This window comes from Malus domestica, chromosome 07 (assembly GCF_042453785.1).
Source record: "Malus domestica chromosome 07, GDT2T_hap1".
Lineage (NCBI taxonomy): Eukaryota > Viridiplantae > Streptophyta > Magnoliopsida > Rosales > Rosaceae > Malus > Malus domestica.
In genome coordinates, this window is record NC_091667.1 from 18,591,195 (window position 1) to 18,648,062 (window position 56,868).

Consider the following 56,868-nt stretch of genomic DNA (forward strand, 5'->3'; position numbering starts at 1 on the left):
TTTAGAAATAATTGAATTTTTCGGCGAGCCGGGACGGCCAACCGCCACCCGTGGCGGCGCACGGCCAGGGAGCCAACAATTGTTCTTTATGCGAATTTCGTTATTCTAATTATGTTTTTGAGATCAAAATTGTTGTGGTTTGAATATTAATACGATTTTGGTATATGTTGGATTAACTGCATATATTCAGAATTTTGTTTAATTTTGGAATTTGTGAACTACGAAAGGCTTGATCCCGTTACAAGGTACGTAGGTAGTCTAACAGTGTTAGATGCAGCCTTAAATAATTGAGAATTTCACTTTAATTGAGAATTATTCTTATTTTGAGAACTTTGGTCAATTGAAAGAAAATGGAAATATTTTGAGATTATAATTGTGTGGTTGATAAAATAATAATGTTTATGAATCATATTGGAAATGAAGAAATTTTTATAAAGTATAAGAAATAAATTTTAGGACATAAATTTGGTAAGGTACCTATACGTTTTGATATATAATTAATATTGATGGTTTTGTATGTGAATGAGTTATTTAAATAAGTCTTGTGATTTAAAAATTTGCTAAATAAAGTGGAGTTTAGTTGGGCCTATCAATGTTAATAATATTATTTCTGGAATTAAAGAATTAATTCGGGACGGAGCGTTACAAATGGTATCAGAGCAAATGATCCTACTTTACATTATGAGATATTGTTGAGTTGTGGATGTGAATTATGGATCTTGTTGATATTGCATTATATCCTAAATTCTATGAAACATGAGGAATCTATGTGGAAAGTATACGTTGTAAATCATCATGAAATTAATTAAATGGGAATAGAAAATTTTGAAATGTCACATTTCATGTAATAGCCCTAATGTTGGGTATTTGATTAAGGTTTTGGGTTAACCTTTCTTTAGGGTTGAATTTATATTATGCATTGTGGAAAACGTATAGGAAATACATGTATGATTGCATTGTGCTTGTGATGCCAACTCCATGATGTATATGAGATAGTGATAGTAGAAATTATTATTTGCATTGATATTGCATTAGTCTCTAAGTTCTTTGAACAATGCGGAACTTTTGTGGAACGTATATGTTGTGAATTATAATGCTTTGAATTGAATTGAATGGGAGTAGGAAAATTTTAAAATATCGTATTTATGTTATAACTTTGAAGATGAGCATTTGATTAAGGTTTTGGTTTAACCTAGAATTGAATTGATTTTATGTTATGCATTATGAAAATGTGAAATGCTAAAATGATGGTGGAATGGTGACAAGTAGATGGAAGAATTGCATTATAGTGATAGGAGCATATTTATGCGCCTTAGTTAGCTAGTTCTTATGCATTTTCGTTATGTTTTCTTAGTTAAAGTAGTCTTTTAAGCTAGTTTTATGTGTTTTCAGGTTTTAAGGGCAAAGTATATAAAAAGATGCATTTTGGAGCCTTTTGGAGCAAAATGGAGCTTGGAATGAATGTCACATATTTGGAGCCAAAGGTTTGGACGAATTTGAAGACTTGAAGATGATGATTCCTACTTGAACAAGGTTTCCTAGTTGAAGTAGGAAAGTGCTTACATGAAGAAGGATTCATAATCGACGAAGGATTCCTAGTTGAAGATGGATTTTTAGAAGAATGAAGATTCCTACTCAAACAAGGTTTCCTACTTGAAGTAGGAAAGTTAAACCTAATTGGCCTTGAGTTTCAGCAACAAATAAGTTTTCCAAGTCAAAGAAGGAAAAGGAATTCAAAAAGAAGAATGATTGATCAAGACAAGCTTTCCTATTCCTAATGTGCAAAGGTTTCAGCTACAAAGAGGAGTCCTAAACACTTTAGGACACCTTAGCCTTATCCTAGAGGAGTGCCGCACCAATTTCAGCAAGGAGATCTATTTTCCTTGCCTTGCAAGGCTTTCTAGAAGCCTTATCCATTGTTTCCCTTTGCTGCCGCAACTATTGGACCTTTTCCCCTTTTAATTCTAATTTCTAAGCCTTTTTCCTTGTGGATTTGGGTTATCCAAGTCCATATCTGATTACCCTACGATTTTAAGTGCCTATATATACTCTCATTCACCCCTTGGTTGAATTACCACCTCTCATACACATCATTCACGCCAGAAACAAAGAGCCTCTCTTTGCTGCAGCATTCCACCACCATTCTCCATAATTTCTGCCAAAAACCACCCCTTGTCGCACCACCCATCCATCCTAAACACCACCATACATCCCCCATCCATTCCACACCATTCATAACCCCAAAAACCTGTCCAAAATCTCTGTGCCGCAGCAAGGAGGAGGAGGAATCGTGGATGCACCTGCTGCCCAAGTTGGAGTGTCTATGTGTTCTCTTTCCTTGGATTTCAATGTTTAAATTTATTTATCTTTGCTTTGTGTGTATGAGGAACTAAACCCCCCTTTGGCTAGGGGGGATTCGAAACCATGTTCATGCTTGCTATATGATTTGATTACTTCTAAGTGCGTTTCATAAGTTGTGAATTCAATTTACTTATCTATATGAATTAAAACTGATTTGTGTGTGTTGGTTGAGAGTGCACGCTTAATTTTTATGCATAAGTTTGATGCTAGGATATAAGGGAATTTCACCTAATCGTTATGAACTTATATTCAAAAGTAGTAAGGTTGTTGATCACAATCGTGTTAAGTAAATTCTTGGCATAAGTTTCATGCAATTCATAGTAACAAGTGTCTCGCCAATACTTATGATTTTCATAGAACTTAATGATCTTTGCTTGTATCTTTGTTATGCAATTCATGCAGGGAACTTGTGAGGAATGCTTTGGGTTGTCGTATGCAATTCATCCAATTCGATAACTTTAGGAAAATCTGAGGGTTAATTAGTGCAATTCACGGTTAATTAGGGGCATTGGGAATTCATGGTTTATTGAGAAGCAATTGGAAATCGTTTTGTATGCAAGTGTGACATGTGTGGAGAAGAACCCCTTAGCTAGCTATCCATCCATTCACTTTAACCAAATTCGTTTTTAAAATCTGTTTAAGTTACAAAGTTTCTGTTTTGTTTTCAAATTCGTCTAAAATCAATCCCCCTTTATTTTGTTGAGTCATCTTAGTTAGAAATCAATTTAGTTTGTGTTTTTAAATGTCTTGAGTCAAGTTATAACCTATTTTCGTCCAAATTGTATTTTGTGTTCAAAACTGCCCAAATTGTGTTTTTAAGGCAGTTTTGAGTGTTTCTGGGCTGTTTTGAGTCTTTTGGTTTGTTTTAGTGTTTTAGAGTTTAGTTTTGCATTCTTTGAGTCTAGTTTAGTGTTTTAAACTTTGTTTTTACGTTTTGAGTCAGTTTTCAAGTGATTTAGCAATCCATTCTAATCCCTGGCCTAGAACGATCCCTACTTACATACTTTGCTACAATTGATAAAAAGAGGGTTTAATTTGTGTGCTTATATATTTCGCATCATATACCTGTGCCAGTGGAAGAAAAGAACCCGTGGATATGTGATTGGGCTGAAAAGAGCCCGTGGACATGTGTTTGGGGTGAAAAGAGCCCGTGGATATGTAATTGGGTCAAAAAGAGTCCGTGGACATGTGATTGGGGTGAAAAGAGCCTGTGGATATGTGATTGGGCCGAAAAGAGCCCGTGGACATGTGTTTAGGGCTAAAAGAGCTCGTGGATATGTGATTGGGGCGAAAAGAGCCCGTGGATATGTAATTGGGCCAAAAAGAGCCCGTGGACATGTGATTGGGGCGAAAAGAGCCCATGGACATGTGATTGGGCCAAAAAGAACCCGTGAATATGTGATTGGGCGAAAAAGGCCCGTGGATGTGAAATTGGGCACAATGACCCGTAAATGTGAAATTGGGCGAGAAAGGCTCGTGGAAAAAAAAAAGGGTAGTGTATATTGGCCAGGTATAATACAATATTTTCCGCCTACTAGTCACTTATGGAGATAAAAGAAAATGGTGGTGAAATCATTGTTTTGATAATGATAAGTATAGCTAGAAAAAAAAAATTTAGAAGAAGGATTGTGGTAATGGTTGTGTAAAGCCAATGAAGGCCATGAGAAATTTTGGCTTAATGTGGATAATTATTTTACCAATGGGTATGGTTAGAATTTTTGATACTTAATTTGACAATGCTTGTGTTGGGGATATGAGAATGAGAGTAATAATCATGATTATAATTCGTTGTTTTGCTTATTTTGAACTTGAATAAAATCGTAGGTGGAGGTTATAATTTTATTCACCATAAAAGAAATGGTGGAAATACTACTAGTTCCTTATCGTAATTTGACGATTGAAATCTCGGGGATGAGATTTATTTTAACGGGGGGTGAATGTAATACCCTGAAAATTTTAAATATACGAATATGTGGAGAAAATTATGATTATGAAGAATTTAATCGAGACCTTTTAAAGTTTTGTTTCTGGAAATTATATTAATCAATGTATTTGTATTATTGAGCTTTTATATGATTTTTTCAAGAATTAATCAACGTATTTGTATTATTGGGCCAAATTGGAGCCTTTCTAGACAAAGTTGGACTTGGTCACAAGTATAAATTTTTCTCTGCTCTTTGATATCTTCATTTCTGTAATTTTTGATAATTTTTAGAAATAATTGAATTTTTCGGCAAGACGGGGGGTGGCCGACCGCCACTCGCGGCGGCGGGTGCGGCGGCGCACGGCCAAGGAGCCGGCAATTGTTCTTTATGCGAGTTTCGTTATTCTAATTATGTTTTTGAGATCAAAATTGTTGTGGTTTGAATATTAATACGATTTTGGTATATGTTGGATTAACTGCATATATTCAGAATTTTGTTTAATTTTGGAATTTGTGAACTACGAAAGGCTTGATCCCGTTACAGGGTACGTAGACAGTCTAACAGTGTTAGATGCAGCCTTAAATAATCGAGAATTTCACTTTAATTGAGAATTATTCTTATTTTGAGAACTTTGGTCAATTGAAAGAAAATGGAAATATTTTGAGATTATAATTGTGTGGTTGATAAAATAATAATGTTTATGAATCATATTGGAAATGAAGAAATTTTTATAAAGTATAAGAAATAAATTTTAGGACATAAATTTGGTAAGGTACCTATACATTTTGATATATAATTAATATTGATGGTTTTGTATGTGAATGAGTTATTTAAATAAGTCTTGTGATTTAAAAATTTGCTAAATAAAGTGGAGTTTAGTTGGGTCTATCAATGTTAATAATATTATTTCTGGAATTAAAGAATTAATTCGGGGCGGGACATTACACTGCAGGAGTGGGAGACAATTCTAGAATGTGTTGAGCCATCTGTTACAAATAGAATGAACTCAAGCCTTATTTGTCCAATTACAGATCAAGAAATCAAGGAGGCTGTATTCCAGATGGGAGGTCTTAAAGCGCCAGGGCTAGACGGATTTCAAGGAGTTTTTTTTATCAATCCTATTGGGGAATCATTAACGAAGAAGTCTGAGGAATGACTAAGGAGTTTGTGAATGGAACATCATATCCCAAAAAGGTAAATTTGACTAACATAGTCTTAATACCGAAAATTCAAAATCCAGAGATTGTGGATCAATACAGGCTAATTAGTTTATGCAATTACTCATATAAGGTGTTATCAAAAGCGTTTGCCAACCGATTGAGACCCTTGTTGCCGAAACTGATATCTTCGATGCAAACACCTTTGTTTCCGGAAAGCAAATTCAGGACAATATCCTTATAGCCTATGAAGTTTTCCATTTTTTAAAACTTAGAAAAACTAGAAAGAAATGTGAGTTAGGGATTAAGTTAGATATGAGCAAGGCGTATGACCGCATTGAATGAGAATTTTTTTGGAGGTCGTAATGGTAAATATGGGCTACCACAATCTCTGGATAAATATTGTGATAAAATGTGTAAAATCAATGGACTTTGTTGTTACAATAAATGGGCAACCATGTCGAAAGTTCGAACCATCCCATGGCCTGAGACAAGGAGATCATCTATCGCCCTATCTTTTTCTGCTTGTAATCGAGGTTTTATCAATGTTAATGAAAAGTTAATTAAAAATACTATTGATGGGCCATGTCTCTCCCATTTAAGTAATGGGCCATGTCTCTCCCATTTACTCTTTGTAGATAACACTTTGATTTTGTTGTAGGCAAACCAACAACATTGCAGCAATTTCATTCAGTTGTTACATGCACATTGTGTTGCGTAGGGGCAGAAGGTAAATTTACAAAAATCAAGTTTTTATTTCAGTCCAGACACTCATGCTGGAATTAAAGAAGAGTTATGTTATATTCTTGGGATGACAAGAGTTGAAGACCCTGAGAAATATCTTGGTATGCCAATAATCTGGGGAAAGTCAAAGAAAGAAGCTTTAAATTATGTGAAAGAAAAAATGTTGAGGAAAATTTAGGGTTGGAAGCAAAACTTGCTCTCACAAGGAGGAAGATAGACTCTCATAAAAGCAGTTGCACAAGCAGTACCAGTGTATCTGATAAATATCTTTAAGTTCCCTTTGTCTTTATGTAGAGATTTGGACTCAATGCTAGCTCAATTTTGGTGGAGTAAAAAAGATGAAGAAGGGAAAGTTCATTGGGTGAGTTGGGAATCTCTTGACTTACCTAACCAACAAGGTGTAATGGGTTTCAGAAATCTTCATGAGTTCAATTTAGCTTTGCTTGCTAAGCAATGTTGGCGTATAATTCATGAACCTGATTTGTTATGGGTTATAGTACTGAAGGATAGTTACTTTCCTAATACCTCATTCTTGGAAGCTAAAAAAGGAAGCAGAGAGACTTGGGCATGGGCAAGCATCCTAGAAGGAAGAAACGTATTACTAAAAGGTGTTCACTGGCAGGCAATGAAATGTAATTCAATCAGACTATGGGTGGATCGATGGCTGATCTCACTACAAATAGGGCATCCAACTCTAATTGAAGGTAATGAAATTAACATAAATCAAAGAGTGAATACTATAATATGTCAAGATACGGGAGAGTGGTAATTGGATTCAATAAGTTCGCAAATTCCAAATCATGAGCAGGAAATATAAAGAAGCTGCAAATTGGGGGTAATCAAAGCGAAGATAGGCTAAAAAAGGAAATTATACTAAGAAATCTAGGTATCATTGGCTACATGACAAAGAAGTCAAAATCAAACCCGTCGTCCTTTTCATCATTGCTAATAAACAATCAGGTATGAAAATTAATTTAGAAGTTAGAGGCCCCTTCCAAAATCAGAAACTTCATTTGGAGAGTTTTGAGATGGGCTATTGCTACAAGAGTAAATTTAAAAAAAAAAAAAAACATTTATCAAACACTCCAATATGCCCTATTTGCAATGAGCAGGAGGAGTCTGTTGAACACATGCTCTTGCTTTGTCCTTGGGTGTACCGAATCTGGTTTGGGGCGCATCTTAATTATAAAGTGAATACAAATGAGATTACAACTTTTGGATGTTGGTTAAATACGATATTGTGTGCTGAGATGGGTAACAAAAAGGAGAAGGCAAATGTTATGGCCCAAATTGCTTTTACTTGTTGGCAAATATGGAAAACTAGATGTAATTTAATTTTCAATCATAAAAATTATTTCACTAATGCATGTTATACAGGCTATATCTTGTGCTTGTAGAACATATTTGGAGGCCAAAATGGTGGCCAAATTGAGAATCATCAAAACGAAAACATTGGGACATAAAGAAAATGTTGGTCACCTCTAGAACATACATAATTTAAAGTTAATGTTGATGCAAGTTGAAATTGCAGAACTAAACAAGCTTGTGCATGAATTGTGGTAAGAGATGCAAAAGGAAAGTTTATGGTAGCCAACATGTCATCTTTTAGAGCCTCTAGTGTTACTGTAGCTGAAGCTATTGTTGCTCATAAAGGCTGTCTGTTTGCGAAACAACAAGGTTTGAAAGAAATTGTGTTGAAGACTGATTCAAAAGAAACAATATTATGTCTTCAAAATTCTGTGGAGAATAGTAGTTGGGAAGCTTTTCCTATCTTAAGTTGGGAAGCTCTTCCTATCATAAGGAAACTCTTGAATGCTAAGAAGTGGTTCCTCTCGTGTTGTTGGTCCTGGATCCTTAGGTCAGCAAATTTGGCAGCCGATTTCATGATGACGCCCAAAAACGCGGTGATAAGAGATGGTATTTGGGTCAATAGACCCCTATCTTCACTTGTTCATATTCTGGATAAAGACGTTTTACCATGCCCCCTAGTATATAAGTTTTGTTGACCGTTGGATGATGGTTTCGCACTTGGTGCAACGTTTGTATCATGGAATTCCATCTTCACCCGTTAGATCTTCTCGATTGATGTAGTTTTTTTTTTCTTTTCTTTTCTCTTGTTAGCCTTTTGCTAGGCTTTCATTATAATATTGACTTCTTGCCTTGGTTAATGTTATGCCAATGTATTAAAAAAATATATATCATTTGCTAATTCTTCTATTTGCTAATTGAATTGCCAACTACAATGAAAATGCATTTTTTTTCTACGTGGCATAACAAATCTATCTTTGCTACTCTTCTCTTTCATAAGCATTTTAACCATTTTATTTGGGGGATTTTTCAGTGTGTCCAAAATACAAACATATGCCTTACATTATTATATACATGGAAAGATACTTAAAAAAAAGGATGTGCTATCCACACACCCCAAATTACTTCTCACACACCCCTTGTTAATTTCTGTCTGTTGATCTTCTTTAATTCATCTGATCCGACGACCGAAAATTAGAAAAGTATGTAAGAAGTAAAATGAGGTGTGTAGATATCATATTAAAAAAAAAATTGTATAATAACATTTAATATAGTGCCCGTGTTCCGAACGCACTGGAAAAAATAAAAAAAAAACACCTTCTTTTCTTGCGCTTGCTTCACCATTTCATAAGTTACACAACGTGTCCTCTAACTGTAAAATAAAAAACCAAACTTTAATTACGAAATTCCATCCCTTGGCTAAGGCTTCGCCCCTTCTTCCTCGCCCCCCTCAGATCTACCCAAATCCCAAATTTCAATCCCCAGTCCAAGAAATTTCACCTCCGACTTTCCAACGATTTTGGCGCCCTGCTAAAGCACCCGCGGATATTTGAATTTTCGCTGGTTTTTTCGAGGGTTTTGAAAGATGTGGAGCACGATTGCGAACCTGAAGGAGAATCTCAACAAGATGGCTCAGGACGTGCACGACGACGAAGACGACGACGAAGAGTACGAGATCTACGCTATCAATGGAAGCCAAGCTTCTTCCTTATCTGATCGGAGGAATTCCCACAGCTTCGCCCATTCCAAGTCCCCCTCGCGCTCTCCGATCCCCAATGGCATCGATTTCCCATTTAGTCCCGAGGTTTGTGATTTTTTTTTTTTGGCAATTTGTGTAATTTGGTTTATGTTTGGGTTTGGGAATTTTTTAGCTGTTAATAATGAATGCTTCCATCGATTTCGATGAGTTTGGATTTAGGATTATGTGTATTTTTGCTGAGAATTTGGTTATTATCTTAGTGAGCCATTGATTCTTTCGGCATCTGCGTGTGGCGTACAAATTCCAACTTCGAAAGGGAGGTAGATTTGCAAATGGTGGTTTATTTTCGTATTGAAATGGGAGTCTCTAATTAATTTGCGGGGTTAGGTTGTGAGCAATGGAGTTTGAATGGGGTATTATGTGTAGTAATTAGTGAGTGGGATGATTATGTTTTTCAAAATACAAAATTTGGATACTTCCTGTTAGTAGGTGTCAGTAATTCAGAAATTGATGTATTTATTTGCTAAACTTCACACAACTATAGTGCATTGCTGTGAATGCACGAATATTTTGTGTCTAATAACCCTTGCTACAGGCCCTGAAGCAGAATTGTCAATAAGAAGTGTGAGGGTCAACATTTTATCTAACTTATGCAGCAGCAGCGGTTATAGGAGGTCTAAGATATTTGCCTATATGGCCTGGCATCCATGCACCAAGTATAAGTTTTATTATTCTTCATTTTCCCGAGGAAAGCCCTATGGTTTGTGACGTTTAATATGGATATGATTTTAGCATTCTATCTAGTGTCTGAGCGGATGAATGGGTTTCAGAGTCATTCACTCTTCTGTATGTTGTTTTTGTTAATTTTGACCTTAATTTAAATATTAATACAAGTAGGTACACCACTAAATGTATTTTAGTGGAAGCTGAGTTCATGTCAAGAAATCTATCTATAACGAAACATAAAGTTGATTCTTAGAGGAGTCTTGTTCCATATTTTATTATCATCATCACTGGTCACTGTTCATGTTGACTTTTTTGCACCCCTCGTCTTTCACAGCTGTTATTTGGTTTGTTTCATCAGATGGAGTATATGATGATATTCTGATCTGCATTTTTTCCCTTTTCTTTTAGATTGAACAATACAAAGCGGAAATTAAGAGGCTTCAAGAATCCGAGGCAGAAATAAAAGCATTATCAAAAAGCTATGCAGTTCTGTTAAAGGAAAAAGAGGTACCCAGATGACTCTATGAAATTATATTATCAATTTCATCCTTTTTGTTTATTGTGTTTGATGGAGGTATCTCTAATTGGACTTGTGCACCTTATATTCAGTATGGAGTGGCATCTTGATAAAATACATTACAGCATGCCTTTTTAACATTTGAAGCCCTCACGTTTGACAGGATCAAACTTTCAGACTGAGTAAAGAAAATGGCTTATTGAAACAGAATCTGGACTCAACAACTGCATCTCTGAATGCATCTAGAAACGAAAATCACAAAGCAGCTGCTAATGGAGTCAACGTGCTCAAGGTAGTTGTTATGAACTTATGACAAAGTCTACTTGTGTCATCATTAACATTTGATTGCAATGAATCTGTTCAGTAAGTTTGCCAGTACTTAGTGGTTAGCTTCAATCAAATCATAAACTTCCTTTATGATACATCTGTTATCATATGTTACGAGGTTTAGTGGTCAGAAAAAACTGATTACTTGTTATTTATTTGGTCTGCATGTTTGTTATCTGAACATTTAATAAGAAGGGAATTAATAAAGTAGTTGAATCGAGAGTTGTATAGTTTAACTGCCATAGCAGAGTTCCAGATCCTTAACCCCTTTACGAAGTGGATTAATTGCTTCCATATAGTTTATTAATTTCACATGTGCTACTTTATTGAGTTAGCAAAAATTATTTAGTTGTCTCATTGTCATTGGTTGTCCTTGAGCTCTGATAATTGGCTAAGTTAGCCTCAAATTGACTCAGGGAAGCAGTAATCAGTTGCCCAACAGACAGCATAAAGTGACAAGTCCAGCAAAAATTGGATACTCTGGACATCAGAAACAGAATGGTGTTGTCCATACACAAGACGATATAAGCAATGGGATTTCTCAGCTTTCAGATATTCAAGGGAGTGAAAGGGTAATGCACCTTGTATTCTTTTCTTTTTCAGTTAGATCTACCTGTCTCCTTTTTCCAATGGTGTTTGATTTTTCTTTCTATAATCTGTTTCCAGAAACAAAAAATGATGAAACAATAAAATTATACAAGGAGTGTACAAATGGCCACAACTAACATAGAAACAGTATTAAAAAAAAAAATCATAGAAGCATATATTCTAAGGCACTATCCACTATGACATAAACATACACCACACAACCTAGATTATAAAAGCTTTCCAATCTAACCACATACTAGAATAAGATAAAGCCTGGAATTCTGTAGAGACTGAAGCCCATAATAGTTATCTAGAGCAGTTTTGGGAGTAGTTAGAATTCAAATTTATTTTGTAGATCCCCAGTATGTTATTTTTCTTGTAATGATGAAAGAACTTGACAACAGATGTATAAATGCCTTCTAGGAGCTTGCAGATTTACAAGAAGAGAATAATAGGTCCCCAGCAGCAGTGCCAGCTACTGCTGAGATGAAAAAATTGCGGATGGAACTTGAAAAAGAACGCAATCAGTCGGAAAATATGCATCAAAAGTTACAAGGTACACTGCTATGCAAAGATTCAGAAGGGATTCTACAAGTCATCTTGAACATTTTTGTAATTTTTTTTATTTAATCTTCGTTGATTTGCAGAACAACAGAAATTGAATAAAGAAATCCAGGAAGAGCTCAAATTTCTGAAGTTGGATAGAGAAAAGGTGAGTTTCAAATTTTATCAGAGACATTGATATTAGATGCATATATTTTTTACCAAATGCCTTTATTTAGGTTCTGTATGGTTATTGTGAGCTCTTGACTGCTCATTATTTTTGCACTAGCCATTTGTATCTGTCTACCCATGTGTATGTGTAATTTATGCGGGTTTCTTCTACTCTGCATCATTACCATTTTAATTTGGAAATATCCAAAAAGATTTCGGTACTTTATTTCAGACATCAAGGGCTAGATTTATGGAGGCAGCTATACATGTACATGTATGTTCTTTTTGGTGCTCTGACTTGTCTTTGGTATGCATGTACTTTCTTTTGGCAGACCTCCGTCGAGATTAGCAAAATAAGCAATGAGTTGAATGAGAAAACGGCTGAGATAAATCGACTGCAAATGGAGTTGAATAGATGGGAGGATGAAAATGCAAATAATGGTGCAAAGAGTTTGAAAAGGTTAATTGCAAACCTGCAGAAGGAAAATAATAGTCTTAAGGTTGCTAAATAGTAGTACTTTATTTTGTCGTAAATTTTTTATGAGAGTTTTTGTTACGTTGACAATCAACCCTAATACTATGTCATTGCATAGGTGGAGAAAAATGAACTTGAGGGTGCTTTGAAAGTGGGCAGGACCGCAAGTGAAATGCAGGTAATCCCGTTTTTGAGAATTTTTTTGGGGAATACAATCTTTACTTTTTTTCCTGCAATAGGATGGCATCGTATGTCCTAATCCCTCTCCCTTTGAGTATTAGGTGTGGGTGGGGTCGTGCGTTTTTACTGTATTAAATATGTTTATGCATGGTAATATAACTCAGTTCTTTGTACTTTGACAACAATTCTTCTGCTTATTTTCAGTATTTTAAAATTTTGTGCAGACGGTAGAATCTTCAGAAAGTTTTCCTGGAAAGGAAGAAATGGAGAAATCGTTACGAGAGTTTGATAAAAATTTGAAGGAAACACGTCTTGAAAGGGACAAAGCATTGCAACAATTGTCACGCCTTAAACAGCATTTGTTAGAAAAGGTTACTTGTCCTGCAAACATTCATTATTTGCATTGTGGTGCATGACATATGATATTGCATGAAAAATATTTATTTTTTCCATTGTGATCCATTTGACTATGAAATTGATGGGATTGTGATTAAGGATATTTTTCAGTGGATTATTCTATCTAATGCACTCTCATAATTAAATTTAAGGAAAACTAATGAAAAGGGCTTGAAAACTTTGAGTTTTAATGATAAGGACAAAATAAAGGGTAAAGTGAATAGTACCATGATTGACTTTTTAGTGTAAAAATGTGGTTTTTCGTTAAAGTGAACAGTACCGGGTGCTTTTTATTAAAGTTCCCTTAAATTTAATGAGGGGGACAATAGGTAGTGACTGCAGGCTAGCAGAAAGTTTAATGACTGTTAATGATAGATGGACCTATGCTTGCTTTTGTATGATATATTCTGCTAATATATGAACTTTGACACTCCATATCATCTTCAGCAAATATTATATATTCACTATTGTAGAAGAATTTCCAGATTATTATAAGACAAAGAGAACTTTTGGGATAGGCTCGGGGGTAGATATAAGATGGGAGTTCTTGAGATACGTTTTGAGGTAGATGTCTCCAGCATCTAGAGATTGTTCATTATCTGTAAATTGGTAAGAGAGATGAGATGACTGAGACGGGAAGAAAGGGCGTTGGCAAAGACTGCACTAAATCTGGGAGCTCTTGTGGGGTGGAAATAGGACGGAGCTTTCAATTGTTCATTATCTGTAATTGGTAAGAGAGATGAGATGACTGAGACGGGAAGAAAGGGAGTTGGAAAAGACGGCACATAATCTGGGAGCTTTTGTGGGGTAGGAATAGGACAGAACTTTCTATATTTAAATTAAGATGACCAATTTGTAGTTTAATTCTATGTTGATCTATGAATCAGGTTCAAGATGGACCTCTTGTTCATTGAGTCTTTATATCTTTATCATGGTTTTATTGTTAAATATTCCTTTCGTAGAAACTTAGAAAAGAACTCCACAAATTTGTTTGCGTAATTCTGTTTACAAGTATCTTCTCAAAAAAAATTCTGTTTACAAGTATACTGTTTTCTATTGCACGGAAAACATTTTTGGTGCGTTTTACATCCAGTACCCCCTAAATGAAATGTCATGCAAAATTAATGTCTTATTTTAGCTTATGGCTTATACTTTCTCTAGGAATCTGAAGAGTCTGAAAAAATGGATGAAGACAGCAAAATTATTGAAGAACTCCGAGAAAGTAACGAATATCAAAGAGCTCAAATAATACATTTGGAGAAAGCTTTGAAGCAGGCAATAGCAAATCAGGACCAATTCAAGATGAGCAACAACAATGAAATTCAGAAATCAAAGGAAGTTATTGATGATCTAAATAAAAGACTTGAAAGCTGTATGAGCACAATAGATGACAAAAATGTTGAACTTTTGAATCTTCAAACTGCTCTTGGTCAGTACTATGCTGAAATTGAAGCTAAGGTAATAAATGTTGATTTTGGTTGTGTGCCAATTGTATTATCAAGGAAGGCATTTGGCATGTTTTGTGTTGATGTACAAATCCCCAGATTATTGTTTTGATGCTAGTTTCCTTCTATGTTTAGGAACATTTGGAAGGAGATTTGTCTCGGGCAAGAGAAGAGTCAGCTAAGCTTTCTCGGCTCTTGAAAGTATGATTGCTTTCTTTTCCTTTGTATTTTCAAAATGATTTCGTCTGAGTATGCAATTTCTAATTTGCTTCGTGTTATATAATATTTCTTGCAGTACATTTGTTACATTGGTATTCCATCACTGTGATTTTGCAAATCATGCTACTTTGTTTGGTTTTTTGAGGATAATCTTATTGACGACAAGAACAATCAGATTATTCCTTACATGATTATATCATATAAAGTTGCATCATTTACACGAATTTAAGCTCTGTATATTCTGATGGTTGCTACTATTTAAGTTCACAATGTTTAACATGCGTAAAACTGGAGTCCACCCTGCACACCTACACACACATTCTCTCTCTCACACACCCCTACACATATGCTCACACACACAGGCATAGGCATATCGGAGTTTAAATGTTTATGATTCTACCAGGAAGCGGATCATCAGGCGGAAGCATCAAAGAAGGAGAAGGAAGAAATTTTGTCCAAGCTTTCACAAGCTGAAAAAATAGTAGTAGATTGGAAAAGCAGAGTAAATAAACTTGAGGAAGACAATGCAAAATTACGCCGAGCTGTTGAGCAGAGCATGACCAGGCTTAATAGGATGTCGGTAGATTCAGATTATCTTGTTGACAGGTTGGTCTGTTTAACTTTTCAGGTGGCCTTCCATTGGGTTTTAGGTAGATAGAGTATTGGGGTTCGTTTGGCCTTCAATTTTCAGTTATGGCTCGTATCTCGAGTATAGGCCCCCCTCTTTTATTTCCTTCTTTCTTTTTACTTTTTCAGAGAAGTGCTTTCTTTCATTGTCATTAAGGATTATTGGTTTATTTATTATTTGGGAGTTTTAATGAAAAGCCCACGGTACTCTTCACTTTAACGAAAAACCACATTTTTACACTAAAAAGTCAAGCCTGGTACTATTCACTTTACCTTTTATTTTGTCCTTATCGTTAAAACTAAGTTTTCAAGCCCTTTTCATTAGTTTTCTTTTATTTATATGCTGTTTCATTAAAAGAGGATTAATGAAGATTGGTTTTGTTCACAGACGCATTGTGATCAAATTACTGGTGACCTACTTCCAGAGAAACCACAGTAAAGAGGTATGAAGATTCTTTAGACTAGCTACGGGGAGGGGCACTACCAAAAGTTTTCGTACTGTTTTTCTGTTTCTGCTAGAATATAATAATTTTTCGTTGGTTACTTCCCTGAAACCAACCAAGTGTTATGCATCACCAGACACAAGACAATAGTTTTGTGCCCTCTAAACCTGGTTATCTCCTTTTATTTTAAGTAACCAGACTCATGTAGTTTGATGTGGCTCTTCAGGTTCTGGATCTTATGGCTCGCATGCTGGGATTCTCAGATGAAGACAAGCAGAGAATAGGTGTCTCTCAAGGTGCGGGCAAAGGTGTTGTTCGTGGAGTTTTCTCTCTGCCCGGGCGCCTTGTTGGGGGAATTTTGGGAGGCAGCTCAGCTGGATTATCTGCAAATGCAGCTGCTGATAACCAGGTACTTTTTTGTCTCCCTTCGATTAAGAGATTAATTGGCATATGGTTTTCTACCATGCATAAGGTTTTCGTTGATACAGAGTTCTACATTAGTTTTTAAATTCAAATTATTTCTGCGTTCATGGACTCTTCCCCTGACTTTGTTCCGTACCAAGTCCAGTCCTTTGCAGATCTGTGGGTTGATTTTCTTCTTAAGGAAACTGAAGAAAGGGAGAGAAGGGAGTTGGCAGATGGTTCAGGCAGATCTTACGAAGATTCATATAGAACTCCAAGCAAGGCACACATGGGTCCGGATCCCAACCACAGGACGACAACTAGCGGGTCTGAGCCTGGTTTCTCAAGAAGTAATATATCACCAATCCAAAACACAAGTTCCGCACCTTTTGGCAGTAATTTTCGGGAGCATTCTGATTCCGAATTCTCAACGGTTCCTCTCACATGGTCAGAAAGCAATCCATACGCCTCAAGAATGCTTCCTAGATATTGAAATTGCGGCGGTGTATCTTGTAATTAATCGAAGGTATAGATCATTGTTTGATTTTGTAGACGGGCAATCTTTGTTCAAATCAATTCTTTTTACCCATACCAGTTTGTGCATGGTTGCCTGGTAATTTTAGGTTTGGGGCCTGTAACTCTCAGACGATTGCAAAACCTAAATACAATGACGACTTGAAACGATTCAATTTATATCCAAGATTGGTCAGATCCAAATGGCACTTGTATCTTCGGTGAACAATCCTTACGGCCTATTAATAAGCAATCCTGTTGTTTCAAGGCTCCTTGTGCTAAATCCTTGCCGCTCTTTTAAGCAAGGTTTAAAATATCAATGATATCGGAAATACCGGTAATCCAAAAACACAGAAATTTCGATAAAAATATCGAGATATTATTGATATCAATAAAAATTGAATAAAAGCCACGGAAATTGTAAGAAAAACTTGGAAATTTTTATTGAAACTTTGCAGGATGTTTATTTAGTCAATTATCTATTAGTTGATCACAAAAAATTGGAAGGAAATGCATTGCATGATGGATTTAACTGATTAAAGTTGATTATATAGCGAGCTGGCAAACATTGTGAGTGTAGAAAATATGTAGTAATTAATGAAAGAAGTTTAAACACACCATAATCATTTATATATAATGAATTAGTACCATATTTTACACTTTATACATTGCATGGTAAGATATATGAGTGACTTAGTACCACATAGAGTTCCTATTAAGGTCTAAAATATCGATGATATCAGAAATATCGGTAGTCCAAAAACACGGAAATTTCGATAGAAATATCGGGATAATATCGATATTTTAAACCTTGCTTTTAAGACAAATGGAAATAATCCAGTGCTAAATTACAATAAGATTGCGAGAAGTTTTGGAAGCGGTTACGAACCAAACACTATCATTTCGTTATAAGATATCCAACAACAGAAAAGCATTATCCCACTAAGTAGGGTCGGCCATATGAATCCTAGAACGTCATTGTGCTCGGTTTTGTACCATATATTCCATTAGATCTAAGTAGTTGTTTGGGCCGAGCTTAGAGTTAATCTTAGCCCAATAGCATTCATCCAGAATCTTATCGTGGGTTGTCCGGTAAGGGTCGGCCAAATCCTACTACGAGGAGGATTGGTTTAGATAAGGGTGAGGTAGTCGAAACTTAGTGCAACAGGGAATATTAAGGCTAAGGCTGAGGATACTGAGAATTAGGAGATGAATTTGGTTTGTTAGAGCTTGGTTCGAAGTCCTATTGAAGTTAGGATTGGTCGAGACCTAATCAGATTAGGATGAGGAGTCCTAATCCGAGTATGATTCTAGTTCGGCCATGAGGGGGCTTGATATTATAAATAGAGGAGGGAGTGCATCATTCAAGGGCCCCTCTAAATCAACATACAAATTGCCATGTGCAAAGCTTCTCAACAACCTTGAGAATTTTACCCTTATCCCATTTCTTCTCGCCAACCCATCTTCAGTTTGGATAAACAGTACTGTGAAGGCAACCGGCGACATCTTCAGTTTGGATAAACAACACTGGAGCCGTATAATCAGCCGATCAATGAGCACCTTCAGTTTGGATAAACATCACTGCTTCGAGATCGACTGGTTATTTGTCCAAGTCTCAATCGACAAGGATTTCCGAGTCTTTGTTGGTAGAGGTCATCTCATTAGCCTTTTCGGCGAAGTAAGGTGTTATCAAGTTACTACATTCGGCACATTGAAGGCCGAATTTGAAATTAAACTTCGCAGGATTAGCAGCCTTATCTTCAGGCTTTAGAACCCAAGGGTCGAGACATGTTCCTTCCTCGGCCGCAGTTGTAAGATTAAAAAGTTAGCAGTGCGCCCAACACCATATCAACATATTTTACTCCCCGACGAACTCGACCGACGAGTTGGCATGCCCTGCACACAACCGAATGATGTAGTTAGCTTATTAATTACTTGGCATGTGCGCCATGTATGCTTGGTAGTTTTTAGGGTCAACATTTTTAGCAAGCTCGGTGGGATCCAGTGCTAAAGCTACAAAGTTCATAACCATTGAGACACGGTCAGTAACAAAGAAAATAGTCATGGGAAAATCAACGATTAATTTTCTAGTCTAGTAACCCAGGACAAGATGACTTGTTACAGGCACATAATCCTCTTGCTGCTATGACACCTAAAGCTACAAGTGCGACATGCCGAGAAAATGAAGTTAATCTCGGCGGTTAGCCTTGTGGTGTAGAAATCCCCACCAAAACCACAAAAGGCATTTTTGTCGAAGTAATATTGGAGGATTGTGACGAGGATGGTGGTATGGCCTTTGATCCACCAACCAGGTCGTTTCTTTGACGACAACTCGAAGAGCAATCTCGGCAATTTGAGCAAATGTTTAGCCGAGACTTAAAAAGCATACTTGAAGAAATACGTGATAATAGTGCTGTACACAACAGGTAGGCCTGACATTTTCAACCCAACCCGACCCGTTAAAATTAGTATTTGGGTGGGTGATAAACGGGTTGGGTGGTTAACGAGTCAACCCGTTAAATAACAGGTCAGTTTGGGTGAACCCGCGAAACTCGTTAACTACCCGTTAACACCCATTAGTAAGAACTTTTGTGTAATTTCAATAGTTTCCAAAACCCTTAGGTTCTTAACTCTTTCGCTACCTTGCACGCCGTTGCATTCACATTTCTTTCTTTCACCCGTTTAACAAATCCTACCACCCAAAACATCATTTCCACCACCAAAAACAGCAAGACCAACTTATCTTCTCCCTCATCTCCCGCATCGAAGCCCTCGAAGCCTCCCTCCACCACTACTCCTCTTTCTCCTCCCACCATTCCCACTCTCCGTACTCGCGGTCTCTCAGAGACTCCGCCGCCTGAGTGATTCAAACCCACTTCCGTGCTTTCCTCATTCGCAAATCACAAACCCTTGGGCAACTCAAAGACCTCGCATTCATCAAGTCTGATTTTACCTCTTTCAAATCCTCGATTTCTAGTGAAACCCACTTGGATTTTCACGCCATTTCTCAGAAATCCATCAATTTACTTCTCAAGCTCAACTCGATTCAGGTAAATAATTTCATGGGTAATTGCAATTTTACTAATTTTTTTTTATATAAAGTTACTACCTTTTTGTTATTTGTATATTCTCCAATTACAATTTCCATTTTTGGGTAAATTGGAGCTGTTAATTTACCCCCATAGAGTTACAAGTATTGAGTGTGCTTTGTTTTGGTTGATTTTTGGATTGGAATTGTGGGTGTTTGTGTTTTCTGTTTCTTCTGTCCGATTTGCAATTTCATTTCTTTCCTACGAGTATGAACTAGTTGTGATGGGTTATCTAATATTTAGTTTGTAGTGAGAGGATGCAATGCAAGAAGGTTGCCAAAAAAGCAGCAGAGGATGCAATGCAAGAAGAAGAAAGAGAGCTACTGTAGTCTGTAGTGAGACATTGGTTGAGATTTAAGAAAGAGAATTACTGTGTTTTACTTATATTCATGTTAAGATTTGGAGATGCATGTAATTGATAGAAAGTCGAATTCTACTATATAAAATGGCGTAGTAATTGATTTGGATGAAATGTGTAAAACAAACCAAAAAAAAAAAAAAAAAAGTAACGGGTGACTCGTTAAGACCCATTAGCTTAACAGATCGGGTTGAACCCAACCCAAACCCAGTAAACCCGATCAATTTACAGGTCTAACAACAGGTTGCTCAAAGTACTGGTTAATAAAGCCCACGAAGGTGGACCTGCCGATCGTTCCAGGCAGCCTCTTTTCAAGAATAACCCATTACCAACGGTATAGGCCGAGATAGGATTTGCTCAACTCAAAATGATTGACCTAGAAAAAAGTCGTGGGTCAACCAGCAGATTAGACGGATTCGACTAGAAAGCAGAAACATCATCTGTTGATATGGTTGAAGTTCAGAGAATGATTTATTCGACCTTGAAAAAAGGGCCGAAGTTTCCAAAGTTCATTCATCCATATCCTGCCTTTGTAGAAAAATTCGAGTACACCAAGGGGGTAAAGATCCCGGACTTCAGCCTTTTCGCTGGAGAGTCATCCCTGTCGTCGTTAGAACACATGGCTATATTCACTGCTAAATGTAGGGAAGTTAATAGTGATTTCCATAAGCTACGATTGTTCAATTTCTCGTTAATCGGCTTAGCATTTGCATGGTATATCAACCTCCCTCAACTCCATCCAAAGTTGGGAGGAACTAGTTGAGAAATTTCATGAGCAATTCTATCGACCGTGGATGGACATGTCAGTGTCTTCTTTGGCCAGGATGACTCAAGCCTATGACAAGTCTCTAATAGAATACCTCACAAGTCAAAGTCCCTATCCCGATGGACAATCTACAAAAAACCTTACGGTTAGTTATGCATCTACTGAAGGCGAAGAGTCCCAATATGCCAGTGTAATCGATAGACTGTGCATATGCAAAGCATTGGCTCATGCTAACTCCAAGGATGCCAAAACCCGCTAGGCCTCCGAAGAAGCCACAGTCCAAACGTCGAAAATTTATACTTTTGATATCACCAAGGCCGATGCCATCTTCAACTAGTTGTTACTTGCAAAAATCGTCAAGCTTCAACCATGGCATAATTTTCCCAAGGCTGAGGATTTGAAAGGAAAAACATATTGCAAGTACCATAACTCAAAAAGCATACGACGAACAACTGTGTCGTATTTTTTGACGCCATCAAAAGTTAGATCGACAATGGAAAACTCAAATTTCTTGAGAAAAAAATGATTGTTGACGCCGACCCTTTCCCCACGGCGACGGTAAGCATGGTGGATGCTTATCTACCTAGGGATAAAGGAAAAGGGAAGGCCAAGTTTGTTCCAATGCAATTTATCCTTAAGCAGAACTCTCGACCATGACTGAAGATTGATTTATTTTCAAACGAACCACTGAATGACTTTTCAGGACCAGCTATTGTCGAGTCAATGTCGAACTCCAACATAGAGGAAATTGATTGGTCAATGGTCTTATGTAGTCAGTGAAAAGCCAACGTCATCTTAACCAAGCCAAAAGAAAAACCACTTCTGGTTCAAATACTGCAACAGGCGCCCATCGTTGTGGCGACATCCTAAAAGTTACTCGGTGCAAGCCAACGCCGGAAGGTTTTTGATCGGCTTGGCCCCCCAAGTACCAGCACACAACTATGATAGCTCAAGTTACTCGGTGCTGTTTTACAACAAGGAGTAATATGCGCGTAACTAAGGCATCTCAAGTTCACCAGTCAACCATCACACATTCAAACCACCTGAGCCATGCGACCAGCATTGGTATACCTATAACTCCCCTACTAGTGTATATAATGCGTTGTCCAAATTGCAGAAACGTCGGCGTCAAAGAATAGATTGCATGGCTCGTCGACGAGCAGCCCAGACTAGCTTGGCCACTAAATGGTAGCTGAAAGAAATAGTGGATAATGAAGATGATCGACAACCTCTGGCCATCATGATTGAGTTACTCCAAGGCAAGAAATTGATCGATCATGACTTTGAAATCACGATTGAAGAATCCGAAAAATGAATCAAACTCCTTCTTCGGCTTGGGGAGATGAAAGCTCACCTTGAGCACTTTTGGAGGGAAGTCGAAAGCAAACTTCTTCCACTTTCACTGCAAAAGCCATTAATCAAAGTCTGACAGAATCTCCACCACTTTTAGAATACATGCAGGAATTCCACAAGAAACATTAAGTTAACGACTTATACGGCCTGTCAAAAGCATGTTAAGAGGCTCTCGATCTGCCATTAACTTACCCCGATGTCGAACAAATCATCCAAAAGACCATAGACCCGGAGATGAAGGCTAGGTTCCAACATATACGCGAAGCTCCAGTTCTTAGCTTTGAGGTAGACTCGTACATTGATATTGATATTGCCAACCTCCATTTCTCTCTTGAGGATCTTTAGTATTTATGATACCATTTTGAGCTTTTTCAACCGTTTTCCTTTTCAGCCTCACGGCCGATGAGAAAGAGTGCATAGCACGATTAGATACTTACCTTGACACAAGAGACGCTTGCATCGTGTATCAGGAATGAACTCGTAAGGCTTTACAACACCAAATCCCCATGCCGAGCAATCCCGAAGTCAATGGTCAGAACGAACCGAATCTGGTGGATGCACCGTAGGAACGGATTCTCGTGGCGACTGAAGAAGATCAGGCGGATGATACCCATAAGCAAGATACTTCGCCTGAGAACCCAGAAAGACTAAGATCACAACCTAATGGGTCCATTGGTCTTCGATAACATGGAAATCAACATGGTCCATGTCTTACCTGTTGAGTTCCAGCTAACTACATCTCAGCCAAACTTTCTGGATGGTGATATGGTTGCTGATGAGCCAACATAAATCAGTTTTGTTGCCACCAAAAAGATGGAGCAAACAAGCAGAGAAGATAAACTTAAGGCAGCTCTTGCCGAACTGTTCCTCCATTTTTCCTCTGTTAATCTTCATCATTTGAAGCCGTTGTATGTCACGGCTCATATTGAGGGATACCCGGTGTCCAAAATTTTCGTTAACTGTGGAGCAACAGTCAACATCATGCCTGTTTCTAACATAAAGGCATTACGTCGCTTCAACGACGAACTTATTCCATCAGGGGTAACCATGAATAGCTTTGTCGGTGACAAGTCCCAAACCAAGAGAGTGCTTCCTTTAGAAGTAAATATCGCAGGTTGCAATCATATAACCGTGTTTTTCATAGTCGATTCAAAGACCGAGTATAACACCTTGCTGGATTGTGACTGGATTCACCGAACAAGTTGTATCATTTCATCATTATATCAAGTCCTCATCATCTGGGATGGAAAATCGGTCGTGGTTCATCCAGCTGACAATAAGCCATTTGAAGCTAATATGATTCAGGCTTATTATTATGATGATCACGTCGGCTACAGCACCGTACAAGGTTGTAATGAGGACGAACGACCAACTCAGATCTCAATTCAGAAAGCTATCGAGGTTGACGCTGAGATTGTTCACCAAGATTACGCAAGACTCAAGTTGGTTGACCTAATTGATGACCCTAATGTCTGATACCAAACAGAATGGACGTCAGGCTGCAGTTTCATCTACCATGGAACGACTACTGACTCATTGGTATGCTATTTCCAAGCAACCGAATTCTAGCGTGAACTTAGGGGAGTTCCTCACCGAAGGAGACAACGGTCCAGCTTGAAGATAATCGGCCTTAAGTCAAAGATCTATTAAAGGAAATAAATGTTGGAACGGCCGAAGACCCTTGGCGTTTATTTATTAGTGCTTTGTTACCCCAACCTATGAAAATCAAGCTTTGTAATTTACTCAAGGAGTTTAAGGATTGTTTTGCTTGGAGCTAGCATGAGATGCCTGGTTTAGACCAAACGCTCGTCGAGCACGAATTACGCATCAAACCTGGTTGTAAACCGTTCGATTCTCAATCGAAGTACAACTCGACATAAAAAATGAACTCATTCGACTTTTAAAAGCCGGGTTTATTCAGACAGCTTAATACATCGAATGGTTGGCAAACAACATCCCAGTTTTAAAGAAAAGAGGTGCTTTACATATTTGTATAGATTTTCGAAATTTGAATTTGGCAACCCCTAAAGATGAATATACAATGCCAATTTCAGATTTGTTAATCGACATAGTGGCAAACCACGAGATGCTATCCTTCATAGATGGTCATGCTGGTTACAACCAGATTTTCATTGTTGAGGCCGATGTCCACAAAACTGCTTTTCGTTGCCCGGGGGCACTCGGGACTTATGAATGGGTCATTATGCCGTTCAGCTTTAAAAATGCTGGTACCACATACCAACACGCTATGAATACTATTTTCATCATTTAATTGGCACCATCGTTGAGATCTATGTCAATGATGTTGTACTTAAATCAAAACGTCGCTGAACATATTTAGATGATCTTCGACAAGCTTTCCTTCGTATGGGCCAACATAACCTTAAAATGAATCTTGCCAAATGCGCATTTGGTGTATAGGCATGCAACTTCTTAGGTTTCCTTGTACATCATTATGGCATTGAGGTGGGCGCAAATAAAGCTCAGGCAATCATTGATCCCCCACCCCTGACAACCAAGAAGCAATTACAATCACTACTCGGTAAAATAAATTTCTTTCGTCGTTTCATTTATAATTCGGCAGGGAAGATGAAAGCTTTCTCCACGCTCTTGAAACTTAAGGATTTTGTCAAATTCGAATAGCGCGAGGAACACCAAGATGGTTTCACATAAATTAAGGTCTCCCTCACTACCCCACCTGTACTTGTGCCACCTCGGCGTAATAAACCCCTTAAGTTGTATATCTTGACCTCGGAGGAATCCGTTGGTTGTCTTCTTGCACAAGACAATGATATGAGGCTTGAGCATGCCATTTTTTATCTTAGCCGAAATCTTAACTCGGCTGAAATAAATTATTCACCCTTCGAGAAACTTTGTTTGGCTTTGTTCTTCGCTACGTCCAAGCTCTGATATTACATACTCATTTCTGTTACACATGTCATTGCCTAAATAGACATTATTCGTTATATGCTTGCTCGACCAATAATGAAAGGCCGAATCGAAAAATGGACAATGGCGCTATCCGAATTTAGTTTGCAATACGTGCCCTAGAAAGCTGTAAAAGGACAAGCGATGGTCGATTTCTTAGCTCAACATCCCTCTCCATACAATTTTGGGGGCAATGACGTCGAAATTGGCATGGTGAAAACATGTGATAATTATTGGACGATGTATTTTGATGGCTCTAGTAACTCAACCTCGGCTGGTGTTGGAATCGTTATCCAATCCCTGGATCACTATTGATGGTATTTTTCTCTCAAGCTGGAGTTCGATTGTACGAATAATTAGGCTGAATACGAAGCCCTTATTATCTGCCTTAACGTCCTTCATGACTTAAGGGCAGCCCGCCTGCTCGTCCTTGGCGATTTAGAACTTGTGATTAACCAACTTAATGGAACTTTTTGTTGTATGAGTTGTACTCTGGTGCCCTATCACATGGTTGCCAACTATTTGGCCGAATCTTTGAAGGCGTCACATTCAAGCATATCTCACGAGTTCGAAACATTGACGCAGACGAATTAGCTCAAAAAGCCTTCGGAGCACAACTTTTGGGGGGCGAGCTAGGTCGGGTCATACCAGTTGTGCGACGACCACATCTGGCCCTGGTTAATCGACAAGTTATCTAACACGACCGCGTGATCCGTACACGAGTTATGTCCCTACCTTCGTTGTTGGAGCGAGAAGATCCTGTAGATGTTTGCGCGGTTGAGACATTAGTTGACGATTGGAGAAGGTCAATTATGCAATATCTCGATAATCTCAGGGGTAACCATGACCGCAAGACATGGGTACATGCCACAAATTACGTAATGTACCAAAATGAGTTGTATTGAAAAGGTGAAGACAGACTGTTATTATTATGCCTCGACCTGAAAGAGGCTACCCAAGCGATTCCAAAGGTACACGAATGAATATGAGGAGCTCATCAATTTGGACGCAAGATACATTGGCTGCTTCGTCGACACGACCATTTTTGGCCGAGTATGTTGAAAGATTGCATTGAATACGCGTGAGGATGTGTATAATGTCAAATCCATGAGCTTATACAAAGAGTTATGGTCGAGTTACTTCACTCGGTCACCAAACCATGGTCGTTCAGAGGATGGGCCATAGATGTGATTGGAAAAATTACGCCATCTTTTGGGTCAATAAAGCATGCATAGATACTCGTTATGATAGACTACTTCACCAAGTGGGTCAAAGCAAAGTCATATGCCGAGTTAACTTCTAAAAAGGTTTGTAAATTTTTGGCAGAAAACATCGTGACGAGATTCGGTGTACCAGAAACGATTATAACAGACAACGGCATAGTTTTCGCGGCCGACAGGTTTAGAGAATACGCAGCAAGTTTGAAAATTTGACTCAATCAGTCCACGTCATAGTACCCATAGGCAAATGGACAGGCCGAAGCAAGTAATAAAGTTTTAATTGGTATGCTCAAGAAAATGATAAAAGAAAAGCCTAGGATGTGGCATTTGAAGTTAAATGACGCATTATGGGCATATCGAACTTCACTTCGATCAACAACAGGAACGACACCATATGCGTTAACTTATGGACACGATGATGCGAAAATTAACTTAACACACAAATTAAACCCTCTTTTGACAATTGTAGTATATGTATAAGTAGGGATCGTTCTAGGCCGGGGATTATGAGGGATTGCTAATTGATTCTAAATTGACTTAAAGACACAAAAACAAACTTAAAAACGATAGGATAGATTCAAAAGACTCAAAACTAGTTCACAAGACTCAAAATAAGCTAAGAACACTCAAAAATGCCTAAAAACACCAACTAGGCAGTTTCTGACACTAACCACAATTTTGGACGAAAATAAAGTTTGGACTTGACTCAAAACACTTAGAACACAAACAAAACAAGTTTAAAACAATTTGAAACAAGAAAGTAACGGGGGGTTGTATTTTGGACGAACTTAGAATAACAAAACAAATTGTAACTTAAAAACAGGTTTGAAAATAAATTTAGGAAATTAGATGGATGATGGGATAGCTAGAGGCTTTTTCTCCACACATGACATGTCTGCAAACAACTTGATTTCCAGTTACTACTTCATTGAATTATGAACCACAATGCCCCAAATTAATCGTGACATCACTAGTTAACCCTCAGATTTTCCTTGTTTTATTGGATTGGATGACATCATTCAACAACCCAAAACATTCTTCAAAAGTTCCCTACATGACATCATAATAGAGATACAATCAAAGATCATTACGTTTAATGAAAATCATAAGCATTGACAAAGCATTTGCAACTATGACATCATGTCACTCATGCTAGGAATTAAACTTAACGCGATCGTTTATAAGCGACCTCCACTACTTGTAAATATAAGTTTGTAACGATTATGTGAAACTTTCTTATATTCTAGCAACGGATTTATGCATGCCAACTAAGTGTCGACCCTTAATCAACAAATACAAATAAGTTATCAATCACATAGTTAAGCCAATTGCATTCACGATTCAAGAACTCATAACTGAAATTTATCAAATCATATTGCACACATAATCATGGCTTTGAAATCACCCCTAGCCAAGAGGGGTTTAGCCACTCATGTTCATAACAAAACGAAAGCAAATGAATTTAAACATTGTAAGTATAGAACGAATTACACCTCGAATGCTTTAACAATCAAGCTTGAACATCCAAGAGTTCTTCCTTCTTTCTTCACTCACGGCACAAGGTTTGGTGTAAGGTTTGGGTGGTGAGTTGTATGGAAGAATGGCTGAATGTGTTTGTGATGTAGTGTAATGTTGAAATGGTGGTGAATGATTTAACCAAATCTCCCCCTTATGGTTGTTACACACACTCCTTTTATAGAGGGAGTGCATGGCATTTGGAGGAGAAAATGGCGTGGTGTGTGCAACAATGATTCAATGAAGTGGTGCTGAAATGATTCAAGGGTGAAAGTGGAGTCATGATGCACGGCATGGGGGGTGAAATGTGAGGGATGGTGCAGCAATGAGTGCAAGGATGGGAGGTTAAAGTGATGAAATGATGCATGAAATCTGGTACAATTGAGGGGACAAGGAATGGTGCAGCAATGATTCAATGAAATGGTGTAGAAATGAGTGCATGAAATGGACAAGGATGGTGTGCACGGCATGGAGGAAAGGAGAAGAAGTGGTGCATCAATGAGTGCAAGGAGTGGACAAGAATATTGTGCACATGGTAGAAAAAGGAAAGGAAGTGGAATGTTGCTGCAACAATTGAACATGGATGGAGTGCACGGCATGGGTGGATTTCTGCACTCTTTGCCTTGTGTACTTCCACATGTCCTAGCTGTTAGACAACTTTCACACACATGTTTTGCATCATTTCATCTTGCAAACACCAACTTTTGGCCACTTTACACATCTTCACACATGCACCTGTTGCTAGATACTTTCACACAAATGCTATGCATCATTTCAGCTTGCAATTATGTTTGTAGTTGCTGGAAATGTGAATACAACTTGTAAAGCAAACCAACAAATGGCATATTTCACTTCTTTTCCTTTCAAATTGTTCCTTAAGAGTATGTATCTGCACACTTCCACACTTCAACTTCATTATTCAGATTTTTTGCATATGTTGAAACCATTTTTAAAACACCAAAAACGTCCATCTAACTTGCTTCATATGCATGCAATCCATTTCAGCCCAAAATTGCTCCAAAATGCACCAAAATGCATTTTCTTGCCAACTTTGTTATTAGCACCTACAAACACACGAAAATAGCTTAAAATACAAAATTGACTAAGAAATAACAACATAAATGCACAAGAACAAGCTAACTAAGTTGCATAAATATGCTCCTATCACACGATGCCATGCTACCGGTTAAGCTAAGTATATATTCGTTACGAGTTATCGAATAAAGCAATTTGTTCGGTGCCGAGTATAATTAGGCCATTTGGCAAGAGTTAGCGGACTTGGAGGAAGCTCAGATCGATGCCTATAATTTACTAGTGGCACAGAAAAAGATCGCCGAACGAGCTTATAATCGACGAGTTAGGCAAAAGACGTTCGACGAAGGTGACTTAGTGTGGCAAACCATGTTACCAGTAGGGATTAAAGATCCCAGATTCGGAAAATGGTTGCCGAGAATGACCTTTCATCGTCCATAAAGTTCTCAGCAATGAGGCATACCACCTCAAGGATTAAACTGGCTTAATTCATAAATTACCAATCAATGGAAAGTTCTTAAAGAAACTCAGTCACTTCGGAAATGCAGGAATAAAGAATTTTTATTGATTTTCAAAGGGCGTACAAGCAAAATTGCAAAAATTAATCAGCTTACAACTAAAGACAAAGTCATAAGGGGTCGAAGGATGGAAAGCTTCAAGAGCGACTTTTAATTCTAACCACCTTACTTCGCCTATTGTGACTTCGGCCTGCTTGGTTCCTTTATCAAGTTGTAGTTGTTGTATCCATTTTGTGCCAACTGCATGTTCCGCCAGTTGAGGCTTATTCGACTCGAAATTCTTTTCAAGCTCTGAAGCAAAAACTGACCTTTGACTTTGAAGTTCAACTATTTGACGATTGAGGTCAACCAACTGTTCCTTCTCTGCCTTTATGGCCTCAAGTTATGGTTGGATAGTTTCATAAGCAACCATTGGTCGTCCTTTACCCGAAGAGCCCGCTCGAAGATAGTGAAATATTCCCAAGTTCATTGTAGGACAGAAGACAAGTGAACAACACTCTCATTGCTCAGTAGACCGTTGGTTGCAAGGTCGTTCATACATTCCCCTACAGAATCAAGGCCTTTACGTTGAAGGATTTGCAAGGTCGAGAGAGACAGAAGCTCTTGCAGCTTGGCGAAGGCATCGGATGTGGCCGCAGAAAATTTAACCGTGGTTATTGAAGGCCCGGCCATCCCAGAAGTGCTGGAAATTAGGGTGTCAACTTAACTTCCCATGAATGCTGCATAAAAAGAGTTGTTAGGAGAAGGAGAATCCAAAAAGGATGGTAGATAAGGAAGTTGTGTTATACCTGCCGAGAAGTGACTTCGATCATGTTTGCTGGTTCGTTGCTCGAACCTAGAAAGCTTAATGGATGAACGTAGTGTTTAAGGCAATTTTTTAATTCATGCGGCCGATGAAGGTTATCTATGTTTGATGGCCACTGGGGTGGCTAGGAAATATAAATAACACTCTTTGACGCATAGAATTTTCGGTGAAATGAGCGATTGGGCACCTGGCATTTAATATCTTATTGGTTTAGAATTCTAAGGCAGGAAATTAATAAAAGAAAATGATGAAGGTTATTACAAAGGTTGAAGTGACCTTCAAAAGAGGAATGTCGAGGTTCTGGTCTTGGGGATGAACCAACATTTCTACCGTCCATTTTGGCTCGACAGGTGGCGTCGCTTCATGTCCCACATTTGCTTCAGCTGCAAGAACATCGACTTGGCCGACCGCCTCGACCACCGATTGAGGATTGGTGGTTGGGAGTTCAGCTCGTCGAGGATGCTTTACTAACGAGGGCCATTTGCTCTCATCCTCCTAAACATAAAAATGGATTAGTTACCAGTTGGGGGGTAGCTAACATGAAAGAATGTAAACGGAGATTGTCATACCTCTTCTTCCAGGACGACCACTAGAGTCTTATTTGGATTAGGGTGAGGGTTTCCCTCGGCCGTGGTGGCCGCTGCTTCCACTATAATAGTTGCTGGGCTGATAGCAACAGGAGAAAAAACCAGCTTCGGAAGTGCAATTTCCTCGACCACAACAGCAACCTGCGTTGTAGGTTGAACTGTCGCCTGACCCACGATTGGGGCCGAGGGGTTTGGCGGCACTTCTGCCAAGACCTGGTTACTAGGAGAAGAGAGATAGGCACTAAGAGTGGTCGCTTTCGTAGTTTAACTCGAAATAACATGCATTTCCCTCTCTCCCTCTTCTTTACCTTTTTCTTGAGGCATTTTTTGGGCCGGGCAATGTTACCAGCCGTCTCGGCATCAGGGGCCGGTACTAGAGTCGGTTTGGCTGGAGGAGCGGTGGTCGCAGCCTTCTTAGGATCAGAAGCGACTTTTTTTTTGCCAAACCATCGCAACCACTTTGACTATTTTTATTAAACAATCACCTGAAAAAACTGAGTTTGAGTCAGGATGAAGTTTAAATTGGACAAATAAAAAGAGTAAGTTAAAAATATATACCTTGAACCGCTTCTTTGGATTTTGAGGCAAAAATCTTCCTTGGTCGATCGTCAAAAAGCTTCTTCAGTCGAGGTACAGAAGAAATCATTGACGTACGCATCCTACCAGTAGTCGAATGTGCTGGTACTGTCGATCTCTGAGGTATACGATTGAATACGAAATTTGGTACGCCGTTCTTGGAATTCCTTCTCGGCCTCCTGGCATTCCCTTTCCGAAGAGCCGAAGAGGCGTTCTTGGCTTAAAAATGAGCGAGAAGTGAGGATCGGTATAGGGTAGCCCAGTTAACGGGCCACAAAGTAAGGATGGTATACCTCTCAAATGGCTCGTCAAGAGTCGTAACCGTAGGGATGGTCGCGAGCCAGGACAAACGACCCCCAAGATTGTCAAAGGTAGGCCTCATCTACTTCTCCCCACACTAAGGTAGGGAGACTGATAGAGGACAGATATTTCTGGACAGACCAGAAACTCTTTATCAGACAAATCTTCAAGGCCAAAGAACTATTTAAATATATCTTCGGCCGAGTGAGTAGGAATAGGGTATAAGGCCAATTGAAGGCCCATTGCTTCAAAGGAATTGAAGTTAAGGATCTTCGGCCTCAGCGTGCAAAAGTAGGTTTGCAGCCAGAATTGGAAGACCTAGAGTTGGCCGTTTTGGTGCGAATCAATATTCCCTGCAGAAGTCTCGGCCAAGCATCAGGTAAAATTGGCATAGTTAAGATGAGGGCCAGGACATGACCATTGGCCAAGGCTTCGACCACTGGCATGTTCTCGGCCAAGCACTTGTTCGACTTGGTACAAAAGATGAACCTGTTGTACCAGTAGAATAAGAAGGCCTCATGCTCTTTATTCCTAAGAGCTTCCCTTTCTAAGCCGGTGAAATGGGTGATCAGGGTGTTGTAGTTAAAGAAGTTTTTATGCAGCTTGTGCACTTCTTCTTTTGATGCCTTCTGGTCATCCTTCTTCAAGGCTTCGACAACACGAAAGACTGCCTTCAAGTCTAGGTCAAATTGATACTGAGACAAAACGGTATCAATTGGAAGATCGGATGGGGAAGTGCCAAGTATGGTCGTGACATCTAGGATAGATGGACCAATAGGGTTGAGAGGAATGACCATGGTATTGGTGGTCAAACACCAGAAGCTCAGGGTGGCCATTAAAAGTTCTCGATCTATGATGATCTCAATGGTCGAGAGCTTAATGGTATCAAAGATGCCAAAAGTCTTTCATTCGCCCCCGAAGTGTGGCTTCATCCGAGTGACCCAAGCAGCCCAGGCTAAAGGGGGTCGAGGGCCAAACTTCTTGGGGTTTGACCAATTCCCACTTCAACCAGTCCTACCCTTGGAAAAAGGGTTCAAGGCAAGGGGCCTTCAACATCATGGTAATGTTTTCTGGGACATTGTCTTTGAAAAGTGGTCCCAGAGTTTGGTGGGAGGCACTCGAATCACCTTAGGATTGAAGGGATTTGATGGTGTTCTGATCGATGATGTCTCGACACTTGTCGCTCTTCTCGGCAAGCTTGGTGATGAAAATGTTAACAATCATTGATGAAGGTTTAAAGGTTTCTGGGTTTCGAAGTTTGGTTTCTTTTCTGGGTTGAGAATAAATGGAAAGAGTTTCTGGAGGTTTAGAAGCGTAAAAATCCAAATGGAGAAGAGTAGAGTATTTATAAGCATTTGGGGAGAAGATCAACAGTTTAAGCTTTGAAGACTGAGGGGTAAACTCAACCAAATATTTTGTAATCATGACAAATATTTAAGAATCCAGGTGAAGAGGCAGAAAGGCTTGCAGATTGAGGATGCACGATTGCATGTAACGAGTTTAATGGCGAAGAGACGTTTCAGTATCCGCACGACCCAAAAAGGTCGAAAAGCTCGCGAATTAAGGTTGCACAATTGCGTGTGACGGCGAGTTTAATGGTGAAGGGACGTTTTAGTGTCCACATACCTCAAATGTCATTATTAAGGGATAAACGTACCAAGGAGATGCCACGTGGTAGGGAATCTGACAAGATTGAGATCGTGTAATCGCGCCTAATAAATGCGCATAAGTGGCTAGGATATTCAAGGCTTTTCAGTGTCCTTCAGGAATATGCTAAAGGTTTATTTCGCTTCTTCAAAGTTGAGGCTTAGCTAGAAGTTATAGGTCGAATACCTCAGAAGCGAGGGGGTAATGTTTGGGCCCAAAATATTATTTTGGGCCGAGCTTAGAGTTATTCTTGGCCCAGTAGCATTCATCTAGAATCTTGTCGTGGGTTGTCCAATAAAGGTCAGCCGAATCCTACTGCGAGGAAGATTGGTTTAGATAAGGGTGAGGTAGTCGAAACTTAGTGCAACAAGGAATTTTAAGACTAAGGCCGAAGATGCTGAGAATTAGGGAATGAATCTAGTTTGTTAAAGAGCTTGGTTTGAAGTCTTATTGAAGTTAGGATCGGTCGAGACCTAATAAGATTAGGATGAGGAGTCCTAATCTAAATATGATTCTAGCTCGGCTATAAGGGGGTTTGCTACTATAAATAGAGAAGGGAATGCATCATTCAAAGGCCCCTCCAAATCAACACACAAATTGCCCTGCGCAAAGCTTCTCAACAACCCTGAGAATTTTATCATTCTCCTCTTTCTTCTCGCCAACACATCTTCAGTTTGGATAAACAGCACTATGAAGACAACCGGTGACATCTTCAGTTTTGATAAATAGCACTAGAGCCGTAGAATTAGCTGATGAAGGAGCACCTTTATTTTGGATAAACAACACTGTTTCGAGACCAACTAATTATTGATCCAAGTCTCGATCGACAAGGATTTCCGAATCCTTGTTGGTAAAGGTCATCTCATCAGCCTTCTTGGAGAAGTGAGGTGTTACCAGGTATACATTCGACACATTGAAAGCCGAAATTGAAATTGAAATTGAACTTTGCAGAACTAGCAACCCTGTCTTCAGGCTCTAGAACCCAAAGGCCGAGATGTGTTCCTTTCTCGACCGCAGTCGCAAGATTAAGAAGTTAGCAGCGTGCCCAACGCCACATCAAGATATTTTACTCCCCAGCCGAACTCGGCCAACAAGTTAGCATGCCCTGCACACATGCCCTGCACACAACCAAAGGACATAGTTAGCTTATTAATTGCTCGGCCTGCGCACCACGTAGGCTTGATAGTTTTTAGGATCAACAGTAGTCCAAGATTTTTCTTAGAATGTCTATCCAAATCTTCCTCTACCCTTTTGGTCCTGAACCTGTCTCGTAATTGCATCTTCTAATCGAAGCGCCTGCAGGTTTTTATTTTATATGTCTGAACCACCTTAATCGATTTTTTTTCTCACACCTTCAATTTCGACTATTCCTAATTTATCTCAAATTTCAACTATTCCTAATTTACTTCGAATATGCTTCAATTTCAGCTACTCTTAATTTACCTCGAATATTCTTGTTCCTAATCTTGTCATATCTCGTTTGCCCCACACATTAAACTAAGGATTCTCATCACCATGTACATGTTGATACTTCACTGCCCAACATTCCGTATCATCAAGCATTGCTGACCTTTTGGGTCGGTCGTAAAGGTCGTACCCAGTGCACAAGACTCCCGCTTTACGCAGGGTCTGGGAGAGGTAAATGTCGGCTAGCCTTACCCCAATTTATGGAGAGGCTGCACCTAGAAAATTCTCTTTTTAAGTTTCAGTGGCATGCACCCATCACACAATACATCCGATGCACTATTCCACTTTATCAAAACACCAAAATTTATATACTTGAACCAAACACCAAAAACTTGCATACTTGAAACACAAGCAAAATTAACACAAAACCACCAAAACATCATGCTCATAACCAATAAGAGAACCAAGCATGAAAAAACATACACCACAAGTGTTCAAATATTAATCGACAACCCATGTACACGCAGCGTTGAATAACATAAAGTCGTCATAATTAACATATGGCTAAGGTGCTGTTTAATGGCTTCCCACGATTATGTATAAGCACAAGAACAAAACCTAATTCTCGAAACTGAAGACCACATGAATATAGTCATTCAAATTACAAATCCAAAACACTTGGAACAGAATGGGAAGTTCAACTATGAAACCTAGAGCTTTGGAACACAACAAAACACCCCCAAGCTTTCTAAGCCCTCTTGTTTTTCAGACCACGCGGAATCTTATTCAAAACCTTGGCATCAAACACGGCATACTGCTTCTTGAATTCGATTGTCACCTTCTCCGCAAGTGGGTCGATTTTGTCTTCGTACTTCTCATAAATGACGGGCACGGTGTGCAGCAAAACAAAGGCTGTAAAATGAGGGTCATACATTAGTAAGCGAAAATTCAGTACAATAATATAAATATGTATCGAAAGTGCACACAAGTTTTCCGTAGTCCTTACATATGTAAAACAAGGTCAGGAAGTTACACCATTTGCCCACAACGGAAAGAACCCACAGGCCAGCAATAACCTAAAAACAACGGTACATCGTTAAAGTAACAATTAAACAAAACCGTACAACAAAATCAACAAAACCTAGGTAAATTAAGGTATGAAACTTAGCATATCACAAATTCTAAATGATTATTAACCAATAAGTCTGACTGAAATTTCTATTGAACAGAAGAAACCAATCTAGTCACCGTAAACTGACTGGGAAGCCTGTATAAAAGGGTTATAGAGATCAAATGTTCTTACAGCAAGGAACTTCTTCAAGTCTTTCCCAGATGCAATATTGTGAAGGAGTGCAAAAGCGCAGTTGATTACAACTCTCAGCTCAGATGCAACCTGCAGGAATGGTTCTTCAGGAAGACGAACTTCTGGAATACGAGGAGGAGTCCTACACAAGCAAAGTTATTAACCCATTACACAATGATCCAAACATAACCATATATTACATTAAGATCCAACAAAAGCATCAGTCGAAGAAACAATCAAATTGGAAAGGCCGAGCATCTTACTTGTGGATAAAAGTATGGGCATTGGACCAGAGGAACAAGATTGCAAGGGTGGCAATCAAAATGTGGGCAACAAGAGTAAGCAGGTTGTACTCAAGCAACTCAAAAAGGATCCAGACTACGGTGGCTCCGCCAAGAACTCCACCCGAAACCTTCTTGTTTCTCCACAAAAATACATCAGCAGCTGCAACATTTCACCAATATTAAAATCTGAAATCTAAAGTCTAATGCAACAAACAAGGCATTCAAAGATCCAAAACTTAATAAAGTAATTAGTATATTGATCAACTTCGCCGATCAGGACTAACCTGAAAAGAAACCGAATAACTTAACTACTCTGCTTATACGGTAGACCACTACAAATAGATACTCAAAAAGCAAACCTTCAATCGGTTCAGAAATTTTCTCAGCTTCCAAACACAGCTGAAAACCATCTAAAATCCCAGATCAACATACAACCGACACAAATCCACACTTCCTAAAACCCTAAATCACTACTCACATATCAAACATACATATATTCATTTCTAATAATAGGGAAAGTAAAGGCTTCAAAAGAGAGAATAGATGTCCGTACTCTTTCCACCGCCGAGCACATGGTGGACCGGCTTCTCCCGGCCGAAAATCCGGAAGACCTTGGTCTTCACAGACTCGGCCTTCTTCTCCGATTTCTCGTTATCCGAGTCGGAAGAAGACGACAACGAGGAATCGTGATCGCCGCCGTGGATCTTCTCCATCAGCGATGGCTCGTGCTCCACCGGCGATCCGGCGTTCTTCTCGTCGGCCATGGCCACCGAAACCGAAAAAGTTCAAAAAAGTATATAAAAATCACACCGAAAATCTCGGACGAGTGAACCGAAATAATAACACGGACAGTGAGTAGGGTTTTGGGGGTTGGATAAGAGCGTGGATATATAAGGTTGCGGGAAACGAGATCAGATCTGGGCCGTTGATTTTTGTTGATTAGCGCTAGGCTGGAGGTTCGGGTCCGGAACCGGGTGCTTCGGTGGAAATTTGAAATGGCTCTGGTCCACGGTGACCGACCTGGTTTGAAAGGTTGCGAACCACGTGGCGGGGAGCAGTGAGGAAATGAGTGGTTTGGACGGTCGGGTGACTTTTTTCGTTTTGGATGCAGCAATTTTTCGTTGTGCGGAAAATACGGTATTATATATTAAATGTAATAATACAATTAATTTAAATAATTTTTGTAATTTTGAACAATGATATTATACAGTGATATATCAAATCGTGTCCTCGACTTACAGTAAAATCTCTCTTTTAGGTAGGTTTTTTGTGGGGTCCACGTTGGTGTGTGGTGTGATGGGAGTAATAGAGATGGATCCAGATTGGGGGTAATATTGACAGCAAGTTTTATTTTGTAATATTTTATGGTGGGTCGCTTCCGGGGTCAATTTAAAATTTAAAAATGGGGTAACTTTATAACCAAGAAAAACAGAAAATGAAAAAAATTAATTGATATTTGGTGGTGTTTTAACTTTTAAATGTTAAGGTAAGCTTTTATTTACCTGAAAAAAGGCCTATAATTTTGAGGCTTAGAAAGAAAGTGAATTGTAGTCGCGAATATAGTGGAAAGTCTACAAATAGGAAGAATTAGATAAAGTTTGGATACCTAATTCTGAAAAACAATTAATTTTGTCCAATCTTTTTTGGTTAATTACTTAATTGAATTTAAGAGTTTCAAGCAGTAGAGTATGGTAGATTTTTCACAAATTTTGGATATATTCAAGACTTTTAGCCCATTTTTTGGAGTTTTATAAAAGCAACCACTCGAGGAGATTTGAACTTATTGAAGTTCAAGCAATGTTTGAGGGGGCTAAAAAATTATACTATTACCTAACTTTGATTTTTGGGTAAATTACACTAACCACTTTTGAAGTTGAATAAAATTATAAAAACAAAGGAGAGAAGGAAGTTTGAATTTTATTTGTTTCTCACATGAAGATTTTGAATATAACATCTTCACCCTTTCTTATTCATTTCATTTACACGTGAAAGATGTTATTACTTACGCTCCAAAAATTTCATCGTCCCTCTAAAGGGACTGTTATTTAACCTTTGTAAAAATGTAGTTGATAAATTCGTAATATTGTAAACTTTAGAAGGGGGCCATGCAAATTTACAGTAGCTTCAACTTTTTTGTTGTTTAGATCTTTTTTACATAATTGTTGGCTGGCTGGGGCCCTGCCACTTTAGAATCTTTCATGGTGGGCCACTGGAGGGAGGAGCAATCTGTGTCCGTTAAAGAATATGCAGTGACTGCGACCTTCTTTTGAGTCACAGTCACAATGGACAAACGAAGACCACCTTATTATTTGTACAGGAACGTAAACAAAGAAGAAAGAAATGGAGCTAAATGGTTGGCTGATGCAACTTAATATTACAGTTTAATAATAATTTTTTTATTTGTATATTAAAGATTTTATGTTTAATTTTTGTTGAAGACGAATTGAAACCATATTAATGTTAATCCATCATCCTCTTCTTAATATAGATAATATTGTTTATTAAAAAAAAAAAATTTGGCTGATAGCGAATTATAAGGAAGGGCCTGAGGCCCATGGATTAAAAAGGTCCTTCTGCCCCATTTTATCAAAAGACCCTTTATATATGCAATATTTATGCTCTCATTCAGCTTTGGATTCGTGTTTTTGATCCTAGAAGCTGTGAGTAGAAAGTAGAAATTTTTACCTATCACAACAATTCATCATTTGCGTTCATTGTCATCATTATTAAGTTCATCAAACATGGAAGTAAACACTTAATTTATTTTAATTAATTAAATCATGTTTAGTTTCAACGCTAATCAAGGGCTTAACTCAATATAAGCAAAGAAATTTGTTCTACAAGAATACAATTTGAGTAGGGGTGTGGCCACGTGATTTATAACCACTCTCACAAAAGTATTAGATCCTTTTGACTTGGCATGCTTGACTACACTAGTCCCATCTAATATGACAACTATCCTCATCAGATAATCCTATTGAAATTTCTATAGCTACAGGTTTGCTACAGGTTCCTGCAGGTTTACTGCTACAGGAGCAGGTTTGCTACAGGTTAACTGCCCAAACTCCTACCTTCTGTTTGGAAGCAGGGCTGCCTGTTCTATACCATTCTTATTGTACTTAAATACATACGTGGGTTAAGTTAGCTGATCATCGCAATATCCACTCTCTAGCATCCAAATTCAAATCCTCTTTTCCATAACTTGGAGTCGTTTAGTAATATCGTATTGTCAAAAGAAACAAAGATGGATTTTGCATAAAATTTTCCCTTCTATGAGAGCAACCTCATCTAACTGTAATGACAATTATAACATCACAATCAAAATCTTAAGCTCATAAAAAAATCAATAGTAATTGTGAGAGACATATGATCAATCTGTAATTTACCGGAACGGCCTTCCCGGCTTCTCTAATAGAGCAGAGAAGAAAACTTCCTTATCATCACTTTTATCAAGCTTTGGAACAACAACCCATTTGTGCTTCTTGTACCTCAGCATCTTCAGGGATTCCAAATAATCACTCAAATCCTCCTTCAAACAAAAGAAGCTGTCGATCCACAAGAATCCGCCCGGCCTCAGAACTCTGTCCCAATCATAAAGAACAAAGTCCAGTAGCACGAGATCTATCCATCCGTCTAGAAACCTCGTGGTGTGGATCAAATCAAGGGTGTTATCGAAAAATGGAAGCCGTTGATTTACTGTCAGGTAAAGCGGAACAAGTCCACGCAGCGCTATCATTTCGTTGAAAGGTGCTCCAAGATTGATAGTTGCCGAGACTATAGTCACATTGAACTCCCTCATCCTTGCTGCAAAAGTCCCAGTTCCTACGCTGAAATCGAGCCCAATCCTGATCTCCCCGGGCTTGATTTCGAGCACTTCAGGGATGAGAAAATCTGTGGTTACATTCGAATTGGAGTCTTCTAGGTTTGCTGGTTGGATCCATCTTGGCTTTTCGTGGCCTGCAAGATTGAAGCAATCTGCACATTTGAAGAACCCCTTCCGAGTTTTGTTGCTTGCGAGGCAAGTAAAGTTTTTGCAAATGTAGTTACTCCAGCGGACATTTCTATCATCAGGGAGCTTCCACATGGACTCACGAATTGGAAACGGCGTGCTGTATAGCTTTGGGGCTCTGGAGAAGCACCTCCTCCTCGGAAGCGGATCACATCCGTGAATCATCAGCTTCTGAGCCAGCCTCCAGTCATCGTTGCAAATGTCGCCGATGTCATAGTCCATGTACTCTTCGAGCTCTTTCTTCATAGCAAAGCAAGCATGGCCGATGCTGGTGAAAGTCCCATTGGCTCCCATGAAATTCTGCTTCCCTAATCTGTTCGGCTTGATCTTGACGTACTTTCGAATCTCTTCGGTCAGAAAGTAATTAGCAGGTTCATCGGATTGCTGCTTCGGTTTTAAGAGCGGATGAATGTCTTCGCTCCCACTGTTTACCTTGTGAGTCTCTTCATTCTGTGACAGAGATGTCTGCACTGACTCAATAAGCCCCAGAACATCAGCAAGAAAGGAACTGTATTTCAACACAAGTCCGTGTGACGCCTCTGGTTGCGAATCTCTCAAATTCTTAAGTTCTGTTTCGATTTTCTGGATTACAGTTTCAAGCGTTTTTGTGACATGGCCATCGCTCCTGCTTGGACTCTGATCAGAATTTACGTAACCGCAGAGCGTATCGGTGACGTGAAACGATCCGATAGAGTTGAATTTGGATAAAGTAACAACAGAGATGAGAAGAGCAAAAGCACTTAATGCAAAGATTGAGCTGCGAACTCTTCCTCTCCATGTTCCCAAGTTCTTGAAAACATTTGGTTTCCTCATATCTTTCTGCTACAGAAAAAAAAAAGCAGCTGTTTGAGAAGTGCTTTTCCACAGTTCACATTTCAACTCTTTTCAAGAAAACGGAATAATCTAAACTGTTGCTTGGTATCTAATTTGAGAAATAAAAAATGTAGGTCAAGGCATGGAGATTGGTGCATTTGTTTTATTGATCGAAGAGGTTTTTGGGCGGATTTCATGAGCACTTTATCAGAATGTAAAAGTCATAGAAAAGCCTTGATCTTTGTTTAACAAAAATAAAATATGGGGATCATAAACTACTCCATCCTTCCAATTCAATATTTTAAGAGAAGTGACTTTATACAAACTCCAATTTTTGGATTGAAAAACAAAAGAAAAATTAAAAGGCACGAAAAGATGGAGGACTACAAAAGAAAAAAACCAAAGAGTGAAAATTCCTATTATATTTGAAAATCACTCTTTCCTATATACAAAGTGGGGACGCAAATTCCAACATTTTAAAGAAAGTGGTTTTTGCACTCCTGTTTTTTTTCCTGCACTGCATTACTCTTCTTTTTTTTCTTCCTTTGTCGGATTGAACAAACAAAAGAAGAATAAAGAGGCACTAAGAAAGAAACAAATGCAGAAGAAAAAAAACGAGAGCGCGAAAATCATTTTGTTTATTTTAAAACTAATCTTTCCAATATACAGAGTGGGGGCAAACTCCAATGAAAGCAACTAAGACTTGTTTAATCATTTTGATTGGGATTTAAGAAACAGTGTGAGGTGAGTTAGTCAACATAAGAATGGAAATACAGTTCCATTCCTTGAAAAGCTGATAATTATTCTGGAGTGGTGCGAATAAGAGATATCTGGAGGATGAGCTGCAACAATTAAAATATATGATTTTGAATCATGACCACCACATGACCTTTGACCTCCCCATGAAATGTATGATTTTTAGTATTAAGACTTCACCATGATTAGCTACCAAGCAAGAAATATAGACACAACCCTTGGCCGAATGGCGAATGCTTTGCACATGGCTAGCTGGTCCAGCAGCGCTCAATTTTTAAATTTTTTTTTTGTCAGAGGTTGTAAGTTTAAATATCGTGATCCAAAGTTGTTCGTGTTAAAAGCGGAATGATTTAAGTCAACTTTATCATCGTTCGATAAAAAGTTAATTAACATTAAAACAATTCAATTCACCAATTTCACAATCCCAAAAAATGTACATTTCCCAATCTCCCCAAACCAAGCAACAATTCAATCCACCCACACTCCATTCAAAATCTAACACAATTCTACAGAAAAAAATAAAACCCAAAATTATATAAAGGAAAAAAACCCAGAAATCTAATCAATCAACCAGGGGCAATCAGTCACCTACTCCATCCCCGATCGGCTGGGTACTGAGACAAAGGCACGACCTCCTGCAACGGAGTCGACAGAGGCGTTGGAAGCGGCGAGTTCCGGCAAACTGGACACGACCCGTTGAGCCGGAGCCACGCGTCGAGGCACAACAGGTGGAAGTAGTGCCTGCACTCCGGCATCATCCGGAGCATCTCTGCGTCCTTGTAGTCGCACAGGCAGATGGAGCAAGTGGACGAATCGGGGGTCGCCGCCTCCTTGGAGAACGGGAATTTCGGGTAGGAGTTGATGACGCTCGGGTGGAGCCCGACGACGGCGTTCTCATCGTCGTCCTGCTGCTCCTGGTCGTTGTCGTCTTCGGAGACGAAGATGATGCGGGGAAGGATGACGCCCTCGGGGTTCGGATTCGGATTGGGGTTTCGGGGCTGAGGAGGGCGGTGGCGGGAGACGCGGCAGCAGAGGTAGGAGGCGAGGAGGAGGGTGGAGAAGAGGACGAGGAAGCCGAGGGAAATGGCGATGCCGTAGCCGAGGCCGAGGGTAGTTAGGTAATTAGTGGGGGAGTGGGAGGTGGAGTTGGAGGAGGACATTGGAGGAAGGGAGGGGGAAGGGGGGTTTTAGCCATTGGAGGGGGTGGGGATTTTTTTTGGGGGGGGTGGGGTGAGAAGGTGGGTGGGTGCTCCAACTGCTGCATTTAATACTCACAACGTAGACGCATTAAATTGGTGGGAAAATGTGTGAGTGACTACTGCCACCCTTACTTTTGGATTGGGTCTTAGTCCGCGCCCCCCCCCTCCCCCCACAATCCCCAACTAGCCCACCTAAGTAGCAACATACGAGTTTAGGCTTTTTCACCAATAGCCCACACCCCACCACAACAATTTCATATACACCAAATTCTGAATCCGATGTTGCCGCTAATTAGTTACAAACTTAAGATATGTCTGTGATTACTTTTGACCAACGTATTAAATATCGATGATATGGAAAATATCGGTAGTCCAAAAACATGGAAATTTCGATAGAAATATCGGGATATTATCGATATCGATAAAAATTGAATAAAAACCACGAAAATTGTAAGAAAAACTTGGAAATTTTTATTGAAACTTTGCAGGATGTTTATTTAGTCAATTATCTATTAGTTTATCACAAAAAATGGGAAGGAAATGCATTGCATGATAGATATAACTGATTTAAGTTAATTATATAGCGAGCTGGCAAACATTGTGAGTGTAGAAAATAGTAGTAATTAATGAAAGAAGTTTAAACACATCATAATAATTTATATATAATGAATTAGTACAATATTTTACAGTTTATATGTTGTATGATAAGATACATGAGTGACTTAGTAAGGTCTAAAATATTGATGATATCGGAAATATTGGTAGTCCAAAACACCGAAATTTCGATGGAAATATCGGGATATTATAGATATTTTAGACCATGCTTTTGACAAAAGCTAGGGTTGTTTCCTGATGAATGAAAGCGTTCCTCAAAATGTAAAAAGCGTTTATGCGTCCTAGGGTTGTCTTCAGGAAGCACTCCCAAGTTCATTTTTTAAGAAACACATGAAATTTTTAATAAATTTTTTCCACGTGTTTACAATAGAAGCAATTCTAGCATAAGCGCTTCTAATGATGTATCTAATGAACATTTTTTTTATTGAAAAATGTTAGGAATATCTATACTGAATTCATCTAAACTAGCGCTTATAATGATGTATCTAATGATGAACAATTTTTTTATCAACAAATGAATTCATCTAAATTACGAGGAAGGAGATTCAAACATGGGACTCAAGGGCATGAGTGAATACTCTCTAGTCTTAATCAATTGAGTTACAAGCTACTTGCGCACCTAATAAACATTTCAGTTATATATATTGTCATGTATACACGTCTGACATATTGTCATGTATACATGTCCGTTTATTAAATAATTTGTGTTACTATATATGTTATAATTTGGTGAGCGGATGTTCCTTGATGTATCAAAGTTGGATTTGGCAGTCCCCGAATCCAGAAATTTGGAAATAATCAAATGGCATTGAAGCAACGTCGGCATCCAAACATAAGTAAATGGATTGATTAGTTTAATTAGAGATGGTTACAGAAGCAAGTCATCACACATACGTTATTATATTTTGTTTATTTTAAAGAACGAGTTTTGACTTTATATGCATTGGCTATAAAGTATTTGGAAATGTATTTGGCACCTTGAAGCTCCACCACGTCATTTCATGTGCATGGAGGGCTACGAGGAATCCATTGGCAACTTCTGAGGGCCTGTTGAAAATGAGGTCAGCATGCATGTAGAAACGGTGGAGCAGATGCTCTTCTTATGTCCTTGGGTTGAACCTGTGTGGTTTGGGGGAGTTTTAAATTGCAGAACGATTAGGCAAGAGATCACTACTCTTGATGCTTGGCTTCCGAAGATGATAGAGAGAGATTTTCGAACTAAGAACGAGAACCGGAGATTCTTGACATACAGCATTTTTATCTGCTACAGAATTTTTATCTGCTATGGAAAATATGGAAGGCACGATGTAGTGCGGTGTTAAATGATAAAAAACCCTATCCTATTTCTGCTACAGCATTTTTATCTGCTATGGAATGCACGAGGCCGCAGGATAGGATCGAAAGGGCAAGTAGAATAGTAACAGATCATTGGGTGCCACCTCATTCCCCAAGTCTCAAAGTTAATGCCGATGTTTGATGGCAAGTGGGTTCCACGATGACATGGGTGGGTGGTGTTGTTCGTAAGCATGTTGGTGAGTTTGTTGCAGCTCAATGAACAGTTGTGAAGCATCCAGGGCTTTATTAGAGGAGGCAGTTTTGATTTTGGAGGGATGTAAGTTTGCAAATCAGAGAGGTCTCCAAAATATCATTGTGGAATCTGACTAAAAGGAAGTCATTGGATGTTTAGAGAAAAATTTGGAGGATGGCAACTGGGAGATCTACCGTATATTCTGCGTTTAATTGTAGAGAGTAAAACAGCCTTCCAGGTGTGCTGCTAGTCTTGGGTTCCAAGGCTAGTCAATATGGCAGTAGATTTTCTTGCGTTGCATAAGGTATCGTTTGGTATGCAGACGGGACGGGACGGGACGGGACGGAATGGAATGGAACAGGATGGGACGGAACGGAGAGGGAGTAAAGATGCACTCGGATGGAAACAAGGAGGAAGAAGAAGGAGACGGAGAGGTTATAATTTTGTGTTCCACGGATGTGGAACGAGTCGTTCCAGGGGGTGAGGAGGAATGAAAATTCACCAAAAATTTGTCCCGTGAAACAGTACGTTCCATCCGTTTTAGGCTCACCAAACATGGGACGGAACACCTCGTTCTTTCCCATGTACCAAACGGTACCTAATGGAACGGGCATGAGTGCTTCGGTGTGGGTCGACAGGCCTACATGTATGTTGGTGCATGTCTTGAACACGGATGGTCTTCCACCTCCGCCAGCACCTTTAGCTATTTGAAAGAAGCTCAGGAATGACGTTTTCAGCTTTTGCAGCAGCGTTTTTTCTCCTTTTACCTGTTTGCTTGTTTCAAGTTTGTTGGTCTAATTTGCAGCACTTGTCAAATCCAATCAACCCAATAACACGGCGAGAATCGAAAGCATGCAGAAATTTAGACGCTTTGTATTAAGAAATTGAGGGATGCCAATTAAAATGGACTAGTGGAGTTGGAGGGACTAAATTTCCAAAGTAGTTCTAACTCAACGGAAAACCCTTCATAAAAAATCTAAAGAAAATCAATTATCTAAATCTCCAAACTAATGTACCAAAATAAGGCTACGTAATTACGAAGAGTTAAGAGCATACTGTCATCCACCTACACCAACCACAACAATGCAAGTTCTCTCTGCCGCATGATAGGACGCCATGGACATAATAAAGTAATTGAAAATCCATATTTCCATCTTGTTACCAGAAATCAGCGATTTCGGTTCGGCTTATTAAATTTAAAACCCTAGCTTCCACACCTGATTCGAGGCTTTTGCTACAATAAATCTCCATACACAAATCTCAGTGACAAAAATGTTCAAATTCAGGGTAAAGAAAGCAACTTTATTCCCAAATCCTCAACCCTGGGCGTAGGATTTAAGGCAGAAAATAATAACATTAAAATTACAAGAAAAACGCACAAACCAACAAACAGGAAAAGTAAATACTAATAAATAAATAACAACAATAAAAAAAAAGAGTTTTAACGAAAAGTCCACAGTACTGTTCAATTTAACGAAAAACCACATTTTTACACTAAAAAGTCAAACCTTATACTATTCATTTTACCCTTTATTTTGTCGAAATCATTAAAACTCAAAGTTTTCAAACTCTTTTCATTAGTTTTCCTTAAAAAAAAGGTAAAATGTTATTTCATTTCATCTTGCATCTGAGTTAGAATACATCAGAAAAACAAAAGATCATGCAAACACACAGTGAGATACCGACCCGACATGACAACTAGAAACCCACTATTAAAAAAGTCAGACACCACTACGGACCACAACGCCAGGTCGACCTACCAAACAACACTGATTCTCCTCCTCCGGCTTCTTCTTCTTGAGTTTGTTTGTTTTTTTTTTTTTTTTTTTTTGTTTTTTTTTTTTTTGTTGTTGGAGTCCTTATCCGCATCAAATATTCCAAAGTTTTCGTTGCGATGGTTGTAAGTGAGCGGGAAATTCACATCCTTTGAAAGCATAAAGGCTCACGCCCATGACATACACCTCTGAATTCACTACATTTGCTTGGAGTACACCGGTTTCTCCAAGCAAATGTAGTGAGTTCCGAGGTGTATGTAATGGACGTGGGTCTTTAAGCTTTTAAAAGATAGGAATATCCTGCTCCCTTTCGTACAACCATTGCACCAAAAGCTTTGGTACATTTTGGAATGAAAAAATTAATAGTTTTTAGAGAGAAACTAAGGGTCCTTTTGGATTTGAGTCCAAAGTTTTTAACTAAAATACAATTCTTAAGTTTTAGGCTTAAAAAAATCAATTTAGTAAGCCTATCATAGAGGAATATCAAATGGTTGGCTTCTGGGTTTCAGCATATCAGTTGGAAGCATATTTATAGGGAGACTAATTTCGTGGAGGATGCATTAGCTCATATGGGCCTCACTGTTGCCGACCCTCATTTTTTGGATTATTGTCTTCCAATTTCGTCTATGAAGGCCTTTAATTTTGATTGTACGGGAAACAGTTGTATTAGAAGTTTAATCTTTAATAAATTTATTCTTCTTCTTCTTCTTCTTCCTCTTAAAAAAAAAAAAAAGGAAAATTTTTGAAATGTCATATGAACTTGTTCATATTTTTCAATTTGTCATATAAACTAAAATTTTAAGCAATTTGTCATACCAACTTTACAAAATCATCAATTTGTCATCTCACCCTAACTCCGTTAAGTTTTCCATCTTTTCAACATCTTTTCGTATGGGCTCGCACATGACTTGTGTTTGGGGTTATTTAGGTCATTTTAACATCTTTTTACAAGTTTTATTTAATGATACACAAGTGGGAATTTGCATTTTAGCATGTCACGAAGATATGATTTCATATGGGCTCAATAAATGAGAAACAGGTTGACGTTTTGTGCCATAAATGGAGTTGTAGATGCATATGTGCTAAATAAAATTGTTCTATTGCCTAAGAAACCCTACAGTTTTTTGTCAAATACAACTTAATAAAAGGGAAGTAAAGTATTAAAATTACCGAGATAACCTTAAACACAAGTCATGTGAGAGGTACATGACTTATATTGGATGGAAAACTTAACGGAGTTAGGGTCACGTGATTCATATTCTCGCGATGGAAGTCTTAGTGACCTGCACCGTACCAACCACGAGCAAGCCTTGCGCCACACCAACCACGGGCGACCAAGAGATTCCAATCAGTAGGGTGAAGTTTCCACCGAATAGCTTTTAAGGCTCGAATCTCTGAGTGCTTGATTAAGGATGAGACTGGGTCATTCTCTTTACTGGCAAGAACAATTAAGGTATTGGGGCTTTTTCTTACTGTTTTGTTTGGTTCCTTGGAAAATGGAGGAAAGGATGAGAAAGTTGATTTCTATGTTTTGTTTGTTCGAGTTGTGATAATGAACTTTATTTTTCTGATTGGTTTGATTCATTTGTGTGTTGTGTATATATATTGACCTAACTGAGCTTGATTGAGCTCATTTAGCTTGGTAATTAATATCTGTTTATGGACCATAATCACAATTTGTGAATCTGAAAACGTTTCTGTTTATATTTTCTGATGTGCCCATAAGGATTGATTTACTGTGTATTTTAAAGTTCACTTCTGAAAGCCTTGTTTCACCCAATATTACAAACCACCTCTTTAAACATTGTTACTTTTTACTTTTTTTGTTGTATAAGTACTGCTATAGCTTTTGACATGCATTTTGCATTTAGATATGTATCCAAGGTGAGCTTTCAAACAATGGTTGATTATTTTAGATATGGTTGGATTATTATGAAATGTGATGTTGTTCTTGCTTTTTGTCATCATTCTTTTCTTTGTGTTGCCAAATAAAGCTTTGTAATCTTTTTTTTTTTTTTTGCGTGGGCTCAGGAGTGTATTGTGAGATTCTCATTTTTTTTCTTTCTTTTTTTGTATGTTTATTTACTTGTCTTCACTGCTAGCAATGATCAAGGTATTGGGGTGTTTTCTTATTGTTCTATTTGGTTCCTCGGAAAATAGAGGAAAGAATGGGAAAGCTAGTTTATGCATTTTGTTTGTTTGGATTGTTAGAAATTGAATTAATTTGTTTGATTGGATTGATTAATTTGTTTGAATTATATTTTGTGTACTCACATGTTATGATTTAAAACTAGGCTTTTTAGCACAAACGGTCCCTAAGATTTGCATAACTCTTTACTTTGGTCCTGAGATTTTAAATAAATAAAATTGGTCATTGAGATTGTCCGCCATCAATCATTCTGGTCCTTTTGTGAAAAGTTATGTTAAATAAAGATCAAAAGTGAAAAAATGCCCTCAATTTAATAAAAAAAATAGGTCAAAATAATTTTGACAAAATTGAGGGTATTTTTGTCATTTTATCCTGATTTAATAGAGACTTTTCATGGAATGACTAAAATGATTGATGGTGGACAAACTCAAGGACTAATTCTATCGATTTCAAATCTTAAGGACCAAAAGGATGAGTTATGCAAATCTCAAAGACCATTTTAGCTAAAAAGCCTTTAAACTATAAAATGGTAGAATGGTCTTGGCGTTATTGATGGAACTCATATTTATGCATGGGCACTGACAAAAAAAAATTCATATCGCTTATGCGTTATGTTTGCATGTTCGTTTAAGCATGATCACTTACATGATTATATAGGTTAAGATAAACGTCCAACAGGAGCAATATAATTGTTCAACTTTAGACAAAACGTTGTTGAACGATGCATTGGAGTGCTTAAGAATCGTTTTCCTATTCTAATGTTGATGCCAAGTTATCCAATTAATTCTCATTGCATGTTGTACGTGCACAATTTCATTAGAATGCAATAAAGAAATGATACAATGTTTCAACAACTTGAAGACAATGATATTGATGTGGTATGTGAAGAAAGTTCGGGGTCGAATCAAGAAGGAGAAAACATACATTTCAATAATGACAATGGTATGAATGATGTTAGAGACCACATAGTTGGATCAATGTAACCTGATTGCGTCAATAACAATTAGTCTCAAAATTTATTGATTTTCTAGAATGTTTTAATGTAATATTTCTTGTCTAAGACTTAAAGTTCAGTTTGATTCATCGAACATATATGTATTGTATTAACTCATGGATATCAAAATAGTATGTTTAAGGATTAATTTTATTCGTTTTGTACATCTCAAAACAAATAAATAATGGAAATAATATTGTTTTCAAGAATTAAACCAAACAAGTTTCAAATTTTTTACATTTAAAAACATATTTTAAGTTGAATACTAAACAAGTTTTTGAAACTTAAAAAAAAAAAAACTATTTTAAAGAGAAGTTCCTAAAAATTGGATTTAAGAACAATCAAATTTTTTTAGTAGATTACTAAACAGACTCTAAAATGAAAGAGTTGTTTTTTAGAATAACAAAAATCAGATTGATGGATCAAGAGAAATTTATGGAGATAGAGATATTTTATAGAGCAAGGATTGTTGGTGATATATTAATTTCTTTTGAGAGCCTAATTACTCAAAGATTTTCACCCAATGCAAAAATCTTTTGCAGTGGACTAAGTTAAGTAAGCGAATTAATTTTCTATACAGATGGTAGCCAACTTTAATTAATCATGCAAAGCATGTTAAAAAAATTTCTCTGAATCTACTTTACCATTAACATCCATAAGTAAAATTTGTAGCATTTTTTAATTAAATTTGGAATGCTCAATAGTTCAAGTTGGTTGTCAGTTAGAGTGTTGATAATGTGATGAATTTACTTAGAATTTATGATAAGGGTCATCACGTGACAATGGATATGCTTTTGTGGTTGGTATTGGAATATTTTGCTTTATGATGAGCTTTCATTAATTAATTAATTAGTATGAACATGACTAGTGTTTGTAATACAATTAATATTTGTTATGTTTTTATCATATAACATTGTTTTGTTACTTGTTTAGCTATTTATTATTTTATAGTTGTAGAGAATAAAATTTGTTTGTTTATATAAAATTGATTTAGATGAAGATGACAACAATGGTTCAAGTTTTGAAACTGATACATCATTTGATTTTGATGATTTATTTGGGGAATTGCTTTTAGTTACAAGATTATATGACTATTACTCATGTTTAAATAAATAGACATGCACGACTTCACAACTTTCAGGTCGCCAGTATATGATAAAAGTATTGGACATGCACAATTTCATTATAATGCAATCAAGAAATGATAAAATGTTTCAACAACTTGAAGACAATGATATTGATGTGGTATGTGATGAAAGCTCGAGGTCGAATCAAGGAAAAAACATACATTTCAATGATGACAATGTTGTGGATGATTTTAGAAACCACATAGCTAGATCAATGTGGCTTGATTGCATTAATAACAATTAGTCACAATTTTTTTTATTTTCTTGAATATTTTAATGTAATATTTATCGTCTAAGACTTGAAGTTCACTTGGATTCATCGAACATATATGTATTGTATTAGCACATGGATATCAAAATAGTATATTTAAGGTTTAATTCTATATATTTTGTACATCTTAAAACAAATAAATAATTGAAAAAAAAGTTTCCGATGTCTAAAGAAGGTTTAAAGTCATTGAAATATATCAAAGTACTTATAATATTTTTCATATTGCAAGTGAATTGAGCGAAATACTTATATGCATTGTTCTTTACATAGGAAAATATTTATTGTTGATTGCGTCTATGCCAACATGAGTGGGTTTCTTGAACCATTTCACAAAGTGCGTTATCACTTACATGATTTTTTAGGAAGAGGTAAATGTCCAAAAAGAGCAATGGAATTGTTCTTTAGACATTCATCACTATGTAATGTTGTTGAACGATGCAAATGAGTGTTTAAGAATTGTTTTCCTTCTAAAGTTGATGCCAAACAAAAATGAATTTGCCGTTGCATATTGCACCATACACAATTTCATTATAATGCAATTAAGAAATGATACAATGTTTCAACAATTTGAAGACAATTTGAAGACAATGATATTGATGTGGTATGTGAAGAAAACTTGTGGTCGAATCAACAATGGGAAAACATACATTTCAACGATCACAATGCTATGAATGATGTTAAAGACTACATAGCCGAATAAATGTGGTTTGATTACGTTAATAACAATTAGTCTCAAAATATATTGATTTTCTAGAATGTTTTAATGTAATATTTATTGTCATGGAAGAGTGGGCTAAACCTCACAATGAGCTAGTAATCATGTGGTTCAAATTTTTCTTTGGTGAGAATCAAACTTAAGACCTCTCACTTACCAGTGCAGAGGAATACCATTAGATCGTAGTTCTAAGTGGCAGCAACTTTCTATATTATTAAAGGCACATTTTTTTTATTATTAAGAACATTTTTTTCTTCTAAAATCCTCATGAAATGACTACTTTTTTTTTGTTCTTATAATACAAAAACCGTTCTTAATAATAATAAATAAAAAAAGTTGTCTAAAGTGTTTTTCAAAAAAAAAAAAAGAGAAAGTTTTGTGAGAGACATTTTATAAGTTCTCCTTGAAAAAAGTTATGGAAGCAATGGTTACATCCAACTGTAACTAAATTGATTAGTTTAATCATAGACGGTTAGGAATGTTTACTGAAACAAAGTCATAACACATATTTTATTTTATTTAATTAAAGAGTATAATGATTCAATATTATATTGAACAAATTAAATAAAAGAGTAAACAAAAGGGATGTTGTATCCTATGTTTAAATAGTTTAATCATGTTGAATGAGTCGCATTGGATTATTTTTCACAAACCTCGTGGTCTATTTTATATTTCTGCACAGTTAAATGAATCTTGTGGTTGTTTAAGCTGATATCAGAGAATTCTCTTGGCAGAAAACTTTGATTCTAATCTATTGATCTTCGATCTTCCTATTTGTTGGCTTGCAAGGTACTTCTTTTTCAAATCAACGATGTATATATTGATCCAATTATACTTTGTAACGAAATATGATATATGTAGCACAAAGGATAAGTATATTAACATTAGATATAGATGGTAACTTATTCAAAGTATATATGTATTATGCACACACGTAAAATTACTATCGTGTTCTTACAATCAACAAATGAATAGACATGTTAAATATTGTCACACTAATATGGTGTGAGCGAAAGACTCTCTGATACATAAGTCATAAAAACGAATGAGAATTCAATAGCTTCAGGTTTCTTGGTAGAAGAAAAGTTCTCATGGCTGAAGGCCAAGTCCTTAATTAAGGGTTGAACTCAAGGTGATTTATTAGGATATGTAGTGGTTTGAGTGTTTTAAGGCTTGCTATCTTGCCCATTAAGTTAATTACCCGTTTAATTTGGAGAGACGTAATAAATGGTACCATTGAGAGTCCGAATAAATAGGTCTTTAACCGAATCGGAGATCATAGTCTGTGACCGGAGAATGATTATAGAGATTGTTATCCTCTAACTGATATTCTGGGATCATTCCTTAAGCTCTGAAGCCTAATAAACTTTGCTAAGTTTGGTAGCCCGTTAGTTACATTACGTGTGTTCAATACGCAGAGCCGTAAATGTGCATCATCTGATGAGCAAATTTACTATAGAATTTATTCCGTTGTGTAGTTGGATGACATTTTCATTTAGCTAGGTTCTTTTAGTCCACGAGTAATAATCTTACCATGCAATGTTTTTTCTATTACCACACTTAATAATTTGACAAATAAAGGAAAGGAACAAAAGGGTACGTTATCTAGACACTCTTTTTTCACTTCTCATACACTTTTTAATTTAGTGCCATCATATCGAATAAATTAAAGAAGATTAAATAACATAAATTAATAAGAGAAACATGAAAAGTAAAAATAAGTGTGTGGATAACACCACAAAATAATAGAAGAAGAGTTCGATGCATGTGGTAACTAAATCCATTCACTATGAAAAAAGTGGGAAAAAAAAAAATAAAAATAAGACCACTCTCAATAATTTTACATATGATATTAGTATTATATCATGTTCATAAAACCTATATTATTACTTCACCTTCTACTTACTCTTCTCTACACTATGTTTAAACACAACAAATAAATAAATAAAGTAGAAAAAACCCATTGAAACCTAGAGATTAACCTTCCTCTTGCATTTTTGTTCTTGAATTGCCTGACTGGAAATATTAATAGCGATAGTACAATTCATTTTCACGACCACATGTTTCTTGATAATATTCAACATCTTCACCCTTCCTGGAATTCTAGAATAGCTACTCATGGTCAACCATCCCGAACCCATATCTGCCCTAACGTTGGGGGTCGACGTGAGCCGATTTGTGATGATAACAACCGTGATATTCATCCTCATAGTCCATCCAGCCTTAGCCTGGCCGGGTGGCCCATGAGCCTCTCCCACCACCATGCTGTGATAATACAGAGTGGTGGTGGTGTTGCTATACCTAAATGAGGCCACATTGAAAATTTTCACCGATACATCTGTTGTTAGTTAAATGTTTGAGCCTGGCTTAGGGGTCATGTTGTTATTGATCAACTCCGGGCTTGTAACTATGACCTTGTTCATCTTGATCTTCGGCTCCTTCAAACGGAACACAGTGAAAGCTAGTATTATGATCACAACGGCTTGGAGTAAGACCACGGTTATTATGCAGCCACAACAGTTGATGAACTTTCTTCGTCTAGTTATTTTTTCGAGTAAATAGTAGCCTTATCGTCGTCGTTGGTCGGCAGCAGTGGGGACTAGCAATCAGACTTGTTCCTTGTCCACCATGGCTAATTGAGAATTATAGAGATGAAGAAGAGAGAGGGGTTAAGGAAAGTGAGAGATATGGAAGTGTTGGTCTTGATGTGGTGTATTCTATGGTGCAGGGTAGTGGAATTGTGGAATGTATATGACAGACTTATTTATTTTTTCTATAAATTGTGGACATTAAAGATATTGTTGGGTTTATTGCCTACCAAAATATTTCAAGATGCTGAATGTTGACTTCCAATGAACAATAACATGAATTGTTCACACGTGATTAATTGTATGAAAAAGCTTCTACATTTGAGGCTATGACATAATATTGACGGATTACACGATCAATCTCTAATGTTGTTAGACTATTGATTACTATGCGGTAGTGCCAAGGGAGAAATAGCATACCGAAATGAAGAAGAGAAAATGTGTTTCACATTGGATTGATTTGTCTGGAGGAATGAATCATCATTTTATAGACTTCATCGTACCCTTTCCAGAGAGTTGTGAGACTTCTCTGAATGGTCTTATCATTTCATGATAAGACACATCACTTATAAAAGGGTAAAACCATTATGATAAGTCACACCTCTTATCACATCTTTTGGTTAAGTGTATATCAGTACACCAATCTTATTGTGCACCTTCATACATCAAATACACACATAGTAAAGCCAACATCATCATGATCATATTCCAACACCTTCCAATTAATCTTGGTGATGTAAGATCATGTTGGCTACATAGATTAGATATCATTACCGAGTATCAAATCTTGATTACTTTTTACTTTCCAACCGTAGTTTACAAACATTTGTAAACTGTCGTCAGTCTATGGTTCGGCTTATACATGCGCACGCTTTGACCACTATTAATGACCGTGCTTGTACTAGTGACTCTATTTACTATCTTTCAAGTAAAATGTCACCATTATTCTTTACTAGGAAAATACCATTCGTACCCAATATTAATGGCGACTTCAGCCAAGTCCAATTTGACCTGCGTTGAAATTTCGATAAAGTACTTCCTCCTAAGGCAATCTAGAGGCATTCCTCAATAAACCTTATCTATGACTTTACAACTTTACACACCATGCACCAAGATGTTATACAAATTCAAACTTAATGCCTATAAACATATTTTACTTAGAATAAGATATGTTATAACTCCGCTACCTTGCTAGTGCTCCTCTATCTTTTATCTGACTAATCAATCAGATAGAGTAGCATCAAATTATTCATTTCAGGTGTCCTCGAAATCCCTCCAATGATGCCCATACTGTATGCGTCGACTACATAGTCTAGATGATTCCAACTTGTAGTCACATACTCCTCTGAATTATCTTTCAGAGTAATCCTTTGGTCATAGAATGTGTGGTCGACTCTCACTTCATCCTTGTCCACTATAATTCCATATAGTGATACTTTACATCAATGTGTTCTCCTTAGAAACTAAAAATTTGTAGAAGATGGTGGACTTATTATCATAAAACACATTGACATAATTCCTAGGAATACAATCGATATATATATATATATATATATATATATATATATATATATATATATATATATATATATATATATCAATAAACATTTAGCCTATACTACAGTACTTACCTTACACAACTTTGTTTCTTAATAATCAAGAAGCAACCATTATGTTTTTAATCAAAATTTCCTGCAAAAATGCGCTACAATAGAAAAAAACACATAATTTATTACTTAATTCAATAAATTCCATACCTTGATTTCTTGGTAACCCTCTTTGACTTCTTGTCAACGCACTTGATAAAAAAACATAATCATCTTTTTTTATTAAAAACAGCTAAACAAAGTTTGCTTGGGTCTCCCACCGAAATCC

At 37.6% G+C, this 56,868-nt stretch overlaps 4 protein-coding genes across 4 annotated transcripts; 1 reads left to right on the forward strand and 3 right to left on the reverse strand.

Moving 5' to 3' along the window:
• Positions 1 to 8,829: 8,829 nt before the first annotated feature.
• LOC103439158 (golgin candidate 3-like) lies at positions 8,830 to 16,946 on the forward strand. The gene is made up of 15 exons (XM_008377706.4): positions 8,830 to 9,299; positions 10,329 to 10,427; positions 10,601 to 10,729; positions 11,181 to 11,336; positions 11,776 to 11,908; positions 12,000 to 12,064; positions 12,399 to 12,566; positions 12,660 to 12,719; positions 12,946 to 13,092; positions 14,279 to 14,575; positions 14,698 to 14,763; positions 15,185 to 15,387; positions 15,797 to 15,851; positions 16,078 to 16,260; positions 16,420 to 16,946. Exons 1-15 carry the CDS (start codon positions 9,081 to 9,083, stop codon positions 16,744 to 16,746), a joined length of 2,307 nt encoding a protein of 768 aa, XP_008375928.3. The 5' UTR covers positions 8,830 to 9,080; the 3' UTR covers positions 16,747 to 16,946.
• An 18,338-nt stretch (positions 16,947 to 35,284) lies between these two features.
• On the reverse strand, positions 35,285 to 37,566 carry LOC103439159 (reticulon-like protein B1). Its single transcript, XM_008377709.4, has 5 exons — positions 37,008 to 37,566; positions 36,434 to 36,614; positions 36,171 to 36,312; positions 35,874 to 35,943; positions 35,285 to 35,779 (listed from the first exon to the last, which is right to left on the reverse strand). Exons 1-5 carry the CDS (start codon positions 37,216 to 37,218, stop codon positions 35,616 to 35,618), a joined length of 768 nt encoding a protein of 255 aa, XP_008375931.1. The 5' UTR covers positions 37,219 to 37,566; the 3' UTR covers positions 35,285 to 35,615.
• A 2,120-nt stretch (positions 37,567 to 39,686) lies between these two features.
• Positions 39,687 to 42,275, reverse strand: LOC103439174 (probable methyltransferase At1g29790). The gene has a single exon (XM_017333129.3). The coding sequence runs from the start codon at positions 41,274 to 41,276 to the stop codon at positions 39,837 to 39,839; it is 1,440 nt and encodes a 479-aa protein (XP_017188618.3). The 5' UTR covers positions 41,277 to 42,275; the 3' UTR covers positions 39,687 to 39,836.
• Positions 42,276 to 42,402: 127 nt separating this feature from the next.
• On the reverse strand, positions 42,403 to 43,289 carry LOC108173654 (RING-H2 finger protein ATL67). Its single transcript, XM_017333130.3, has one exon. It carries the CDS (start codon positions 43,190 to 43,192, stop codon positions 42,617 to 42,619), a length of 576 nt encoding a protein of 191 aa, XP_017188619.1. The 5' UTR covers positions 43,193 to 43,289; the 3' UTR covers positions 42,403 to 42,616.
• Between the last annotated feature and the right edge of the window lie 13,579 nt (positions 43,290 to 56,868).

Excerpts from the sequence above, each read along its gene's own strand:
- LOC103439159 (XM_008377709.4), bottom strand. The coding sequence starts at position 37,218 with ATGGCCGACGAGAAGAACGCCGGATCGCCGGTGGAGCACGAGCCATCG. Across the intron at positions 35,944-36,170 it reads ACTTGAAGAAGTTCCTTGCT|GTTATTGCTGGCCTGTGGGT; the intron begins GTAAGAACATTT and ends CGTTGTTTTTAG. Across the intron at positions 35,780-35,873 it reads CCTGACCTTGTTTTACATAT|CCTTTGTTTTGCTGCACACC; the intron begins GTAAGGACTACG and ends CTCATTTTACAG.
- LOC108173654 (XM_017333130.3), bottom strand. The coding sequence starts at position 43,192 with ATGTCCTCCTCCAACTCCACCTCCCACTCCCCCACTAATTACCTAACT.
- LOC103439158 (XM_008377706.4), top strand. The coding sequence starts at position 9,081 with ATGTGGAGCACGATTGCGAACCTGAAGGAGAATCTCAACAAGATGGCT. Across the intron at positions 13,093-14,278 it reads AACAGCATTTGTTAGAAAAG|GAATCTGAAGAGTCTGAAAA; the intron begins GTTACTTGTCCT and ends TACTTTCTCTAG. Across the intron at positions 16,261-16,419 it reads ATGCAGCTGCTGATAACCAG|TCCTTTGCAGATCTGTGGGT; the intron begins GTACTTTTTTGT and ends TACCAAGTCCAG.
- LOC103439174 (XM_017333129.3), bottom strand. The coding sequence starts at position 41,276 with ATGAGGAAACCAAATGTTTTCAAGAACTTGGGAACATGGAGAGGAAGA.